Source organism: Cygnus olor, chromosome 2 (genome assembly GCF_009769625.2).
Source record: "Cygnus olor isolate bCygOlo1 chromosome 2, bCygOlo1.pri.v2, whole genome shotgun sequence".
In the NCBI taxonomy this organism is placed as follows: Eukaryota; Metazoa; Chordata; class Aves; order Anseriformes; family Anatidae; genus Cygnus; species Cygnus olor.
The window spans coordinates 35937396-36003608 of NC_049170.1; the positions used below are offsets into that span (position 1 = coordinate 35937396).

Below are 66213 nucleotides of genomic sequence, written 5' to 3' on the forward strand. Positions count from 1 at the left end.
AAGAGCGGCCCCGGGCTCGCCGCAATCGTGATCGTAACCGAGGCCTTGTGGGCCGCGGGGCAGCCGCCGCCCCCGGGCGCCCAGCCCGCGGAGAGCCCCGGGGGAGCGGCCCCGACGGCGGAGCGGGGTTTCGGAGCCTTTCCGCCAGGGTTCCCCAGGGAACCAATGGCCAGCCCGGGGGGGGGGGCTGCGTGGGGGAGAGCCGCCGGAGGGGCCGGCAGCCCCCGGCACGCGTGGGCCTTGCCGGCGTTGGTGCGCGGAGTGGTGCGGAGCGGAGCGGCGCAGGCAGAGTCGGGCTCTTCCCTCCCCCGGGCGGCCGAGAGCTTTCTGCTGGCTGGGTTTTGATAAATCCGGACAGCAAAAGAAAAGCAGCCCCCCCCCTCCCGTCCCCCTCCCGAGCTCGACCCGGGCTGAGCAGAACGCAAAAACGCACCTGACCTTGAATGCAGCCTACGAGACATATTAAAATCCCGCAAGCAGGCAGGGACTCGCTTAGGAGCTAGCTAACCTTGAAGAACTTGTCAAGCTTCCCCCCTCGGCTGCCGTGTTTATCTGAGGAATCAAAGGAGCCTCCGTTGCAGATGGGGAACAATGGCATTGGGACTTGACGCCTACAGATAACTTCAGCTTTAAGATTTCTTCGGGCACAAAGGACCCTCGCACCAAGCATACCTGGTGATGATATCAACTGAAGTAATTAAGGCAGTTTCGTGCTGTAGAGAGAAAGGTGGAGCCCCAACAACATGAAACTACCTAAACCACAGAGCAGTTCTCAGGCGCTAATTATTACTTTCCCCATAGCCGTGGTCTTTAACGCAAGGATCCCGCTACGAAAATAAAACCAGAGACGTGACTACAGCATCCCTCTCGCCCGCCCGCCCGCCCGCCCGCACACCCCGCCGGCACCCCCTCCGCGCCCCTCGGCCAGACTCGGGTGGGTTAATGAAAACGAGAGAGAAATATCATCATAACCTCCCCTCCAGGCAGCTCTCGCCTCTCCATGCAGATGCAAACGGGAAGAAAAGGCCGTGCACGACAATGTTACATCATAAAAAGCTAACGGCTCCCACTAAGCCCGGGTTCAAAGTCTACCCCCCCCCCCCCGCCTCCCAGCATACACATACCCGGGAAGAAAGCATTAGCTGTCGCTCTTCTCCCAGCCCTCGTTTTGCCTTTCCTTTGTGCAAGACTCTGCTAGCAAAGCATGCAGCAAAAAGAAGGGAGGATGCAAAAAGCAGCCCGGGTGAAGTAAGCTCTCCCGCATGCAGCCAGGTAGGGAACAGCCTTGTCTAAGGGGGGGTGGAAGCGGCCCGGTGGCACGAAGGGGACTCTCATGTGTCCTCGTCCCCCCCCCCCCCCCCCCCCCCCCCCCCATGCGCTCACCTTTACGGTTTCTTCTGAGCCCTGAGATAAAGCTAGGTTTTGTCACCGTCCTCTGGAGCTAAAAGATCTCCGCACACTCGTAGGTGCTTGATTAAAAATAAAAAAAATCCGTTCCCGACCCTCAAGAAATAGTAATTTGCTTCCTCAGTCTATGCAGCTCCTCAGTCAACTGAAACCACTCGTTCAAGACAGCAACAATCCAGATATACTAGCAAGTCATAAAACTGAACAAAAGCCGACAAACCTTAGAGCACCATCGCTATATGGCCCAGACAAATTACGACCGTCTAGGTAATATTTAAATAGATTCCTAAAGTAATTGCAGGGGGTTTAAGCAACTATTCCTGTTGTAAAAGTTCTTGAAGACATAAAGTAGAACCTGAGGATAAACAGTCACAAAAAGAGGTAAAATTAAAAGGATTCATTCCACTTTTTTTATTCTTCTATGAGAACATAAACATCGTCTTTTTCACGCACAGCAGCATTACAATATTAATTTATTCCGATTTAAGGTAAGAACTAGATATAGCTAGAACTAACATTTATAATAACGATAGAATGCATTTGCTTAAAACAGTATCGGCATTTTAATAATAATAGACATTTATACATATCTGTAATTATAGTTTTTCCCCTTCTTTCTTTTTTTTTTAATCTTTTTAAATTTTTTCATCTATATGCTTGACCCTTTGATGCATGTAACTTCACAGTATAAAGGAAGACGAACATATTCTCCCTTGCTATCTTAGACTCTGGCTCAGAAAGTCCTTCTGATGTTCAGGATATACACTTTTCAGTGAAATTAGTGAGGAAAAAGTGACTATTTTTTTCTCAAGGGGCAATTGTTGTGTGCTTGTCCTGTGTTACCAATGGTAACGTTATTTATAGACAAAAAAAAATCACTAATTCCACATATTTAAGCAAAACTACATTAAGTAAATATCTACAACCAGAAAGAGAGAGAGAAATTCAGAGGTAAGTGTCATAATTTAGTCCATGAGCAACACGAATTCTTTTATACCTTTAAAGAGAAGAGATTTCATTTTCCTGGCCAATTTTAAAGCTGTAATGTTGACTTTCAAGGTAAAGGGGGAAAAAAATCGCTCTTAACGCCAGTTCCCATGAAGCCCTTTTAAAGGATGCCTGCATTTCATTATTGTAAGTCCTGCTTCTCGAAGGAAAAAGGGGGGAGGGGGGAGAAAAGGAAAGGAAAACAGAGGGGGAAAAAGCAGAGCTCCCAATATATAGAAATATGGCAAGGCTTAAATTATTCATTCTGAAGCTACGTACAGTCCAAGTTGCACCTCCTATAATTTAAAAGAATGCACCTTTAACCGAGCTCGTTTACTTTTCGGAGAGATATGAAGGGGAAAGATATTTGCAGCTCCTGAAATCATATTTCTGGGTTTCAAAGCTTGAAAGAAGAATTCGGGCCCGGGGAAGCCTGCAGGAACCAGGGAGGTTCACACATGGCATTTTGTGCATTAGCATGGCTTTCTTCCGCCCCCCCCGCCACCCCAAAGTAGCTATTAAGAGGTTAAGGACATATTGAGAACGTCTAAAATCGTTAATCCATACAGGTGCAGATGACTACAGCCTAGGAAAATGATACTGGCTCTTTAAACCATAAAGATGTGTTTATAGGTTCATCAAGAGAAATTAAAGTTGGCTGTGAGCTCCCGAATCCTATTCTCTCTGTTCATTTTCTTCAGTTTCATTCTGCGGTTCTGAAACCAGATTTTAACTTGTCTGTCTGTGAGGTGGACTGTGCGGCTGATCTCTAGGCGACGCTCACGAGTCAGGTACATATTGAACAGAAACTCCTTTTCCAGCTCGAGAGTTTGATGCTTGGTATAGGGGCACCGTTTCTTTCGGCCACTTTTTGCGGTTAGCCAGTTTGCTGCATTTTCTCCTTTTGAATTGCCTAGTTTTGAGAAAGTAAAAGAGGGACGTTACCAGCGGGTAGGAGGCGATGAGCTGGGGAGGGAGAGGGGGAAAAGTGTGCGTGTGTGTGTGCGGGTGTGCGCACAGGGGTTCGCTCCTGCAGCTGCGGCCCCAGGGCAGAGCTGAGATGTGGGGAGCCCCGGGGGGGGGGGAACCTCGCTTCCGAGAGCTTCAAAGCGGTTTCCTAAAGGCCCTGGAGCTGGCCGGGAACAGCCTTGCCTCTGCTGGGATGCTCGGCGGGGAGCGCGGCCCGCTGGGCAGCTCGTCTCCAAACCCCCAAAATAGGCTTTTACCCGCTCCGACCCCACTGCTGCTGGAAGACGACTTAGTGGATGGCCTGGGGTCTTTTTTTACTCCCCCCTCCCCCGAGACACCTGTTTCCCCTCAAAAAACAAACGAACAAACAAAAAACCCTGCGGATCTGAACTTTGTAAATGTGCTCTGGAGGCTGAAAACAAGGTGAGCTGCAGAGCAGGAGTCTCCCTGTGTCCTGCCCCTGCCGTCTCAGGAAGCTTCGCCATGGCCCTCTCTTCTCCAAAGGTTTGGGAGAAAAATACAATAAAAATAAAAGAGAAAAAAAATCACCCGTTGCAGGGTGTTTATTCCTATCGTTGGAAGCGGCTGGGAAAGAGATAAAACCGATCCCTCGGTGGCTCGGAGTGGTTCGTTGTTGTGGGGGCGACTCTCTAGGAGTTTGTTTTTCTTTTGCTTGCTTTTTGTTTTAATACTATTATTTTCCAACGGGGCGCCTGAAGGAATAACAGGGCGTCTGAAATGCAGCCAGAGGGAAGCGCCTGAAAAGCCTGCAGCCCAGGGAAAGGGAGTTATTTTTTTGCCATGGGGACCAGAAAGGGAAATAAATAAGCAAATGAATAAATAACAAGCCTGTTATCTAGTGTAGACGCTGAAGGATATTCGCGGTGCATTCATCAGTCTAATTTGATAGCAGTTCATAGATGGCACATTTCAGCGCGGCTGTTATTCTGAAAAGCATTCTGGATCGTAAAATATAACTTACCGCGTTAATAGGTTTATTTATTGGCACTGCCTATTGCTTATTTTGGATGCTTTACAAACATCTCTGTTATCTGGTAGGCACCTTCGCATCGCAGGGGAAAGATTGATCTCGCTTTGCTATACGTTTAAGCCGCATGCAGGCTAAAGTTGCCCAGAGCAGAGGCTCTAAAGGTTTTAAACTATAGGACGGACATGAAATTTTTACGGCAACCCCATGCCCGAATATTACAAAGTTCACAAGGTCAGTGTGAGCAGCGCTTCTTGGCAGCCCCGCAGGGCTGCTGGGATCCTCCTTTCGCCTTGCCACGCTCCTCGGCCGCTTTTCCTTTCTCATTACCACCGCTACCATTCCTTAAGCCTCACCGCCACCGTCACCGTTATTTGCTTACCTACGGGCTCTTTCTCGGGAGAGGCTTTGCTGCTCTCCGACGGGGCTGGGGAGAGCTCCTCGGCGGTGGAAGACGAAGCCTGGGTCTCGTCCTCCCGCTGGGAGCCGCACGCCAAGGGGCTGGGGGAGCGCTCCTCGTCCTCCTTCCTCCCCGCGTCCGGGACGGGAGGCAGAGATGGAGGTGTCTGGAAGCGGCCGGGGGGCTGCGGAGGGAAGGGGGCAGCCCCGGGAGGCCCCGCGCCGTAGCTCTTGGAGGTGCCATAAGCCTGGGAGAGGCGGAAATAGCCCGGGACGGGAACCCCGGTGCCGTTGCTGGCTGGGCTGACCTCGGCGCTCAGCCTCGGGAAGGGAGCGAGGTCAGTGGCGGCCGAGCCTTTGGGGCATTTCTCTGAGTCATAGAGGCAGTAGGAGCTCTCCTCCTTAATGTTTTGAGCGAAGGAGCACGAGGTGGCCTGCTGGCTCTCCGGCTCTTCCATGCGACAGGACCGGGGGGGGTCTAGCCACACTTCCATCCCTGACACGTAGGGGTGCGAGGTGGGGACCATGCTTTGAGAAGTACCTTCATTGCGTTTGCTCAAAACGGGGAAAAGTCCGCAGCTTTGCAGCCCGTAGGACAGATCGGACGCTTGTGGCAGGTAGATCCCACTGTTGGGATAGTAGCCGCCTCCGCCTCCGCCTCCGCCTCCTGCTCCCGCCGCTTCCCCTCTGCCCGAGCTGATCAAGGAGTCTACCAAAAAAGAGTTTGCGGCCGGGCTCTCTGAGCATGACATTGTTGTGGAATAATTTGGCGAAGGGAGCAGATAGCCCTTTCTGGCTGACATTTCTTGTGCAAAACATGCTGAATATGATTAGAGATACCCCCGCACCACGGCGGACGTTTGCAGCCAATGGAAGCCCGGGCCTCCCCAGCAACCCCTCCCCGTCTGGTTTCGTATGCACCGAGCTGCTCTCAGGTCGACCTCTGAATTTGGGATATGGATGTATATTAATGCGGGAGATGGATTTCCACCCGCACGCGCGGCGCACATGGGCGAGCGCCTGCGCCCGTGCGGGAGCTGCGCGCCGGGGAAGGGGCAGGAGTGGGGCTGGGGGGCACCCACCCCGAGACGTGCTCCCCTGCTATGGCCCGCACAGCGATAAAACAGCCCCGACCGCCCCGATGTTTATTGTACCTAGGCTGAGGCTGCATCCAGATGAAGTTTTTATTAGCGCTCCTCTCCCCGCGGTTGGGCTTGCCGGAAGCGATGCGCGCTCACCTCCCCGCGCAGCCCGCGTGTGTCGCGAAATTAATAAAGCCGCGGGTTTTATGGCCGGGCTCCGCTCGTTTTATTTGATTGTCTCGTTTTTTAAGGAATAAAAGACGTGTTATTGTTTATCACGGATCATTGGGAGCCGTAAAGGGGCCTGGTGTCTCTTGCGTTAAAGTGCTGGGGAAGGGGCTGCTTCCAGCTCAGCATCACCACCACGACGCCAGGCTGGGCTTAGATTTCCTAGAGATAAAACGCTCGCTGCTGCGCTCGGGGATCTCAGAGGGAGCAATGCCACTCTGGGAGGATTAATTGTGCGGTTGCAGCTTCTAATGCTGTAGTTAACGCTGGATTCTTCCCGAGGTCTGATTGCCATTTAAAATCTAAAGCCAGACATACGCCACAGAAAGAATCCAGACGCGAGCAGTTCAAATGGATCCTCGCATGATGCTGCGCACCCTGTTTATTGACGTGTTTATATTTGGGCCGTCGTTTTGATTCCTCCCTCCCTCCATTTGGGTCATTCACTTTTCGCCTCTTCAAAAGCACCGTCTCTGTCACAAGCACCGTACTAAATAATAGAAAGAAGGATAAGTAGATGAATCCTGAGATACTAGACAGCTCTGTCCAGCCAATATGTAATTGTGGCGGAGGGAGCAGACAGATAGCAGACAGACAAGCACGCAGACAGAGAGACAGATAGATTTTCTAATGAATCGCTTAATGATCGCTTGCTTTCACTTCCATCATCTCTCGCTTATGCCATTTGGAAGTCGCCTATCAGCCTGCCCCGAGGAATTAAGCCTTCTTCAGCCTAAGCGGAGCCTGCGGCTCTCAGGGCTTTTCCAGCGCTCGCTGCCCACCCCTGAGGAGCCGGCCTCGCTCCTCTCCCCCTCGGCAGCCCGGGGAAGCGGAGGCGGCCGGCTCCCCGCTCCCGGCCGCCTGGGAGAGCGGGGGCAGCGCCGGTACCGGCGCGGCCTCAGCTCTGCCCCGGACGGAGCCACCGGGCCCGGGCACTGGCCCCCGGCTCGTGGCTCGGCGGGCCCCAGCCCCTCGGTCCCCCGGTCCCCCGGCCCCTCGGTCCCCGGTCCCCAGCCCCCGGCCCCTACCCTTGGCTTTCGCAGCGCCCCGCAGGCGGCCAGGGGCAGGCTCTGCCCTCCGCCCCACGGCTCTGTCACGCCTCACGTGGTCGCCCCCGCGAGCCTTTGCCTTGCCGGGGGGAAAATCTTGTTTGCCACATTTTGACATTGGCCCGGACGAGTCGCTCCGTGCAGGAGGCAGCGGGACGTGCCTGTTGGTTTCCGCAGGCGAGTTAAGCTGCTGGGGCCCTCCCGGGGCTCCGTCCTTCATCAGCTGGGGCAGGGAGAGGTTGTTACAACTTTGCAGGACCCATAAAACCTTGATGGAAAGGCGTCTTATTTTTCCAGCCTTCTCGAGTGAGCACCAAGGCACCGCTCCTCTCTGAGCGCTGTAGGATGGAGTGATAGGAGCCGGCCCGACAGCCTATAGAAACCCTCCGAGTTTTTCCCCGCATTTGCTCCTGGAATACTGTTTGTGTTTCCCAAAGCCGGCTAAGCCCACGATGTGTTAATGTGTGATGGACAAACCCTTATCAGATTCCTATGAGGGCCGTATCGCTGCTAACAAAATTAATACCATATAAGGGACCGTTTTATTGGCCAGTATACAGGAAGGCCATTATCAATAGGCTTAGCGTTATAAATGCAGATCTAAATAAAATGAAACGTGAGCCCCGACTCCTCGTTCCCAATACATTTCTCTACACGAGTCAGGTATAAAAATTACTCCGGGGAAGTCCGCTCTTGCGGTATGTTTATTTTGCATTTGCCAAATTAAATAGAAATGGATTGCAAACCCAAAAGCCATACGGAATCGAGGAGTAACACTTGAAATCCTTCCAAAGCTGTTTTTAAAATAAGCAGCTCCCTTTTAAAATTTGGATTAAAGCGGGGAAAGGCCTATAAAAGCACGTTACGATCCTCATCAGCCTGAATAAAAAGGACTCAAAATGCATCGCAACAAACACGAGCCGGCTGCTTCTCTCCCTCGGAAAGCGAATGCAGGCAAAATCAGACAAAAGGCGCAGAGGCCGGGAACAGCTCGGACGAAGAGAACCAGGTTTTAGCTTAACTTTCCCTTCGCCCCCCGGCCAGGCCCCCGCAGGTTTCGTAGCCAAAGGTCTGGCGATGCAGGGGCTGGGGTTCAGCACTCGGTCGGGAACGCAGAGGACCGGCAGGAGCCGCCGGTCCTTGTGCTTATAATAACGCCCGGTGCTGGTTTGATGGTCAAGGCACTCCGCCTGGATCATGAACTCCGCTCGCCGTTGCATTCTCCCCGCTTTCTTTAATCGCTAACAAGGCCAAGGCAAATAGTAACCAGCATCATCAAAGCCAGTGGAGTAAAACTAATAACGTTCACTTGATTCTTAACTATAAAAGATAATGGTCAATTCTGCCTAAACTGAACTAATTTGGCATGCATTGGGTGTTGCTACCGCATTTCCAGCGCTTAACAATGTGTCCCTTGGAGCTTAACCCCCATTTAAAAGAAATTTTAAAGAATATTGTGGACGCCAGGGGACGAGAAATGCTTTCTTTTTAATTCTGCTCCCGTAAGGAAAGCTATCCCAGGGTCTATAAAACCGGGCAAATAAAATTCTGATAAATATCAAAAGCAGCGAGTAGGTGATTTCGCGCAGAATCTAAATTCGCGGCGTACATAGACAACACTATCAAAATAAAACTTTATTGATCTAAGAAAAATATAATAGATGCATTAATAGCGTCGTTAAGCCGTTTTATTGGTTGGACTAAAATTAAAAACAAAAAGGGAATAAATAAAAACCGACAGCTCAGCCTAAGCAAACTCTGACTGGAAATTTCAAAACGCATCATGTTAAACCGTGATTTATCTTTTTATTATTAGCCTGTATAAACCAAAAGATCAGCACTGTTAATCCAGAGACCCATTTTGTAAGCTAATTAAAATATGCTTTTATTTGTAGACAGGGGCAAACTGCAATTTGCGAAAATGTAAATGGCCTTGCAGTTTGTTGCAGGAGTGCATGCGCCGCCTATCTGAGAATATAGCTGCAGATTACATTTTATACATCTCGAAAAATTAATGCAATCAGGGTATAGTTATTTAATATTGGAACTGTCAGTTGTCAGGAACGTGCATGTGTGCCAGATTCCTTCTTTTCTTTCTTTCATTTTTTTTCTTTTTCTGGATTTGCTCCAAAGAAGGCGGATTTCATACAGGAGGTTTAGGAACTGCGTCCGTGCCAAGTTAGGTGACAAATGACGGCCCCACTAATTTTATCTTTACTAGAAATTCTTTCACGCTGGGGGGGTGGGGGGGAATTGGCTTGTTGTGGCGGATTATCCTGTTAAAAATTAGGCTGAGATTTAATTTTATTCCAGCCATCCGGAGGCTTGTTCTCCTAACGATATTTCAGAGTGTATGTGTATCAGTTTACTCATTTGGATTAGGAACATATTTTGCAAGTAATTTTGACGAGCTCCGAATTCTAGTATGAGGCAGAACAAAATACACCCCGACCAATTCATGAAGGCTTTATCTCCTCGCCATTCCTCCGGCACTGGTAAGGAGAACGGTGCTTTCTATTGTCTGGAGAGCCCCAAACACCATGCAGAAGCAACAGCGGTATCGGGTTATATCTCTATCGGTAAAATCTTAAATATACAAATCTGTCTTTTAAGTGCACCCTTTTTATCGAGAGAGATGGGCCGCGCAGCTGTATTAAGCGAAACTTAATTGAAACTGTATCCCCTCTCCCCTTTTTGTAGCCCTTTTTTCTTTAAGATCTGGATGCATGTACAAATGTATTTTTTGGTTGCGGTATAGCTTGGCTCTCAGACACAAACGTTGGCTTGAAGTTTCGATTTCAGAGCATTTAATGAAAAGATTGTGACAAAAAAAAAAAAAAAAAAAAAAAAAAAAGAGCTTATGAAAAAGCCTCCCAGGGGTTTGGATGTGGTATGTGAACTGAAGTTGAGTACACGATTAATTAAACACAGTGTAGACACTGAGTTGGCCTCGCCTCTTCCCTCCAAAACATGCAAACCCAAATCATGTGAAATAATAAACAGTTATTGTAAGAAACAAGCTTGTTTTTTTAAAATATTATCCTATGACCGCGGCCGTCAGTAAACAATTCGTAACCAGAGGGCGCTTTAACTGCTGCTGGGGTCCCTTTGATTTATTCAGTGGAGTATTGAATGGGGCAGGGAAACAACAAGGGGAAAAATAAATATTTGATCAAATATGCTGAGTTTAACTCGACTGGCGTAAAATGAAATGTTGCAAAGGGACCCTCGGCAATTGCCTTGCTCCTTCTCGAGACGTGACTTCTTACGTCCTGGCGTTTCCGAGGGGAGGTCAAAAGAGATCAGCGTGCCCGAGCTTTTAATGGAGCATCTTTGATGAAATCGATAGGTTCCGATAATCATCTGAAAAATGCTCTCTGCCGACTGAACATGTGCTTTTAACTACGCTTGCAGCAGTTCCCCAGGAGCACAATTTTAAAGGGCGCTGTCTTAAGAATACTGCAGGCGAGTTGCATTAATTTACATACGAAGACTCCTTTGAGAGCAAGGACAATTTTTTTTCCCTCAGATAATTGAATACGGCATACCCTCTCATAGGAAACAAGCAGATTAAAATATGTAGCCAAACCAGTATCTCCATACAATACCACCTTTCCTCCTCCCCCCTTCTCAAATGGAGACATAACAAAAACATGTGAAACTTTTATGGGCGAGAAAAGTAACCTGGAGTTAGGGATACTCGTAGCGAGGATAGAGTTTCAAAGCTACAACCCCGAGCAACCCTGAGTACATGAGAATGCGTGACTGTTGTTTGTTTACAGCACATGGTCTAGTTCGGATGGATAGATGGATAGATAGATACCCAAATCTGGTCCTGCACGAGCATTGACTTAACGTGCAACCGCATGCGTAGTTTTTAGCACAAATGTGTCAAAACTTGTTTACCACAGGCTGTGTCCAGCTGCGAGGAAGCAGGCTATCCTTTTAAGTTACCAAACGACCCTAACCAAACTACAGTTCAAGTCCAATAAGATCGTCAGAATTGTCTGTCATTTGCAGTCTGGGTTGCCATAGATCTAGTTGATTGAAGACACCTACTGTTCCACACATAAATGTCAAGTTTCATAATATTTCCAGCGCTACAATTTTTTATAACTGGAAGAAATCTACAAGTTTCTCTGAAAAATATTTCCAGATCCCCTGGATTTTCCACGCCGCCGGCCAAAACTTTATGAAGAGACAGAAAAAGGTCAGCTGCGACTTCGAAAGTCCCTGAAATATTATTGCCCGGGTTTAAGCCCGACTTTTTTTTTTTTTTCTTGCCTCGCTCCCTCTGCCCGCGGTTCTCCTCCAAGGTGCCTGACGGAGCCAGGTCGGGGCACGGGCCACCCCAGCGCCCTGGTGACACCCCGGTGACAACCGCACACGCCTCACAGGGCACCCGGCGAGCACTTACCTTCGCGCATTTCCCAACCCACAGCCCAGCGGCTCTACCTCTCCACCTCTTCCTCCCCTTGACTTTCGCAACGCGGAGCCCGGAAAGTGCAAAGAATTGAACGTGCGGCTGCAAAGTGAACAAAGGCCAAGATTTCGCAGGGCTGCTCCCCTCGCCCCGGGCGGCTTTGACATTGATCTGAAGATCGCCATCTTGTGGCAAAGCGGCCCCGACGCCGCCGCCGCCGCCGCCGCCGCCGCGGGCGGCCCCCGCTGCAAGCCGTCGGGTGGCGGCGCGGGGCGCCGGGCAGCGGCCGCTCACCTCCCCTCGCCTCCCTCTGATCCGCAGGAGCAGGAACAGCCGCCGAACCGCCGGCCTTTATAGCGGGGCATTCCGCCTGTGCGAGCGGACAAGTCACGGACACTTTTTATGGCCGCATTGTCACAGCGGCACAGAGGATGCGATTTTATTGGGCTAGGAAATCAAACCCCGAGCAGAGAAACTCCATGGTTTAACTGTCTCTGGGATTGGCCATGAATGCCAGTTAATTTTTAACCGGGGAAGGAAGCTTTCTCGCTAAACTTTCATTGTCCTTCGGCTCTCCATCCGTCCCTCTGTCTCTCTCCCGCCGCCTGTCCATGTCCATCCGTCCGTCCGTTGCCTTTGAGCTCGCCTTCCCCCCCAGCACGCTGGACAAACAAACAAACAAACAAACAAACAAAGTCCCCTTTCCCCCCCTCGCTCTCCTAACGTTTCCTTCGACGGGATGTCGCCTGGCTGGGTGGCGGTTGTCAGCAGAGGCCCCAAGTCAGTAAGTCCTTCACCTCAAGGTTATGGGTGATGTCCAAGCAATACAGAAGTTCAAAGCCAGTAAACAATGCGAAAAAGGAATGTACTTTCTTCTCGCGATTAGGAATAGGGTCAACATTAAAGATCCTAGCACTCTTCCCCAAACACATTCCCATCTCAGCTATTGTTTTCCTTTGGTTTTCCCCCCCTCCTAACTTTCTCCCTCCCCCCGCCCGCCTCAGCCCACCCCCTCCTTGCCTTGGAGATCAAGGACAATTTCAAACAGGCCATTTCCACCACACTGCCATGCGGAATTTTTTTTTCAAAGACAACAGTTTTCTTAGGGCTCTCACGCTCCTCAGCACATCCATCGGCTGCCCCGGACCTTCCCTTTGGTGCTGGGCGCATGAAATATGCCCCAAGCGCTCCCGACACCGCGACCACTTCCAGAGCAGCCCTCCTGGCTGAGGGTGCTGGGGAGCAAACAACAATGTCACAGCAAGCCCTCCACACAAGACCTTGCTCTACCGGCACTGGCAGGACAAGGGAAGGGCCTAGCACGTAGCCAGCTGTGACCATGCTTCGTTTTCCATTCCTGAGCCCCGCCGGCACGGTGCTCGAACAAGCAAGCCCAGGTTCCCTTGTTTACGCCAGGGCAGAAGATTTAGCAGCGAGGGTTCACAAAAGGATAAGCATTTCTCCCGGAATGACTGACCAAGGTCAGGAGGAGTTTCGGGTCCCAAAGTCCATCAGGCAAAATAACGTTGCAGTAACGTAACACCAGAATGAAAAATATAAAGTTTCCATTTTTTTTTTATTTTCCTTGTGCGCTGTTCCACTGTATACATGCAACCAAGTACTTCCGCATATTAAAAGAAAACTGTATATACATATAGTCGATACATATTGAAAACAGTGATGTCATATAAAGATACTGCATTTTGTGAACCGTGTCAAAGAAATTACATCCATTCAGTAAATTTATTAATCAAAAAACATTCTTATCACCACTTTGTTGCACATGTAAAGAAATCCCACACCCTCGAGCCCCAAAGGAAAAAAATCAGGAAAAAAAAAAAAAGCATTCGAACAAAATAGGTCATGGGTTCTTTTTTTATTATTTACAAGTCTTGTAAAACACCGTTCCTGTATGAAATATACATTCAGATATTCTCAACAGCAAATTACCTTAACGATAGAACACCGTATCCTTTGTAAACTGATATAGAATTTTAAATATTTTCCTTTTTTTTCTTTTTCTTCTTTTAAATTGCATTTTTTTCACGCTTTGGTTCCTGCAGGGAAATATATATATTTATAGATATTTAAAATAACTCCAAACAACTCTTCATTCTTTGCATATGTCGACTGGGCGACAAAGTCGAGCTCGTGACATTTAAAGTAGACAACAACAAAATTACCATATTTACATTGTTTGGCTTCTGATTAAACTCCTCACTAGCCACCTTTAAAAGAACAGGCGATTGAGTTATTTTAATGATCCAATGTGTGTGCATTGCACAACTCCAAGTTTCAATTAAGTGTTGTGTGGTATTTGCTAAACTGTCGTTCTCCACAGGTATTTCCTGAAGAAAGTTTGTGAGCCAGAAGCCAGAAGGTTAGTTTCCTTTATGCATTTTTTTCTTCTAAAACGCTGAAATTCACACTTTTTTTGCCGTGTGACTTTATTTTTAGCATTTAAATATGATTTGTCTCCAGAAAGATGGCAACGTGTGGTCAGTTGTCATAAATAAAACGAGAGCTAGTTAAAATTTGCTAAATCTTTGCGCTTTTATTTTTTTTCAGTGATTGTTTCTTTACGACATATGGCAAATTTATACCTGATTTTTCTTTCTTTCTTTTTTTTTTTTTTTAGTAAATAATTAAGTCTTTCACTTAGTTTTCTTCTTTCTTCCCCCTCCCCCCTTGCTCCCACCCCCCTCCAAAGGAAACACTATTATACCCATCACTACATCCATATTACAACTGCTCGTGGTTGGCCTCGTGAAGGTGTAGGCATGTCACCCCCCCCTTAATTTTCTCTTCCTCCCCTCCAATTCTCATCTCAACCCCATGGGCGATGGTGGAGCGCTGCCTGCGAGATAGAAAATCGCCGCCAGGAAGGGCAGGAGATTATTTCGGAAAGTTTGCCTCCTGCAGCGGTCCTGGTTGAGGGAGCAGGGCCCGGCGGTGTCCCCGCACATGTTGGGCACCGCGGGTTTGGGGTGGGGGGCCGGGGGCGCCGTCCCCGCCCGCGGCTGCCGAAATCGGGAGCAGGATGGGGCGCGGTGCCTGGGAAGGTAAGAGGTATGGGCTTGGCGCTCAGAGGTGACGTGCACTTTAGAAATGGATGCCATGTGTGTCAAAATCAAACCGATTCCAGTTGATATGTAAATATATCTATATATATATATAAAAAGAAATCGTCGTGGAAGTCCCAGAGCGGATTTACATGTATGTAAAACCTCGGATTCTTCTAGTCCCGTCAGATACACACCTCCTTCCTCCGTGTAACCCCGTGGCTTGACCTTGTCAAGGGCGAAATCGGAATTTAATCTCGTCTTGAAAAACCCTATGAGTTTTAAAGTAGTGGATTAGCTGAGTAATATTGTAATCGGTCCCTGTTAATTTTTTTTTCTTTCATTCTTCTGTTTTGAAACCATATTTTTACTTGGCGGTCGGTCAGATTGAGCATTCGGGAGAGCTGCAGGCGTTTCTCTTTGTTTATGTAGACACTGAAGAAGAATTCCCTTTCTAACTCTCTAATCTGGTATTTGGTGTATGGGCATCTCTTTTTACGGGTACGTTGTCCACCTGTGGAGCGAGAAAAGGCAGAAGGGTTTGTCACTCAGCGCTACCGCCGGTGGGGGCCGAGGAGGGCCGGGAGGGGTGGGGGGACCGGGGCACCGGGGCAAAACACATTCATATGGAAAAGACGCATTTTGCCCACTCTGGGGCCGCCCTCGGCCGGTCCTCCGCCTGGGCGGCTGCGGGGGGTCCCGGGCCCGGGACCCTCCGGGACCCTCCGGGACTCGCCGGCTCCCGCAGCGCCGCGGCCCCCGGCACCGGGCAGGGCGCGACCCCCGCCGGGAAGCGGGGCTGCGGCCTCGCTCGGCGGGAGGAAGGGGCAAAAGGGTCGAGGGGACGGCGGCCGCGGCTCGCCAGAGCAGGGAGCGAGCCTTTGTAGGCGGCCTCGGCGGGCGCCAGGAGCACGGAGGCTCCCCGGGGAAGCCTCCACCTGGCTGCCTCCAGCAGCGGCCCGGGGGCACCGGCACCCCGCCGCCAGCCCTGCCGGCTCCCCGCTGTCCCTCGCTCGGAGCCCGAGCCCTGCCGCCCGGCCCCAGCCCAGACACAGCCTCGGAGCCCGGGGCTGCAGCTGAGCGCCGCCTGCTCCCCCAGCCCGCCGCTGCGAAGCACGGTCTCGGCTCTGCCGAGGTCTTCTCCTCGCGATTAGCCAGCACGGTTTTTAAGTTCATTAAGCGGAATATAAAAGGTTTCAGGGTTCAGGAACTCTTTACATGAAACGCAGCCGCTATCCCTTTAAAAACTTCCTTTTCTGGTACAGTTCATTGTCGAGGTATTTTTTTCCCCCAGCCGTATACTAGCTTTGCCTTTTAAAAAGCCCACATAAAAAAATCAGACTTTGACAGATTGAATAACAATTGTAAGTAACAAACTGTTGGACAGAAGGCAACACGTAATTGCCACAGCGCCTTAGTAAAATGGCTTCCTTTAGACAAAAAGGCCAGCTTTAGGTTAATTTGTTTCTTTTAATATATTGCTACAGTTCAGGCGGCTACTTTATCTGTTAAACGCTATTCTAGCGCAATCGTTAAAACGGCGATGGCTTTGAATTCGGCTCCTAACTAGACTCCTGGTGCAACACATGGCTTTTATAAAATCACTGGATTACATCGATATCAAAGGAGTCGGGATCCCCCCTTTTCGCCGCATTTACAGGCATCGAACGTCCGTTATTATATTTTCGAGAGCTGACCGCAGAGCCCCTCTTTCTTCTTATTAAAAAGAAAAGAGGAAGGAGAAAGAAATTTTTTTTAAAGGCATCCATTGCCCGGTGGGTATTTCACGGCCAATTTCAGCACTAAACACGTGATCTCGCCTTTTATAACAAAGTTTTGTTGGGGGAAATCTAAAGGCCCTTCATAAACCTTATATGCTTATAAAACAGCATATAAAAATTTAACAGCGGCGGTGCGCTAGATTTCAACCTCCCTTTCCTAAAGCGCTCGGGCGCTGCCTTTATACGTACTGGAGCTGCCGGATTTCTCCTCATTGTTGCCGGAAGATGACTCGGGGCTGCTGCTGCTCTCCGGCCGCCTCCTCCTCTCCTTCTCCGCGGCCACCGCCGCCGCCGCCCTGCCGCAGCCGCCCTCCGAACTTGAAGTTGCCGCCGTCGCCCCGGCGGCCGCGGGCGCTTTGTCGCCGCTCTTGTCCAGCGAATAGTCCGCTGAGGACAGGTTATCCGCGGTGCCGTAAGCCGTCTCGAAAAACTGGTCGAAAGCCTGGGGCAGGACCCCGTTCCTGCCCACCGTGCTATAGAAATTGGAGGAGACGTTGGCGCTGGGGTGGTAGACGTTAGCTGTGTTTTTGCCGAACATCTCGCCCATGCTAGCAGTGGTGGTGGAAGGCAAGCAGTCTCTGTGCATGATCTCCTCTGCGGAGTAGCAGTGGGGCAGATTGTTCCTGGGGTGCCATTTACTGGAGGGATCAATGGCATATTCCCTGAAGGTAACTTCTCTCACAGGTTGGACCTGGGGCAGGTTGGAAGAGTAGGAGTATGTCATAGGGCGAGAAGACGGGGTCTGGGGCAAAAAAGAAGGGAGGCTGGAAAAATCAGGACCCGAGACGTAGTAAGTACAACTTGGCAAATACATGTTAGAGGAACAAGGAACACGCTCATCAAAATCCATCATTAGGGCTACCTCGGCTTCTCCGCATTAGCTGAGCTTAACATGATTCTCTAACGCAGCTGCCCCTTTGAAGCGGATCCGTGAAGGAGGAAAATTGGGAGACGTCGGCTGACGTGGAGAGCTCGCCCCAGCCCGGCAGGGAGGTGCGGTCACGTGACGCCACGCCAAATTGACAAGCGGCGGCTCCGGGCCCTCGCCCCTTCGGAGCCGGCTCGGGGGATGCAACAGATCGGCACGGCGCCGGGCCCCCCCCCCCCCCCCCCGGGGTAACGCAGCCCCCCTCCGGGGCACTGCCCCCCGCTCCGGGGGATGCCCCCCCGAAGGGTACTGCACCCCCCCCGGCCGCCCGGTTCCCCGGCGGAGCGGCTTAGCCATCCCCGCAGGGCTAGGTGAGAGCTCTCTGTTTGTTTGTTTGCTCGCCGGGCTGGAAAAAAAAAAAAGAAAAGAAAAAGCAATGAGCGAGCAGGAGGAATCCAGCGCCGAGCCCTTCGAGGAGGCTGCTGGCTAGCAGGAAGCTCCTGAAGGAGCGGCCGTGGCTTTTTTTTTTTTTTTTTCTTTTTTTAGCTCGCCTTGGTTCGCTCTGCCTGCCCACCGACCCAAGGGAAAAAGAGAAAAAAAAAAAAAAAAAAGACGCAAAAAAAAAGCCCTCGCCCTGCAGGGTTTTGCTGGAAACGTTACTAGGAAGAATGTGCCAGGGTCAAGTCTGTACTGATTTTCATGGTGAATAGATTACATGCTTGCATTCATGTTCACTTCCGAAGCGCTTAGTGTCTTCCTTCCCTTACTTACATATTAACCTCAAATACCCCGCGCGGCTTCATCCCAGCTTTACTAGAGGTAGCTCCAGAGATTTCACTCCCCGATCGCAGGTTCCCTTCCCTCGCCCCCCCAAACCGTCGCTCGCCTATGTGCGACGCCAGAAAGCCCTTTAAACTGCAGACCGCTGAGCTCAAAAGTGTTTGCTGATCTCTTCGCCTCCGCGCTGCTGCTAAATACTTGGGAAACCAGGGGATGTTGGGCTGCCCCGCTTTGACAAATATTCGGGGTTTAATTGCCAGAAGCCTAGTTAAAATGATTTGACATACTATTAACCCCTAGGAACAAACTCGCCGTACCGTGATGCTTGCCTTTTCGCCTCGTACCGTCGCTGAAGGCTGAGACCCAGGGAGACCTATTTTAAAAACGTGGTTAAACTTTTACTATTGTTGCATGAAAGGGATGATATAGAAAGCGGATTGTACAGGGCAGAGACTAAAAAGCACTTCTCTGCCAATAAAAATGCACACCCCACCGAATGAGCAGAGCCAAAGAAAACAGAGAAATACGCCAAAGAATACAGCACCTTTTCAGGCATGGACATCCCTCGGCTGTTGGAAAAAAATATTTTTTGCTAGTCTGATGCTCGATTTCAGAAAAGAAATATTTGGGTTCCGGCTGGATTTAATCAAAATAGAAAAACAGAACGGCAAAAGGCTATTGTGAAGTCGGTGCTCTTATGAAATTAGACGTGATTCGAGATCTGTCCCCCCCCTGGGCTTGGGAGGCTAATGGAAGGGAAACTAAAATGCTAGGGAAATAATATTTGGATTTCCCCCCCCCCCTCCCCTTCCTCTGCAGTGCTGTGGAAGTATTTATATATCCGGAGAAAGTTCTATAGTAAATTCTGGAGATCTTCGGTATTTAAATGTCAACATCGATTTGTTTATTTATTGCTTAGCTTATCGTAACTGACTCAATAACAAATCTAATCATGTTGTGCACAGAAAAAATATTCTCATTATGTATTTTCCCTACATTATAGTTAACTATTACATTTGAATTCAAGCTGTAAATTCAATATTATCAAGTAATTACTTTGTAGTGGAGTAAACTAATTTATTAGCATTAATGTTTATATGCCTTTTTCTTATTTTACAAGGGTTACCATTCACAAATCAAATGCTCTGGACGTATCCCCGTAATGAACTCTTTATTTTGGTTTGCTGCAAGAACTTCTCATGCTTGCTGCATGTCTGCGAGCTGAACTTGAAATTAATGAATTAATCTTCAAGCTTGACATATTTGCTAGAAAGTGGATGGGAAGAGATTGCATGTCGTCAAAACCGCCAGCAGAAGACTGCATTGTCGTTTAGGGATTGTAAAAGCGTTTGGGGATTTTCCCTCCCTCTCTCTCTCTCTCTCTCTCTCTCCCACCTCCCTCCCCACACAACTTGGGCTTGGGGGGGTGCAAGATCTCTGGTTGGCTTTTTCCTTAACGCTATACTTCTGCTCGCATCTCATTTCTCCCCCAGCTTTTGTCGGGGGGTGGTGAGGGTGGGAGTCCTCTTTTGGTACCCGAGCGCTGTTTATTTTTCCTCTGTCCCCCCACCCTCCGACTCCGTCCACGAAGAAATCTCCCCCCACACCCTGCTCTCACACAGTTTCCCCCCCCCAACAAAAAAGGAATGTATAAGGATTTCAGTGACTTTGAGATAACAAAGGCGCCACCATTGCAGAGCCTCGCCCCGCCTCTGTGTGATGGCAAACAAATTCTTGCACTTGTATTAGGGCTTTTAAGGCTATAATTGAACACGGCGCGTCTAGGAGAACCGAAAACAGTTCTAGACTGACCTGCGGTTTTATAGCACTTTGGCAGTCAACTTCAGCTTGTGTCAGAGCAGACATGACAGAGCTGCCCGGCGCTTAATCGCGGGACGCCACCTACTTGGACTCACTGCAGCCCCCCTCTCGCACTAAATAAATTTTAGAGCTAGGAGTGGGGAGCAAAAAGCTGGCGCAGGTTTGTATGGGGCTCTTTCCTGCACCTCCCTGCGGCCGGGGCTGCCGAGCCGTGAGGGGCTCGGCCGTGCCAGAGGTCGGGGCTGCCTCCGGGAAACAAAGGGAAATTAAGGCAAGAGGGGCGAGGAGGCACCAGCAGCCCGGCCACCCTCCTGCGAGACCAGGCGTGTGTGGGAGAGTGTGTGGGCATATGTGTGCTTGCACAGCCTGCGCACGTGCAGCCCCGATGCCTGCTTTTGTGTTGCTCGCGGGCTGCCCACCCCCCCCCCCCCAAAAAAAAAAAAAAAAGGAAAAAAAAAAAAGGAAAAAAAAGGAAAAAAGGACAACCACCCCAAGCAGCATATTTGCTCAATCCTGCTTGCAGCGCGAGGGGACCCCAAAAATCAGAGAAGGTAATGGGGAAGGCTGCGAGAGGCGCAGCGCGTCTGGGAGCGAGTAGACACCCAAGGCACACAGACTGTTCTCTGCTTTATTTGCTGTTAAGTGAAACAGAGATAATGTACGCTTAAAGCCCCGGAATGTGTGGGTAATTGCAGGGAGCCTGCTGTTAAGTTGCTGTGTTCAGCACAATTATCAATGTTGATTATTTGGTCTAATGTTGAATTGCTCTTTTAATACAGTAATTGGGACTTCCGCGTTGAGGAAGGGGGGAAAATCGAGCCTTCCCCTTCCTAACCTCAGTGAAAACAACATCAACAAAGGGAGGCATTTCGTTTTGAGAAGCAAAATGCATTCGTTACGCCTTCCCGAGTATTTCGGACGGATTAGAGAGGGTAACGTGGCTAAAAACGGTACGAATTTTGCAGCTCCGCTGCAGCACATTTTGCGCAGGACGAACGTGGCCAAGAGGTGGGGAGGCTGTGAGCACATTTACCCATTTAGCTAAGCTAAACAAAGCGAGGAAAAAGCTACATCTCTTCTTTGGAGGAATATAAACAGAGCTAGGACGCCTCGATAGCCCAGCTTTTATATATACAGATCGCGTGCAAAGGGAACTGTTTAACTTACTACCGCTGTTCTCCAAAAGGTCAAGTTCTATAGTATCCAAACTGTTGTCTTTTTTTTTTTTTTGTACTGCGTTTTGTTTTAAACATTTTCAGTCCACCGTTTACCTTGCCTATAGGGTGGGTGCCTGTAATTAACAGGGGAAACGTGTGCTAAAAGGAATTTGTGTCAAGAAGAGCTAATTAAAATATTGCCCGACCACTGCTTTAACTCTCTTACTCTCCCTTCGCGTAGGCACGGCGAGGATTGCTGCGGGTCAACCACAGGAAAGTATCTCAGGAATTACGACAGCGTTTTGTAAACTTACGGGATGATTACAGTGTACAAAGACTTATAGGAAAAGTGTAATACGAGGGAATTCACAGCGTTTTTGCCTACGAAAGGCACGTCCCCTCCCCCTTTTTTTTTTCCAATGAAAATAAGGCCATAAGGCGATAATTCTTCTCAAAATTTGCCAGGAATGCAGCTTCAGAAACGCACGGTGATTGTTTGGATTTAAAATATTTCGGGCTCAGAAGGTCTTTACCGGCGTTTGTTCTTTTCTGTGCGCTTTTTAAATTTATATATATATATATATTTTCTGTTATGGAAAGGAGCTATACGAATCCATCTATTAGAAAAAAAAATCTAAATACGTTTCCTTCAGCACCGTAATAGAAGGAAGTGTAACAATAGCTATCTACGATTTTTCAAATATTAATTTACCTCATAATTTGAAGTGATTTTTGATAACGGCAAGGGGGAACCCTTGTGCTGTGATACGGAACAGGCTATGTATTGTCCCAAACCTGAAGCAGTATGGTTGTTACTTTACTAGGAAACTGCAGAATACGTGTAAAAAGAAAGGGCAAATTTAAACAGAATCCAAGGCAAGGTTATTCTGACTTTTTTTGTTGTATTTAATCTGATTGCGTTATTTCAAAGACTTGAACTTCTCTCGAAAGGCTGTGGTCATCTGGGAGTAGAAAATTTTAGATTGTTTTTTAATATCAATTACCGAAACCCTTTCCTTACTCTATCACCTCTTAGTCGCAGAGATGGAAACGTTTCAGGGGGTGTTTTTTTTATTTATTTATTTTTTTTTTCAACTTCCCAATCCACCCGTTTACTTTGAACATTAGAATAAAATGGCTTCGGACCGAAAGAAAAAAATCTACCCTGCTCTGAAGATAAACCACGGTATTTTGCATCCCTTTGCGACGATGGACCGGTCCATCTGCAGTCAGACTCTGACTCCTGTAGTTGCAACAAGCAGAAATATCGGGGGCGTTTTTCAAAGCAGGAAGCTTATTCCAGCAAGATAACTTCTCTTTCTCGAGCACTATTTTCTTGCCCTTTTGCAGCCAAACGATTTGTTGTTCTAACACACTCCCAGCATCTTTACAAGCGCGGAGGGTTTCTTATAACGCTGTGTGTCCTAAAACCCTGCCTCTCCAGTACTCTGTGCCCCCCGCTCTGCTTCGCTGAAGCCCTTCTAAAATTTAGTTTGTATTTACTGCTCGTAGCTTGCTGCTGGAAGACAATAGAGGCAGATTTGGCAGTAAAGGGGGCGTAAGGAATTATTATCGTAGACCGTCAAATATTTCAGAAATTGACCGACTGGCGATGCTGCCATAAATGTCTCTTTTTCTGCACATGAATGCTCTGTGAGGTTTTCCCGACACGTGAAAGTGCGCACTCATTCGTTTCTTTTTTTCCCATGTACCCAGATACAGGTGCAGGAGACTTCTGACAAAGCCAGGGTACGGGAGAGGGGTGTCTGGACCCAGCGGCGGGCTCTAAAACGGGTGCGAGAGCGAATTTCCCACCGCTTCCCACCCAGACCCACTGGGAACTGGGTCATTAGCGTCGGTGGCAGGAAGCAGGTTCCAGTCACCTTTCATGTGCCAGTATTTTATGTGGGATTGATCCGAGCGGTGGAGGTAACATCCCCAGCGATTCCTTGAAAGTGCGGTGTTATTAAACAATGCGGTTATGCCTGCGGCCGGCAACATCTCGGGCGATGTTCCCATGCAAAGTTCACCCGCAACCCGGAATGCCGCTTCACACATTTAAAAAAAAAAAAAAAAAAAAAAAAAGAGAAGCCCGCCCAAACATTCCCATGTCGACTTACATTTAAAAGTATCGCTACAACTGATGCCTTGAACTTGACCTTAGATTTGTTAATCCAGGAAATATATTCAGTGAGGGGAAAAAAAAAAAAAAAAAAAAAAAAAGAACTCCAATCGCGTTGCCTTTGACAAACGGGGATTCTTCTGCCTCCAAGCTCAGGATGCAAACAACACAGGCGGGTTATTAGATATATGACGTGCCCTCTGCATTAAGGGCAGAAAGCTACAGAAAGCGAACTGCCCCAACGCCGAGACAAGCTTGTCGTAGTTAGGGTGTTCCTGTGATGCCAAGCTCCAGAGTTTGCCGCACTCGGTACAGAAATTCGAGTCAAGGTAATCGACCGGGATTCTCAGCTTAATTGAATTTTATAGGATATAATGTTCTCGCTAACGCACACTGAATGTTAACAGTGATTTATAAAGGCTTTTTATTTTTTTATTTTTATTTTATTTTGCCCAACTCGCCACGAAACACATCGGATTTTACTGTACCACACCGCTAACTTTATAGGAGAGCCCTTTTCCCATATCGTGAAACCCACAGAGGTAAAGAGGTTTCTCCATCAGGATAGTTCCCGGGGGCGGGTACAGGAAGTATCACTGTGCCGGGGCTGTCAAATCAACGACTTCAAAGCCCCAACTTCATATTTTGATAGACTTTCCGAAGTGCATTGTAACGAAGGTACCTGTACGTGGGTAACCTTTACAGGGATGTATTTGTCTAACACGAGTTGAAAACATGCGAGGTGATTCGCAACGCGATGCACAGAGCTCGGGGAGGGCTGCCCGTCGCCTAGTTTGTGATATGTCCCGCAAAGACACCCATCCAAAGAGCTCTCCCTCTAAGCCTAACATGGCTGCTCTCGGCCGTGCCGGGGTGAGCACAGGCTCAGGGCAGCGGCTCCTTGCCTTCCCCGTTAAGACACCGCCACCTCTCCGGGTGGCACCGCCACCGGTCCCCGGGAGCGCCGGTGGAGGCTTGGCACCGCCACCCGGGGCAGATCCGGCGCAGTGTGCGGCTCACGCCTCCTTTCTCTTTCGTTTTTGTTTTCGCTTCGGGTGCTCAGACAGCACGGGGATTGCATTTTGCAAAACCGGGCGTATTTAAGCCTTAGCCAGCCACTAGCTGGAGACGGAGCAAGATCGCTTTGTACTAAAATCTGACATTTTTAATGCCTATCCGAAGGCATGTCGAAGCCTAAAATCAGGGAGCCTTAAAACACCCTGCTTTTCCATTACTCCTAACCCAAGCCGACTGTAGAGGCCGATTTATACGCTCAGGAATAAATAAAAGCACTTTGCTGGATGCAGAATCGAGGCGATTACGACGCGGCTCGGATTAATTCAAACTGGCAGGTTACACCGCCCGGCTGGCATTTTTTCCCTCTGGATACACACACGCACAACAGCAGGCAGGTTACATAGCCTCTCCAAGGGAACACATCATTCCGTCGCTTCCACACAGACCCTCCTCCCCATTTCACGAAAGAGTAAAACCATTTCGGAGGCGACCACGCACAGAAGGCCGGGAATAAAATCCGGGATAAATTTCCAACGCAGCCCGACCCAACTTTGCAAGGCGAACCAGCACAACACAAAGCACAAAGCCAAGCAAGCAGCAGCTCCATCTGCAAGTCTGCCCGCATCCTGGGTGCTGACCCCAGCGTCTCCTGGCCCACTTGCCTGCCAAGAGGCTTCTTTGCTTCTTTGCTTCCCACCTATGCTGGGCTGGGAAACAGCATCGCTGGGAAAGGTGGAGCCAGGCTAGGAGAAGCAGTCTTACTTTTCGAAGCAGGCTCCTCGTCCCAAATAGCATCATCCCAGACAGCCTTCCTCCTCTCTCTCGCAGGTCCCCGCGGCAGCAGTGGTCCCACTGCTCATACAGCGTGGGAGAGAGGGAGCCGGGTGGGTGGGTGGGCTCGGGGGGGAGCGGGGGGCCTGGGAAACCCTCCACAAAGGCCTTCCGAAGGACTTTTCCCCAGCCATGCACGGGGCTTTGTGGAGGGACAGGGTGGGTGTTTGTTGTTGGCTTCTTTGCTTAGTTCACCACCGAGCACGGGGAGAGGACAAACATTCAGCCGCTTCCAGGAAGAGCACGCAAATCTTACCCCAGCATCCAGACGTCTCTCGCCCGTGCAAAAATATATCCCCACGGAGACTGACAGCTAGGATCCCGCGCTGGGCTGGAGACCTCCAGATCAATAACGATGGACTGCACAGTTTTTGGTTTCCTTCCCTACAGCTTAAACATACCCGGTCCGCAAAACATTCCTTCTCTTCTCCCATTGACTTGGGTTGCCGTTGATTTGGGTTTTTATTTGTTTTCTGCTCTAATTCTCGGTTGTCTGCCTTTGAACGGAGAGAAATGTAGCCACTAGGGCACATCGTCCTTCCTACCAGCTCCAGGCTGTCTACAAAATGCAGCAATATCACAGGCTAATTATTATTATTGCTGTTATTATGACTGCTATTATTGCTGTTTATTTTTTTTCCCTCTCTCTGTCTCTCCTAGTCCTCTAGGAATTCCGATGGCGATTTGCACACAAACAAGGTGATTGCAGGAGGCTAAAATGCTGTCTAATTCCTCTGATTCCCATCGCACGAGATGGAGGGGAAAAAAAAAGAAAAAAGAAAAAAAAAAAAAAAAGAAGTCCAAGTGTTTTTGATCACGGGACACCCGGCCGTTCCTCCCCAGTACATCCCGGGTCACAGTACAGTAATGACCGTGGGTTGTGCGTTGTAGGACTTGACCTTTCCTACGTAGAAGAGGGCGCTTTCCTCCGCGCTACGGGGAGGGGAGGGAGGGGGGAGCGGCGGGAGGAAGGGAGATGCTCTCTTTGGGGATGTTTAATCACAATTCAGATCTAGGAACGGGCAAAGCTTCTGCCTTTCAGCACGCCATGTTGAAGCTATTCACTGGAAAAAAAAATCCTTTTTTTTTTTTTTTTTTTTTGGGGGGGGGGGGAGACGAGAGGGAGGCCGGAGGGAGGAGGAAAGACTTAATGAACATTTGCATTTCGTAGCCTAGTTCATGAATCAACTGCATTCAAGGGGGAGGGGGTCCGGAGCAGTGAGGCAGGGGGCAGGGAAGGGCTCGCAGCGTGGTTAAAACACCCGCGGGCCGGGCCGGCCCCCACGGCCCCGTCGGGCCACGAGGGACAGCCGCCCCCGGGTCCCCCCCCTTCTCCTTGGACTCCTTTACCGGCCTAGGACGCGCAGGGCCATCTCTTCAAATCATCATTAAAGTGCATTAAAACGCATCTAAAAGTTATGAATGGCAACAACCGGCCTTTTAGCGCCTGCCAATATTTTTTTTGTATTAAACGCTGTCTTGATTTTATTGCTAACCCAGCCCACGGAGAATGCTGAAATGCACGAGGAGTGGGGTTTTATTTAAGCATTAGCCAGTTCTTTTTTTTTTTTTTTTTTTCCTAAACTTTAATTTATAGGCTAAAGGCCGTGATGCTTACCCGTTCGTTCTGACGAATACAAAATAAAGTCGCTCTGGAAGCGCAGGGCGATTTTATTTTATTTTTTCTTTTTCTTTTTCTTTTTTCTTTTCCTTGAGTATTTCAATATTGAGCACCATATTTTTTCCCTTCGCTTCAGAAGGACTTCTCAGCTAGCTAGCATTTTTAAGCAGAAGTCTTTTTGAGAAAAAGAAGGCGGAAAAAGATACAGCTTTGCAGTTCGACTTATCATTCTTTTTCGGAAATATGCTCCTGTCAAGGTTTATTTCCCATAGCAAACCACCTTTGCTACTGCCAAGAGCTCGAGGCGCAGATAGATTAAATACCGGATTATTCTCTTGGTGGGAAAAAACACAAAACATTTGCTCTGCCCTTCCGTCCGCATCCAAAACGTAAGCCCATTTTCTGTCCATGGGAATTTCAAATTGCAGGGACCAAGGACGCCGAGAATTAGATGATTATAAACCAATATATCCAGACACTCGGAATTAAAGTACACGCCGCTGAATCTTGTAACAATTATTTGAAGTGAAACTGAAGTGATTTTTTTAATCTTTAATTATGCTTTGCATTTTACACCGGGAATGAAATACTGCTCTGACATTAATGTTTCAATAAATACGTTAAATATACAGTAGTAACATGCTCCCTCTGTCCCTTGCGTCCCTCCACACAACCACTTCTATACGCAACGTTTTTATTTCTAGGGGAGCTGAAAATATAGAGACTATTTTGTTTGCTCACGGTTCGTTTTTTAATTTTGTGTTTGTTTTGTTTCCGAATCCTGCTTCCGGGACATTTTTTTTTTCATGTCTGCAAATAAAAGTCCTCGCACGTATAACTCCACAAAACAAGGCAGGCACGATAAGCTCCCCACCACCATTTTAAAGCATTCTCTGTAGCGCGGGGAATATAAATAATAATTCTCTCCGAACCGCGTGCATGGACGTGAAGTAATGTATCACGGCGGCTAATTATTTTCGTCGGTGATATATTTTCTTATAAAACATATTAGGGACGTATTTTAGGACGCTGGCGGCAGATTGGTGAGAGGGGAATATGTAATACAACAGCAATTTGTTCTTGAAAATGTATGTGCCAACAGCTTTTGGACGGTAAGCGAAGGCAATAAATAACGCGGACACAAACACACCTACACGCCCGCTCCCCCAGGCTCCTTACACCCGGCGGGGGGACGGAGCGATGGGTGCGTGGATGCCGGCAGAGGCCGGGGGGAGGCCCGGGAAGGGGCAGCAGGCACCTAAATCCCGCAGACCACGGATCCTCCGCCGCTCAGAAAACCGCAGGCATCCCCATCGCGCCGGCGGGTCGGTGCGGCGGTGAGCGAGGCGCGGAGCTGCCGGCTTCCCCTCACCTGACCGAGCCGCTGGGCTCCGTGGCCGGGTCTCGAGTGGGGTCCCGGAGCCCTGCGTGGGTCCAGGCCGGAGGCAGTGGGGTCACCGAGCCGTCCCGGCACCAGCCGCAGCCCCCGCGGGGGCGGCCGGGGCAGGCACAGGGCGGCCGGGGGATGCTCCGTGGGCCTGATCCTGCTCCCCGGGCTGGGGCTCTCGGCTGCCAGCCGGGAAACGCGACCTGCTCCTCCTGCCCAAGCCTGCGAGAGCCTCGACGCTGACTTACATGGTAGCGGGGGTCCGATCCAAAATGTTACCTTACTCCTGCCAGCGGTCGCAAGTCAGCCGCTCCCCTTTTTGCCCTGTGAAATATATATGCGGCGCAGCTATTTGAACGGTAGTGGGAATTTAAATTCGCTAATCCACGGTCTAGAAATGCTTAGGAGATTTGAACGGTAAGCACTTCAGTGTGAAAACATAATCTTCAAACGGTAGCTCAGACGAAGAATTAACTTTTTTTTTTTCCTTTTTATTTTTTTTCTTAAAGCTGTTATTCTACTAAAGTCGGCCGTATTCTCGGTGAGGCTTTCTTTCAAGGCGCCCATGAATTATAACGCTCTGGGGCACGGTGTGAAAATAGAAGATACTGTCTAAGATAGGCAACGCAAGTCACCACGGGCTCGACTCGCGCGTATCACCCTCATCTCCGACCTGAAACACATGCAATTTGCGGCGTGTCTCATGCCATAATTATACACGTTGCGAAATATAACGGAATAAATAGAATTATCCACCCGGAGCGAGAACAAGTGTAATTCACAAGTGGCTTTCTCCAGGCCATTTAGCTCCTGCGGGAGCAAGCGGGGCAACGAAGTGAAGAAACTGCGCCTGGCCGCTGCCTGCCGCCGCGGCAGGTATCTGCCCACGAAGGGCAGGTACCGTCGGTGGGTGCTGCTACCGCCGGCCCCCCGCGTCCAGTCCGCAACCCCCGACCCCCTCGCAGGATCCCAGCGCGGCATTTTGCAGCTCGGAGCTAAAAATCCGCCTGAAGCCGGGCAGGCCGCCGGACTGCGGTGGGGCCGCGGAGGCTGCCCGGCTCCTCTCGGCCTCGGCGGTGCTCCGGTGGGGCTTTGCCTCGCAGCCTCGCTGTCGGGGCTGCCTCCTTTTCCCCTCCCGGGGTCACGCTGTGCCACCAAAGCAAAGCCCGACTGCAAGGCCTGCAAACAGGCCGCCGCGTCGCTCCGTCTCCCCGGCTGTTTCAGCAGCGAGGCTAGGGGAACCTCGCTCAGAAAGTCCCTGAGCGGCCCCCGGAGGGATGCCACCGGTGTTCCCACGCTCCGCGGCCGCAGGTCACCCACCCGAGCATCCGCAGCGCTCCGCGCCCCACGCCCCGCGCAGCCCCAGCCCCGCAGCCAGCCTCGCAGCTAGCCCGCAGAGCCCGGGAGGCTCAGCTCCAGCCTTGAGCCAGGAGCCCCAGGCACCGCAGCTCCCTGGAAAACAGATCTCTCTCTGCTTCAGGTACTTTCGTGTAAGTTATTGCACGAATGTGTTACGCTCGGAGCCGAGCGCCAGCAAGCTCCCCGCTCTGATCCCCGCCGAGGTAGGCGCTTTTGAATTTCAGAAATGTAAGGCTAGAAGTCTACACTTTGCGCGGCACATGATACCCTCTAAATGCACCGTAAAGGTTCCCCGATAGCTCTAATTAGAGCTGCAGACCACCTCGGGAGACAGGGCGGCCAAAGCGAGCCTCCCTTTGTGCCCCCACAGAACCCAGCCGCCGCTCACACCGCCACCAAGCTCACAGCACCGCGCATCCCTGGGGCTCCCCGAACCGGGCACCCCGATTTCACTAACCAGACCCCGCTATCACCATCCGGACCCCGATATCTCCAACCGGACCCCAATTTCACCATCCGGACCCCGCCTCGCACCTCCCGCCGCCCCCGGAGCGGGGGAGAACGGGTCTCAACCTGTCCTGCCTCTCAGCCCCCTCCGAAGCACGCCCACGGCCGCGCAGAGCCGCGGGGCTCCCCACGGGCCGCGCACGCCCACGCGCGGTGCCGCGGCCGCGCAGCGCTGCGCGGACCCACGGGGACGCTGCGCGGGGGCGCGGGCGCCGCGCGGCCACGAGGTGGCGCCGTCGGCCCGCGAATGCCTTCGGCGCCGGGAGCTGTCAAAAGTCAAGGTCACAAATCGGCTCTTTTTTTTTCTCCTCAAGGTCAAGGTTTCGGGCCTTCCCTGTCCTGTCATCGCCGCGAACGCACCCACCTTCCCGCGGCCGTCCCCGCGTCCCCAGGGGCTTGGCAGCCCCGTTTCCATTTTCCGGCGAGGGCTGCAGCGCTGCGCTGGTATCATCCTCTTCCTCCCCCTGGCCCCAGCCCCTCTGCAAAACCTCTCCTTAACTTTACGGAAACATTTAGAAGAACGCTGGATACCAGGCGTGCCTGTTCCCAGATAAATACCGTGCAGGAAAAAAAAATCCACATATACACATATATATATATAAAAGCATATATGTGCGTGTATATACATATATATATATGCGTATCTATATACATATAAACTACATAAAGGAAGACAACAATATCACAATTATATGACAGATAGATACATTATGTGTATATATATACATATATATATATATGTATTTCTTATGGAATGCACGTAGGTACCGAAAAATAAAGAGTATTTCTTGCAGGTTTTATTACAGTGACTATTTTATTAACAGTATTAATACTACTATACCTATCTACACGTCTTGGATTTTCACTTTTCAGTAGAAATATAAAAAAAATGAGGGTGCACAAGTACATTTTCACAGTGCGCTGATTTTTTTTTTTATTATTTACAAGATAGCTTCTTATAGTGAATAAAAACAAAATAATGTGCTGGTTGAAATAACTGATTGGATTAAAAGGTGCTGTAAAAAGAATCCCTAAACGTTCTACTGCGGCCTCATAACAGACAATAAACAAGGAGAAACGACTAATTACTTATAGATCAAAATATAGATTATATAAATCAAAATACTTCTGGGGAAAAAATGTATTTCAGTTCGAAGTTCTCGGATATTTTATTTTTCCAGAAAGGGATATATATATATATTTTTTAACTATGAAGAAATGCCAATGCTCACGTTTTTGTATCCACCCAGAGTCAAACATTTAAAAAATTGCCGGGGAATTAAAATATTAATTCTTGAAGATAGTTTGAGGTTTAAAATAGGCAGAGTCCTTTAAAAGGTATCTATTGTACGGTCTGCAGGAGAAAAAAAAAAAAAAAGATGACAAGAAATCATCTTTTGTAAATAAAAATTAAAACCAACAGATATCTCCAAGCAAATATTTTCCCTTCTATCCCCAATAGTTTGTGATGTTTCTAATTTGCTATCAGGATAGATCCTCCACAGAGCTTCCTTCATTACTGATGTCTCTGAAATCCTTATTCAGTACCTTCGAGGTTTATTATTACTTTTTTTTTTTTTTTTTTTTACATTAAATGCATTGCTTAAAAACATACAGTAATTGTACTTTTTTTTTTTTTCTTTTCACTATGGTTTACCTGAGCAGTCATTCAACATACAGTTTGGATTGCAATGGAAGAAAACAAGCTTATGTGTACACATCGACCTCCTCACGTCAACCAGCTCTCACACCGTGGCCACGAAGAGTGTTCTGAAATAGTAAGGTCATAGAAGTACTTACAAGTTTCTCAGAAAACTGTGTGTCTTAATTGAAAGTGTATCTCTCGGGGCTGGGCATGTGGGCTTTACAGTTTGTCAGTTACACTGTCTGCTTGGGATTTCAGGAGAACTGTCAGTTTTAACCATTTGTTACAGCAATATTTTAAAAAATGCTATAATTCCAAGGATACAGATCTCTTGCTCTGAAAGAAGAGGTTCATTGTCTTTTCTTTTTTTTAATTATTATTAATAATTACTTTAATCTGAACAACAACAAAAAAAAGTTCTGAAACTTTCGAGCTGCTGCTTCTCCATTTTTAATCCATTAACTGGTCGTCTTCAATTTGTTGATGACTTTTTTCTCTTTGACCCTTCTGTTCTGGAACCAGATTGTGACCTGTCTCTCTGACAGATTCGTGGTCGCCGATATCCTCCGCCGTTTGTCTTTGGTTATGAATTTATTTGTAGCGTATTCCCTTTCGAGTTCTTTTAACTGAACCTTTGTGTAAGGCACTCGCTTCTTCCTCCCCCGCCTGTACGAATTCGCATCCGAGGGATGCGAAACGACGTCTGGAACAGAAAAACCGTGCACGAAAGCGTTAGGAGAGCTTTACGGACCGCCCGGGACATCTTGGAGCGGCGCAGGGGGGAGAGCCCCGCTCCTCGCCCCGCTCCTCGCCCGCCCGGAGCTCCGCTCCCGCAGCACCGCCCCGCACCCGGGGCTCCCCTCGCCTCTCCGCTGCGGGTGTTTTTCTTTCCAGCCGGGCAAAGCGAAGCAGCGGAGCCCCTCGGAGCCCCCCGAGGGGGACACACACGACTCCAGCGGGAGTTCCGCGGAGCTGCCACCGCTCCCCCCCTCCCACCCCGCTGCGGAGCTTGTGGCACCTGGTGGCCGGGCGCGGAGCCCTGCTCCCTCCCAGCGCCCTTCTCAGCTGTTTCCTCTCCCGGAGCCTCGGGCGGGATGCGCCGGGCGCCGGGGAGGGGGCGGCACCGGTGCCATCCCCGCGGCGCCGGGGCGGGCTGGGGCCGGGGAGCGCGGGCGGGGCGGGGACGGCGCGGCCCGGGGGGAGCCCGGGGGGAGCGGGGCGAGGGGCGAGCGGGGGGCGGGGGGGGGGCGGCCGGGGAGCCATGCAGGTGTATTATTACCCGGGAGGGTGGACTTCCAGAGGTGAGGTGGCTGGCTCTGCTCCTTGGGGCAATACACTTGCCCGTTCCACCCGTTGGTAATGGCCCAGGGCTGGTAGCTGTCCATGGGGAGGAGGGGGTCGTGCCGCGGCTCGCCGGGGCCGCCGATGGTGGGCACCACGGGCATATCCAGGTAGCCGGGCACCGGCTGGTAGGGCCCGGCGGCGTAGCCCTGGTAGAAGGCGAACTCCTTGGCCCGCGACGTGAACTCCTCGCCGGAGACCGATGTGTCCATGTACTTGTCGGCGAAGGTGGAGGCGGGCTGGGCGCAGGACTTGATGGCGTTGTGGTGGGTCATGCGGCACGGGTAGTAGCCGCTGCCGAAGTAGCCGTAGGGCAGCGCGGCGCCGGAGGAGCTCTGCACGGCGGCCGAGCAGGGGCTGCACTGCTTGACAGCGGGCTCGGCCATGCCGGCGGCGGGGGCCTCGCTCGACGTGTAGGCGGCGGCGCTGGGGGCGGCCAGGGGCGCGGGGTGAGCCATCAGGTTGCGGCAGGGGTTGGCCGCCGCCGCCGCCGCGAAGTTGCTGCCGGCGTGAAACCCGTCCATGTTCTTATTGATCTCATCCAGGCTGTTGTCGTAGAGGAACATGACGGGCTCGATCCAGCGGGGGTGGAGGAGCACGGAGGCTGTCATAGCCCGCTCCGCATTGAGACTAGTGGCTCTTTTTTAAAAGCCCCAAAGACTGAAAAAAGAGATACTAAATCTCCGGGACTTGACCAAGGCTGACGCGCCAGTGTCGCGCCAGGCGGGCCCTCATTGGGCCGCCCGCCCCCACGTGATATGCAAAGCAGCTGATAAACATCGGAAGGAATAAAGCGGAGATAATTAAATAATGCCACAACCGCGCGGGGACGGCTCCCGGCCCGGGGGCGCGGGCACGGGCGCGGGCACGGCGCGGCCCGGCCGCCGCCGCGCGGGGCACGGGCGCCGCGGGGGTGGGGGTGGGGGGGCGGGGGGGGCCTGCCCTCCTGCCTCCCTCCTTCCTCCCTCCTTCCTCCCTGACTCCTTCCCTCCCTCCTCCCCTCGCCACCGAGGCGTGAGCGTTTCGGCCCTGTTGTTGCCGCAGCACGCTCCCCGAGGTGCGCGGCTCCCCCCGGCACCCCGGCCTCTTCCCCCCCTCTCCGAGCATCGTCCTTGCCCCCCCCCCCCCCGCCCCGGGAGCAGCGGGAGCCCCAGCGGGCCCCTCCGGCCTCTGGGAGGGCCGCCCCCAGTCCCCCCGTGCCCCTGTCCCCACGTCGCCCCTCGCCTCTCCCCGCCCAGGTACCGCAGGGACCCCGCGGGGACCCCCCGGCCCTCCGGCCCCCCGCTGAGGCTTCCGAAGCGGAGTGTCCCGGGGGCCTTCCCGGGTGTTTTCCGCCTTCCTTCCTGCCCGTCGAAAGCCCGAGAGCCGGCTCGCTTCTCTCGCCACAAATCCTCGGCAGCCAGATAAGAGGAGCGGAGCAGGAAATCCAGATTCGCTCTGTTTACTGATTCGTTTCAGGCCAGGCTCGGGCAGCGGGAGGGTTAACTGGATCTCCGCCGTAACTCTGCTCTATTATTTGTTACTGTAATCATAATAATAAAAGCCGGGGCCTACATTTCGGCTTGCATCTTCTTTGGCCGTAAAATAGCACGTCGGCTTGTATAGCGTGCGGACGGACCCACGGCGCCTTTTTGTGCTGGGAAAAAATGGTTTATGGGCTGCTTACTTTTTTTAAGGTCATTCTTCTATGCGAGTGAAGGCTAGAAAAAAAGAAATCGCCTTCTCTTTTTCACGGCAAACGCTGGCATTTGTCATGGGGAGAAATGATCCCCACTTTTAATATCCACCGCACCTCCCACCGGCTCGGATGCGTTTCCCCCCAACTTTCAGCTATTTGCGCACAACCTTGAACCCGCAGTGCTCTGCCACGGAGCTATCAATAAACTTGACCCAAAGCAGCGTTCGTCTCATCGTTAACAGCTCTCAGCCCTAACGTGTGCGGACAAAACATCCCCAAATGCTGCCATACTGAAAACTAATTTTTGCAGTTGCATGTTGCTTTGTTTTGTGCCTGACAGTTCGGCGTATTTATTAGACTATTGTGCTTCCCATTGACGTTGTAGTATTGTTTTGCCCGCATTGCTATGAGCACAGAGTAGTCCCGGGACGTACATTGTTACCGAGCAGCCTTTTCCTTGCCTATCGCAGCCGGCAGATCTGCCAGCCCTGAGAAATGGGTGACCATCTATTTTTTCCGGGCGATTTTTACGTGCAATGGGCTGGGATACCTGAAGTCGCTGTCATTCCCCCCGCTAATCTGGCAAGGTTTTAGCCCCCTTTTTTCCTTCATTGTAGCCAATAAACGGTTCCCATTTTGCCTTAGCGTACTCCTTTCCGCATTCTTCCTCATGGCCAAAAGCAAATATTTATTCCCCGCATATTTTTCCCTTTCTTCCAGGCTCCAGTTCTGAAACCTGTGGATTCCCCCGGCCAAACGTTGCTTGACTGGCACGAATCGGGCCGGTTTGTTTTCCCCTGCTTTCTCGAGCTGCTTCTCAAAATCGCCCTGCAGCGGGGCGGGGGGGAGAAGGGGGAAGGGAAGGCTGCTCTATGGGGCAGCGCTGTTTTACATACGGGTTAGACACGGCTAGAGGCCAAGGTCAAGTTGAAAGTTGCAGTCTAGCCAATGTGAGAACTGTCATTCACAGTCCGGAGATCTGTCTGATTTGTTAAATCGGGTGGCCGTGAGAGCTGCAATCTCCCCAGCTCGCCTCCCCCCCCCCCCCAGCCCGCCCCCCTAGCCGAACTAATTCTCCTCTCTCGCAGCAGCGGAGCTCCGGTTCTCGCTTATCTGCCCCGACTTTCCTTTCCAGACTCTTTCCATAGGGAGGGAGAAGCCATGTGAAACTGCCGCTCGGAGACCCGGTGCAAACTGTACAAGTGGTGGTGGTGGTGGTGGGGGGAATAGGGGAAGGGGGGGGGGCATCCGGTCTGCTGAGTTTTGGTGGTTGTTTTTTTGTTGTGTTTACCCACTTGGATTTGCTCCAGCTCTGTGTGCAAAAGGGAGAAGGGAGATCAGATTAAAGAGATCTCTTTTCTCTCTTCCATGTATCTCTCCCTCTATTTCTCGTTAGGGAAGAGGGCCATGCTTCTCGGTGCTGATAAGGGCGGTGATGCAGCTCTACCCTTCCCTTGTTTGCTGTGACGTGGGTGGGAGTCCTGTAATGGTACCGTTTTCTCAAAATAGTCAAAATGGCATCTTCAGGGTGCGTGTGCAGCCCCAAAAAAGAAGTTATTATCGGACAAGAGAGTTGATGCGTTTGTTTTCCTTCCCGAATTTTGTCAGGACTGACTTTTAATAAATTATTGACACCGAGAGAGGAGAAAAGCCTCGTCAAATACTTTTATTTTTTTCCCCAAAAAACAATTTTCATTCCCCATCTATGAGGCTATAATTCCTTCCCGCCTTAATGGGTATCTGCCATTAAATATCAGAAAGGAACCGGGAGGGCTGAAGGCATCGGGCAGAACAGATGTTCTTCGAAAATCATGGACCCTGTAATGAACACCAGGGATAAAAATATGCTTGAGCCTATCCCCCCCGCCTTGAACATACATCATTCTCTACCAGTTCTTGAAGAGCTTTTATTTTTCGCAAAGTAAGCTTTGAGATGTGCTAGCTAAATCTACCAAAACTAAGGAAGAGTTTACTTGAACCCACTGATCGGATTTGGCCATTGTCTACAAAGGCTTAATTTTGGGAAATTAACTTGTTAATTGAAAGCTTCCATTTATGCAACAGAAAGACTAGTATGATTTTTTTCCCCTTTTCGTGTGAAGTAAGGTTAAGATACAGCAAATACAGAATTATGATAGAGCGCCAGCATTTTCCAAGAGATTTCATGCAAACCCCCGAATCGCTTTGCATTTACATAGCGTGTAAAACATCTCGGAGAGAAATACGTCTGTTAAGTCGTTTCCCCTAAAACGAGTATTAATTCCTTAGGGAGCAAGAGGATGAACAACCGTGATCCGCAGGAGGATTTTAAAAGGTGCAGAATCCTTTCAGAGCCAGACGGTTTTAAACCGATTTTCAGATTCACCGCAGTGCCCATGTCAGATATAGTGATGTGCTTTAGTGACATATCTGCCCCTTGGCTGTACTGAGAGCGGTGACCCACCTCGCAGGTGTAAGCAAGAGCAGAATTTGTCCCTTACAAGCCACTGTGTGCGCCTGGAGCCATGAAGCCAAAGATAGCCTTGCCACAGGGAGGACCGCAGGATTTTGGCCTTAAACGGGAAAATATAAACGATTTGTAAATCTCCCTACGTAACAGGAATATGGCCATTCATTTTTCTAAAGAGGCCTCACATCTTCTCTTTGCTCACACTACCAAAAAGTACGTTCGGCTTCAAGTCAGGTTTTGCAAAAACCAAGTTTGTCGGCACAGATTATCTAGACAGTTTTCTTAAAAAGCAACCCTTTGTGTGATAACACATGCGTTCCTGCCGCAGGAATGCCCCACTGAGAGGAGCTTTAATTTCTTGTAGGATAATCAAAATGGTACGAATACAGAAGAAAAAGTGTAGTCAGAGGAAATCCACTCTTACTTTTCCCTCCATTGTTTAGAGCTAATTAATGAGCATTAAGAAAAAAATCGTGACTGACTGCTGAAAATATGTGTTTGTCGCAAAGTTAAATCCCTCTAAACCTGCTAAAAGATCTTCGATGATAATAGAGCGGATAGAGGGTGATCTTAGTTACTAATATTATTCTCCGTCCTTTAGAGTCCAGAAGTCTTGGAAGACGCAGGAGTAAAATGATAGCAGATCCTTAATCGAATTCGATTTTCATGAGCAAATGAAATTTACCTGCCAGAAGGTTAATTTGGAGGCGAACTGTCACCGCTGGTTTCGTCCATAATTTCTAAAGCATCAAGGATTGAGATAAATATTCCTGAGTCCGTTTTAAAGACACTTTGTATTTCAGGATATTCATGTGTTTCTAATGGAACTGAGCAGCTTTACGAGCAGGGTTCGCAGGACATCTTAACTCTCTCCCTCCCACTGCGTGCTGGGGGGGTCCGAGATAATTGCAAAATAAGAAGAATTCGTAAAAGGAAACGCAGAAAGGGAAAACGCCGGGAAGATTTGCGAAGAACTTAATCCTGCATTTCTGCTAGGTATAAAAAGCCTCAAAAAACCCTCAGCAGCACATTAGGTACGGACCTACGTATTTCAGTCTACCCAAACTTTCCAGCTGCCACCTCCTATAAGTAAGGTGTGTTCGAAAATAATGGAATTGCTTTTGGCCGAAGTGTGGGACACAGAGTAATTTTTGTGGAGCGAGTTCTCAGCAGATCACTCCCCTCTGTATTATTTTTCTTGTTTCAGTTCTAGAAAACAAGCAGGAGGTATCTCAAGTGCTTAAAGTGAAAATGGGAATGATCCTGATTTCTGTCTCACCGACAAAGTCTATTTTCTAGGTTTGTTTTGTTTATTTTACTTTATTTTTTGTAATATTTTCACTAGCGTATTTCAAGGGGGGTTGAGATTATTTTCTGTTTGTGTTTGGCAGATGAAAGTACAAGAAATCTGTCGTTACATGTTGTTAGCCAGCAGAAAATGTTTCCCTTAAACTGTCGTGTAAATGCACCGATGAACAGAAGCCCTTGCAGGCTCCCTGTCAGCCGCAGACTGCCTGAATGCAGTGATAAATCCCACCTACAATTTCAATTAATTTTGCCTTGCCATGCAAACTGAGACGGATTCCTTCGCAATCAGCTCTCCCCGTTCGCACAAAGCAACCCGAGAACATTTTTATTTCAGTCTTAGCAAATTCTGATAAGCGAGGAGGCCAGGCTGTCTGAGCAGATATCCACTTCAGCAGTTTTTATCAGGTCAGTTACCTCTTCCAGTTAAAAACTTTCTAGTACGGATGGGTAGTATCAATAGATAATACAATGATAGTCGAGTTAATCTGTCTTGATACTGTTGGGCTATCACCCGGTTTTCAGGATTTAGCGTTTGGAGGGTAAATTCATTTTTCGCCTGATAGATATATCAGTGGGTCATATTTTTTGAAAAAGAAAATAAACCCAGGCTACAGTGAGCTGCAATGGCATATCCTCTCTCTATTTCTGCTGGGAGCTTGTAATAATTGCTACCACATGATCACATGGTGTATTGTTGCAGCCTGATTACAATTAAACTTATTCCTCCACCTTTTTCATTACCAAAAAAAAGAAAAAAAAGTTCTTCCTGAGCTTCAGGCCCACTTTGCGCGTTTTTATTTCCCTTTGAAAGGCTGTCGGAGGGAAGCTGGAGTCTCTATTTCCTTAACAATGCGGGAGAAAGCATTTCCACAAAGCCTTTCTCACCATAGCATTCCTGCACTAGCGTGACATGTACACAGCGTCCCTTTAGGAGGGCTCAGTGGCAGCAGTGGACGCTGCTGTCTCCTGGAGAAGTTGCAGGGTCTTTATATTTATTTATTTTTTTGGATGCGGACTCCAAAGCCGTATCTTCACCTAGGGGAAACAGCGAGGCTCGTAATGCTAAAGGCGACTGGGCGCAGTATCTAGAGAAAGAAAGAGAAGGGAGAAAAAAAGTCATACAGGAAATATTGGACATGTTTGCCTTTACTGGAAGACAGCTGTTTGAGTACATTCTCCAAGAGGTTTTTTTGGTTGCCTTTTCAGAAGTGGTTTTAGTGATTAAAATGTTGACTTGATGGAGGCAGTTTATCTCTAATGTCTGGGTCTGTCTAACAGCTCTTTTTCCTCACTTTTCCAGTCCTTTACTCAGATGAGACTGTACATACGCGGGACTATAATCGCGGCTGTCTTAAGAAATATTCTTCAAGGGCCGGGGGCTCACACACCCTGGCAGGAGCGGAGATTTACCTTCTCAGGACACCCTCGGTGGAAGTTACCCCAACACGGGTGGGGATCCTCGCGGAAGGGAAAAAAACCCTCAGATGCAACACCCTGCATCTGGCAAAACTCTGCAATTGTCCCAGGAGTTGGAAGAAGGGGCAGAAGTGGCTGCCCTTCCCCTCGGGGGCCCCATCTCTATCCCTATCCCTATCCTTTCCCCAGGCAGCTCTGCCCAGGCCAGCCCGGCGCGGCTGGGAAGCAGCCGGGGCACGACTGCTCGACACACCTGGAACTCCCCTCCCCACCGAAATCCTTGCCAAGCCAGCCCGGCCGGCCTTGAAGGGTTCTGGGCTGCGGCCCCAAGCCCGGGGCTGGGCCTTTTAAACCGCTACACCTGTGCTGGGCTGGTGGCGCCGTCAGCCGGCCGCCCTCCTGCAGCCCTGCGGTGCCCACGGAAGGCATCTTCCCACGGCGCGCACCCAGCAAGCGCCCACACCCCAAGTGGGTGCCGTGTCCCCTTCAGCCCTTTCGGGGTGTGTGTGAGCTTGTGTGCATGGCCACACACATGCCTCTCGCTTGGCACGTTGTGGTTGTCCCGAGTAAGGGAGTGGGGCACCCCTCGGTCCTGGGATGGGGTTCCCATCACCCTCCCTCACCCCCAAACGCATCCCTCTTCGGGCTTGGCGACAGCCTTCTCCCCTCGTGGGTGGGATCCCATAGGGACAGCCCTCGGGGAGAGCTCCACAAGCAGCACGGCGCCATCTGCACGGCTCTGTGAGCGGGTTCGGGGCAGAAAAAGCCAGCTGGCTTCGGCTGAGTCCTCGGCGGCACTGAACTGCCCTTGCTTTATGCCGTGGGTGCTGCCTGTGTCAACCACCTCCCAGCAGAAAGTTACCCGATACCGTGATATGATCCCGTGTTCTCCAATTAGCTTTACATTTCACCACGCACACGCATTTCTGTTAAAATTTTATTCGGTAAAAGGCTAGTAAAACCGGGGTCTAGAAAATGCTTTCTAGCGCCTAGAGTACATTTCTCAGGTATATATATTACGTGCCGTCTTTAATAACAACAGACGTTTGCTACTCTTCATGTTAGATGGAACTAATGTTTTTCCATCCATACCGTGAACACATTCTCTAAATAGGAATTATACAGTGTTTTCCTTTAAACATAACACCAGCCAAATGCACACTAGCTGATAACTTGCATCTCTGGGTGAGTATATTACTCCCTTTATTTTTGCTGAATCATGAATTTTTCCGAAGCTTATTGTATTTTATGTCTTCTCTAGATAAGCAGTTACATATGTGGCCCTGTGGAAGGCTGAATCCCATTCTTAAATACACGACAGCTGACTGTACTTCCAAGAGGTTATTTACTCTGGAATCGACTTAAACCTCTGCGTTTGAGCCTCGTGGTTCCTCGGGGAAGGCGGGACCAGAGTCGGTCCTTACTGACCCCGCACACCACTAGTTCCAGCTGCCCACACCTGGGCAGGGCGGCGTGGGGCACTAGCCAGGACTCCTCATTTGGGGCAGGGACTTCATGGTGGGCGCACCGGCTCTCCGTTTCATCGCCGTCCTTGCCCAGATGCCACAGCCTGGCACTGCCACCTGGTGCCCCCAAATCCACGCACGGGTGTGCGCGGAGCCGGAGACAATGGGCCAGGCTCTCCCATTGTCTCCGGGGCAAGAAGGACAGGGCCGAGCCCAGCACAAGCAGCCGGGGAGATACCCGGGGAGAAGGAGGGACGGTGGTGCCAAGCGGTCGGAGCGGAGCCGAGGGCACACGCCAAGGTTCCCACGCTCTGAAGACAATTCGCAACGTCCCAGGAGCCAAAGTATATTTAGTCCAATAATGGCACAGAGCAAAGGGAGTGGTTTCGTAGCAACCTCTGCGACATGCGAAATAACGAGCGGCTAAACAATAAAGGTTAGTCGCTAGTCAGGCATGCCCCTTGGTCTTGTAGCACAGATACCTAAAGGAAGAAATTCCGCAGTCCCCTTGCACGCAACCCGAGGCCGCTTTCCTGCAGATTTTACTGCCGTTGTGCCAGCGACCGAGTATCCTTGCTCAGAGCCACTTCCTTCCCATTGTGAGGAAGATCCTCGCTGCCTGCCAGTAATTACCAATTGTCATCCACTTTCACAAAGCCATATTTCTTTGCAATTTCTCTTGCCAAGTGTGTGGGGACTATCTGTCATCTCCTGGCGCAGCCCGCTGCCAAACCGCCCCCCTAAAAAGAATTAAAAAAAAAAAAAAAAAAGAAGAAAGAAAGAAAAAAAAAGCAGCTGGATGTAACATAAAGCTACATCTCATAGATCATGTTGCAAAGGAAACGTAAAGGCTGATGTGCCTTTGCTCAACAGGGATGTCCAGATACGTCTGACATGCGTTCCCCGTGTCCTCTGCTCAACAAATTCTCGCTCCGGGAACTCGACCTGGAGAAGTCCGTCACGGCCCCGGTCTGAAACCCCACGAGGAGGTGTGCGGGGAAGGCTCCTGCCCCAGCAGGCCTGGGAGAGCCTCGCAGGAGCCGGGGGCACGTCCCGCAGCCCCGGCCTGGGAGCCCACCTGCGGCAGGGGTGGCGCTCGGCTCCCGTAACCCTTCCCAAAGCGTTACCCGCAAGGAATAACTCCACTGTGAGGTGATGAAGGCACGAACAGACACGTCATCACCACTTCGGATGATGTAAATATTTGGCAAAAAAAGGAGAGGCAGCGAGTCGGACCCATTAACTTTAGAGGGGGGCAGCGGGGGGAGCGTTTCCGCGTCTGTGAGTACCCCGGGGGTCACTAAAAGGGAGGTCACAAGTTTGCACCGAGGTTCCCCTGGGGCTCGGACACTGCCGATCTAACCAAGTAATCATAATTTCATCATTAACTTTCAATAAATTTACTTATGCATCTTTTATCAGTATGCATCTTTTGTCATTATGCGTCAATAAAGCATCTTCAGTAGGATGGCAAGACCACGGCAAAATAAAAATAAAAAAGAAATAAAACCCAACCAACAATAATTTGCCACTTCATCTGGGAAGAAGGCATTGTGCATACAGCTACTCTAATGAGAGAATTACGATGAAGTTGCGTTTATCAGGAGGGGAGGAGGAAAATGATGGATTGTACTTTTTTTTTTTTTTTTTTTTTTTTTTAAACAATAACCACAGGACCGAAACCTTAAAACCTGTGAGCAAGAATATCCCATCTAACATAAAAGTTGCCTATGTATAAAAAGAGAATCCCATATAACTCCACAGCGGAAATCGGTTAGCAAGTATCTTCTGCCCGTTTGCAAACATCAAATGTTCCTGCCATATGTCCATTCTTATTTGTATAGCGGCTGAGAAACCTGAAACGTATATATGCGATATTAAAACAAAACATAAAAGATTTTCCCAGAAATCTGTGAGAGGGGAATGTAGGTCTGAGGCGGGGGTTAAAGGAAGTAAAAAAACAAGTGATGCTATTGCCAAAAACTTTAATATTGAACAACACAGCTGAAGCTTTTATCACGGTACGAAATTTACAGCCTAATAATTCAAACCCGTGTGCTCGTAGCAAGATGTCTCTTCCCCTCTCTGGGTACCCAAAGGGATGGTTTTGCTTTCTGAGGCGAGGAGCATCCCTGCGAGCCAGGGAAGTCTTTGGGGACTGCAGGTGACTGACGACTGGAGGAAATAAGAGGAGGAGGAAGAGGAAGAGGAGGGGGAAGAAGAAAGAGAGGATGGTGGTATTTAGGATCTTAAGTAGGTTCTGATACGTGGGGTAGAAAGAAAAATGTGTCCTTTACAGAAATCACGAAGGAACCAGACTACGGGGAAAAACCTGCGTGGAAAAAAAAAAAAAAAAGGAACCCAGAGACAAATGTGTGGGCTGGAAGAGCAGAAGTTTGAGTCCTCCCAAGGCGGAGGAGATATCCAAGCCTCCACCTCGGCATCCTCATAGTTTGGGCAGGTGATGGGGCTTCCGTGTCTCAGTTGCTACATGATTAGGTACCAGCTAAGAAGCTGGAGGCGATCCGAGCTTCTTTGGGAAACAAAAAAAAAAAAAAAAAAAAAAAAGATAGGTGGGCCGGGTGGAGACCACGACATTTAGAAAATACCCACCCAGCTCCGCGGGGAATGGGAACACTTGCGGTGTCAGTGGGACTCACTGCAGCTTGGAAACGCCTTTCGCGGCCGAGCATAGGCCACCTATTAGACGGGGACAGCCTGGGATGCCCCCCATGGCGGGCAGCTCAGGTGCCAGCAAAACTTTCACAGCCCGGGGCCGACCTCTGCCTTTCCCCCTCCCGGGTTTCTTCGTCCTCTGCCCCCCTCCCGCGGGGTCCGCGAAGGTAAATTTCTGCCCACGGCTGTGATTTAGCGAACCCCCCCGCCTGTCCTGTCCTGCCTGCTCCGGGTAGAAATGCAAGGCAGGAGGCGGCAGGGAGGCTCTCAGGAAACCTCGGAGCTCCTCGCCCTGCCTGCCCCGGCTTTGCGGGTGGGGTGCGCTCCCGTCCCGTCCCTATCTCTTTATCGATCCCCATCGGCCGTCTGCGAGGGGAAACCGAGAGCCGGCGGCTGCAGGGGGAGAGAGGGAGGGGGGGAAGGAGGGAGGGAAGGGAGAGATCCCTGCCTGCCTCGGCAGCACCGCCCGTGGCACAGCGAGCACGGCAGCGGGCAGAGCAGCACGGCGGGCTGCGGGCAGAGGGGTAGCGGCCGCGGGGCCCAGCCCGGCCCGGGGAGGGGGGGACGGGGACGAGGGGGGGCCCGTCCCGTCGGGGCAGGGCCCGGGAGGGGCCGGGCTGGCACCGGCGACCTCCAATGGGGGAGAGCGGGGGCCGCTCGCGGGGCTCCGCGCTGCCCGCTCCGCGGAGCTCGGCGGCGGCTCGGCGGGGAGAAGGCGGCCGGAGGAGAGGACGGGAGCCGGGTGTCCGAGGAACCGGGGTAAGAGCCTGCCTGCGGGGCGGAGGAGGCCGAGCTGCAGTGGCGAGGGTTTTCCACTAGATGTCTGCACAGCTAATGGTTGGCGAAGGCTCCGTCCGCGCCCGGGTGTATCCCCCCGGAGTGCGACCCTCCAGCCTCTTTGAAGTCTGGCACCCCCTTTAGAAATTAAATCCCCTTTTCCCCCGTCCATCCCGTTTTCTTTTTCTTTGTTTTCCCCTTTCTTTAAAGAGCGTTCTGGAGCTTAGGCTAGGATAAAATACGGATTTCTCCACCAAGAACGCTTTCTGGTGTTCGACTCATGCAATTGGAATCCCTTTATGACCTTTGATGTGTTTAAATTACACGGTAAAGCTGTGCACACACCTCGGATTAAACTTTAATCATCCGAAGTCAAGGACGTCCAGGTGGTAAATGACTTTACTTTGACATTTCTACTTTAGAACAATATATGATCCCAGTCGCAGGTCAGAGAGACGTTCCCAGTCTTCTCACCCTTGGAAGCGCAAATACGCTCTTACCAAGAGAGATTAGAAACTCGTTGCTCCTGTTACTTTATTAAAAACCAAACAAAACAAAAAAAAAAAAAAGGAAAAAAAAAAGAAAAAAACAAACCCAAGAATCATGGCTCCCGGGTTTCTAGTTCTATCATTTACCTTCAGGCATCTCACAGGATAGGGAAAACCTTCCTCGCTGTTAAGCACCTCTCTGCCTGTCTTGGTGTGTGTGTGTATAATGATCCATACAGGAATCTAGCGAAGGTTTATATGGATTTGTGTGTATATAACTACGTGTACACATATATGCACATACAAAAAAATAAAAATTAAAATTACCAAGGTTTCCCTTCGCTATCGGCTAATGGCTCTGAGTGTTTGACTATTTCCTCATTAGGAAGCCCTTCCTCCGAAAAGTTATGTCGTAGTTGATTGCTTAAAAAAAAAAAACAAAACTCTACAGAATTTCTGTCTGGTCCCATTGCAGTGTGGACGCCTTGTGCGAGCCCAAGGTGAGCGAGGTTCCTCACGAACAAAAAACCTAGCAAATATGTGAGTACTTTTAAGAGAAATCTGGAACTCTTTATTTGCTACACTGCTAGCACCTGGTTTTAAATCAGACAACTTTTGGTTAACACTTACAAGTGAGGGGGATTTGTGGGCCTTTTTATTGCCAATCAATCTGACAACTAATTTTTGCGTTGGTTTTTACCAATGGATCCCTGCGTCGCATCGACTTCTGCTTTGCTTGGAAGCTGTGGAGCGCAGGGAGCTAAAGCCAAGCCTTTCGCACGGAGTTTTAGGTCCTGGACTCAGTTATAGGAAAGGCCTAAGCGTGGGAAATCCCATCCTTCTTTTTCTAATTCCTTTTCATCTCCGGTTGGACCCACTGAGGCTTTACACCCGCTCCGAAGGAAATTAAATTGTGATTAAATATTACGTAAATTATAAGGGGATCTGGCAGGAGCGAGGTGGGCTCGGTCAGCTCATCTGCGGGAGCTGGCTAGAAATAAACAGTTCCAGGTAGGCAACGCAGTCTCAAGAGGGAAGGGCTGAGATTTCGTCTCCGCTGTGGAGTGAGGGCAAGTTCAATTCCTCGGACGCAAAGTACTCGCAACCCGGCGACCTTTATAGCGTGAAAAGCAGGAGAAGGAGTGGACGGGCAGCGACGCAGGCACGGCAGGAGGAAATCGAGAAGGGCATCCACATCTTCCTCCGGGGGTCTGTCCCAGCCCCACTGGTGACGGGGGGTGCCGCGGTCCCCACGGCTGCCAGTGGGAGGGATGGCAGAAATGGGGCGTCAGTGGGTGAGGGGAGAGGGGCAACGCTGCTGGCGAGGAGAGCTGAGATTGTGCACCGACCTTACAAAATTCCCGAGACTTTACAGTGGTCATTTCAAGGCTTTTGGAGGCGTTAAAGAAGAAATAGGCATCTTCGCATTTTTTTTTATTTATTTTTTTTGATAGCGCTAGCAATTGTCGGTGAAAATCTCTGCTCTGCTCTCCCTCCCAGCCGTTTGCTCCCCATAACCGTGTTACCTATCTGGGCTGGAACAGGCGGCGTTATTGCCTCATGTATTGTTGCTGTTTAGTGGAGATAAATCTGAGCTAAGGAGTCACGGTCGCCATAACCGCAGCTCAATAAAGACAAAAGCCTGTTCACTTCTTTCTGAACGGTCTCGGGAAGCTGTCTAAAATCCCCAAGTCCAATTATTTAACTGTCCGCTCTGTCCTCCGCTTCTAAGTATGAACTCAAGATGTTTAATGTTGGAAAAATGCATCAGTTGTTTTATACACGGACGGAGCCTTTACTTGTGAAACTCACTTCTAAAAAAAAAATAAATCTGGAAATAATTAACTCGTACAGTTGAGAACATTATGTTGCTTATACTGTAAACGTGTCCTTACACCTTTACAAGACGTTACAGAGGACTTACTCAACTAATTGAAACTGTTATATAGCAGCGTTATGTATTCAACATACTCGTTACATTTCATCTTTATGGACTTAAGGTTTTATTCCTTTCACAGTCTTTGTGATTTTTTTTCAGCAGCCTGTCGCTTAATCTGCAAGAAGGAATGATACACGAAAGGCTGTGAAAAGCGAAGAAATTTAGTGTTATTTTCTCCGTGGCAGGGTGAGATGGATCACACCATCACGGACGCAGTATTGCGAAAGGAGCTAGCATGGAAAATATCATCGTGTAACTGAGCCAAAACACTTTTCCCCCATCGCAACACGCCGGGGAGAAATGAATGTATGTGTACCGGATAGTTTCTGTACTAACTGGCTCAGGTGATAGGACCTCTCACTTTCAAAAAAGAAAGGAAATATTAATAGTATTAGTAATAGCAATAGCAATAGTAATAGCAATAGCCATAGCCATAGCAATAATAATAATAACAATGATAATGAGACTAAGGAGTTTCTTTAACTGCATTCTCAAGCAGGGGAAGTTGGGCAGGATGAAGCTGGGTGAGCTGCGGGATGCACCCCTCCCGCTGAGCATTGGCGAGGGATGGTTTTGGGCAGCCCCAGGAGGGGACACGAATGGCCGTGCCGCCCGACCACAGGGGAAATGTCCCTCGCGTGGGTCCTGGGAGTGGGCACAGCGGCTCGGAGCATCTGTGTGTGTGTGTATATGTGTCTCTGTGCGCCTGTGGGCACCCACAAGGAGCAGCGTGGGGTCCCATGCGCCCCCCTGCCACTCTCAGAGGCGACTTGCTCCCGCAGACAGTTTGCCCTTCATGCTAGTGGCCAGCGAGGCCACAATGAGCTGTTTTCACTGCTCTCACCAGTGTTGCGCCTTCAGGAGCTGCTGGAGACTTTTGTTCACCCGGAATAACTAGCACTCACATAGGTGCATACAAACGCCCGATTCACGGGGCAGCCGGAATAAGGACCAGGATGTGGGCTGCACTCTGGGCTCGGGTTTGTGCTGAAGACACAGTCCTCCGATTATTATTTTATGTTATTTTCAGTGCAGAGGGCACTACATGGGGCTACTTCAGATGAATGAATGAGTCTCCCGCAGAGACCGCCCCGAAAAACTTGCACCCGGCTGGTATTTAGTAATAGAGCCTGGCATACCGGGAAGAAGGGCGAAGTGAAGAAGGGAAAGCTCCTAAGTAGCAGGAAGGGTCACTCACAAGAGGGAGAGATGTACATATTCTCACACTCACGTGTACGAGCCTGCACAAAATAGCTGTGTTTCTAGATGAAGTGGGAGGGTGCGTGTTAGGAGACGTTTTATTAAAAAGTGTTCCCAGGGCTCAGGAGGAGAGCAGCCGGTGCTGCAGAGCTGCACTTTCAGCTCTCCCAGACAGGCTTCCCTCCCAGAAGCCGGGCTGCATCCCTGCCCTTGCACTCGGCTGTCAGAGCCAGGACCCGCCCCGGAGAGCCGGAGATAAGCCGGCATCCTTCGGCTGGCCCCGGCCCTGCATCCCGCGTACTTCCCAGCGCCCAGGGGCGGAGGGATGGAGAGGGCAAACCCAGGCTCCGCGCCCCCTGGCTCCGCACCCTCCGGCTCCGCGCAGGTGCGGGGATGGCGGCCTCCGAAGCATGTGCTCAGCACGCATCGGGCACTGTCTCCTCTTGCCAAAGTGGCCGTGTGATTAACGCCGGCCGACGGCTGCCCCCGGCCCTGCTCCCCCTCCCCTTTTCTCCTCCCCGCCCGCCCCCTCCTCCCAAGGTCCTTCGCTGGTTTCAATAAAAGGCAGGATCTGAGCTTTCTCCCGTTCGAATCAAAGAGGTGTTACGATTGGCTGAAACGAGGGGCAGATGGGGCATTTTCAAAGATATTTCCAAACAATATGCAGCCGAGGCTCCCGAAGTTTCTCGGGAAGTGAGCATTGTCTGGTAAAACAATGACAGTAAATAAATCAGTCATCGGGGTCCCCGTCGGGATCCTGGGGGGGGTTTAGCCCGGGTTGCTGACTCCCCTTCCCCGGCTCTCTACTCATTAGAAAGTTAATAGGAGGCGCCGGAGATTTACCCCGGGGTAACGGAGCGGGGACAGGGCTGCCAAGGCCGAGGCACCGGGGGAGCTTTGCTAACAGCCGTCTGGAAACCGAGCCCGGCGGCTCCCGCCGTGGTGGGGACGCCCGTGCGCACCGGGGCGCGCCCGCTCCCCTCCGCGCAGCGCCGTGCCGGGCTGTACCGGGCTGTGCCGGGCTGTGCCGGGCTGTACCGAGCTGTGCCGGGCTGTGCCGGGCTGTGCCGGGCTGTACCGGGCTGTACCGGGCCGGGGGCGACGCAGGGCTGTGCCCACCCGGCGCTGGCATCGGTGTCGGGGCTGCTTTCGCCGGGCTCTTCGGCCGTGGCCAACCCACGGGTGTTTTTCGGAAGGTAAAGCGGGTGCGAAGAAAGATTTATAGGCCTCCACGAAGACGGGAAAATTAAGTCTTTCAGGTATAGAGTACACGCCAGAAATAAAGTTTCACGATTTATTTGCTCAGTTTTCAGTTGATAAACTCCGTACTGCTCCGAAGGGAAAAACTTCGCTGGCTCTCCGTGCGCACAAGGCAAGATTTACGCTTGCACAGAGGGGTCATATTCGGAAAGAGATGGCAGAGCAGTAAAGTCCTTTTGGACACGATCTTTTCAGCCCCGGACCTCACCGTCCCCCCAGAACACTCTGATTTTTCTGCTGTCTTGGTTAAATGGGAGCAAAAAGTTTTTACGGCCTCCACCGCGGCTTGAGTTGAAAAATTTTGCATGGACGACGGTGAGATTAGTGCCCCAGAGCTAGATTTTTTTGCTGGAGAGCTTGGAGTCCTGCACAGCCCCGACGTTTTACTAGTCAGCATGCTTTTTACTGCACAGCTCGTGTGCTCTATCGAATGCGATTCCTGGAGGGGTATTTTTGCACTGAGTTTCGCTTTTACGTGGCCACTCGTTTTAAATCGTGAGAGATTCAAAATCAAGGTACAGCCATTTAGTGAAAAGAAACCCGCCCCAGCGCTCTACTGTTAATGAACAGAAATTATTCCACTTTCATCTCGCCCCTCAGAAATATTTTTACTCAGAAAGGGCTGGCTGCTAATTGGGGTGCGCAGTTGCCTTTAATCTCTAACACAGCGCTTGGAACCTACCCAGAATGAATTAAAATAAGTCTGATAAACAAGAAGTAAACATGGCTTCCCAGTAAAACTAGTTTTATGATCACAGCTTGTGTGCCACCTCAAAATATTAGGTTTAGGCATTTAGGGCATAAAGAATAAAACCCCTTTCCAAAGTCGCTAATGCTCACATTTGGTACTGTTTTAATCTTTTCTATTAGAAGTACTAGGAAAGAATACCTTTTGTTCTAGTAAACTACGGATGGAGTAGAAATTTGCATGTTTATACATACTTTCTGGGCTGGAATCGTCCCCCGAATCTACGTATAAACATGTTTTATTTTTTCGAAAGCAGGCTGCAGGAGATTAAAAGATCATCGTCAGCAGAGAAGTTATTTTTTCTCTCTGCTCTTCTGTATTTCTGTTAGCAAGTAGAAAGAACAGAGTGTGCGAGTATGTGTGTGTGTGTGTGCGGAAGGGAGGGAGGGAGCTCTGCCACACAGTTTTGCAGACGTTCAGATTTATGCATGGCGAGATGGGTCTGTTTGTAGGAATTACAGCACGGAAAAGCTTTGGTCGAGCAAGCTGTAGATCATAGTTGCATGATAGCTGAGCGAGTTCCAAGAATAAAGCCCCAGCCGTGGAAATGGCTCTCGTAAAGCCCACGTCAGATGGCTTGCCGTGCAGAAGTACCCCCTGCCGTCAACACCTAGCAGCCCAGAAATCGCCGGAGAAAAGTTACTCGAGATTGCGTTTTGGCAAGCGCCGTTTGCTTGGCTGTTTGCTTGGTTGTTCTATTTAAAGTCATTTGCACCCAGCTCATCCCCGGAGCATCTGCATGCCCGCTGGAGCCAGATCTGGTTTCCTGGGCGCAGCCCCGTCCTTGCTCGGCAGCAGCGCCTGGCAAATGTCGCCTGAAGAAGGAAGGAGCCCGAGCCTGCAGCGCTCCCGTTAGGCACCGGCGTCTGTCCCCCCCCCCCGACGTGCTCCCAGCCAGAAACACAAAACGATTAAATCAGCCTGAAAGCCACTCGAAAGAGCAACGGCGAGGTGAAATGTGCCGTATTTGTCGAAGGATTTCAGAAAACAGGTGAAGAATTAAGATAGGACATAATGCCATGCTTATCGCATGCAAATGAAATATTTAATCTGCCATTTCATCTCTCCTGTGTGCTCAAACACCTCCAAAAGTTCTTTGAACAAATATTTAGTTTCCAAGCTATAAATTCGTCTTATGCAAAGAGAAAGCTTTCAGGATCTCCAGTTTAAACTCGTTCCTACCACTTGTTGTGGTGCTGAGAATTATCAAACCGGTCAGCTTACCTTTCCCACGAGTGGTAATTAAAAGAGAGCTAGCGTGTGTGTGTGGGACGGAATAAAACAGGATAATCACATTCAAGTAATGGTGAGCTCACAAGCTGTGATTAGTATCCTTCCAAGCCATTTAGCTCTTCAGTTGACTCCTGATTTCCGTTTTTTTTTTTTTTTTTTCCAATAGCCCTACAGCAGCTCTGTGTGTAGAGTAACCCTGCTGCATATCAAGATTCCTTAATAATGTCATTGTCAGAAAGGAAGATGGAGAAATAAAACTGTTAAGGAGAGGAACTGCTAAGGTATTCTCCAGTCTGTCAAAGGAGTTATCTAAACTGAGAAATTCTTTCCCTATTCTCTCTGAGATCCAAGAAAAGCATGCGGGGACTGTTCGGTCCTTTAAAACATGGGTTGGGATGAGATGGGGTGGGAAAGGGAGGGAGAAAGGAGGATCCTTCTGAAAGGCTTCCATGGAGGTAAGTTCTCTCCACTTCCAGGGGGAGAAAGCCGGCCGTGGTGACAGTGAGTTAGTGGCTTTTGACAGGCAGGTGAGGGCCCCCTTTCCAAGCCAGTCTTTGGTGGGGGGGTTGGAGGGGGAGCAGGAACCTTTTCCAGCGACCCTACACTACTTAGACAGCATTTATGGACGGATAAAGCTGAACATTGGACAGGACTCCCTGAAGGAAAAGAACCTTTCAGTGGAGCCATCAACCTGTCATCACTGCAATAAAGGTGTAACACACAGGAGTGCTGGTAAGAGCCCAGGGTTTATTTCCTGGCCCTGTCACATGACAAGGGGCCAGGGTTACCAAAGGTTACCCCCTCACATGGAAAGGATCAGCGGCCATCGGGCCCAGCAGCTGCTTCTCCTGCCTCCTGTCTCATTTTTTATTTTAACTCATGCGTGTGTCTTGTTAGAAATGGAAAACCACCAGCCCCATTCAGCTGCAGCCATACAGGTGATGAATACCACATTTGCCCACAGCCTTGGAAAGCCAGCCAGGCCAGAGCCAAAGGCTGAGCACCCTTCTGCACCCACCTCACGTCCCTGGAGGTGTTCCTTCTTCCAGCTGGTGGAGGCATGCCAGGGGCTCATATACCAACACTGCCAATGCTTTTCCGATAAAGCTATTTGGTGTCTTCCAAGCCAATCCCTCCACAACAGTCTTCTTACCCACTCGTGTGAAACATGCCATGTTTTTGGCTGGGTGTTGCAGTGTCAGTCCTCTCATGAGTGTGGCACTGTGAAACTGGTGTCAGGAATTCTGTGAGAAAGCTAGACAGAGACGTTGGCCGTGTCATTCCTTGTCCTATAATTCCTTGTTACATGAGAGATGCAAGCTCTATTACAGCCTCCCAGGCAGCGCATATGGGCACAAAAGGAGCAACGATAAGGAAGGCCTGGAATCTAGGAAATGGAAAGGAAGCAACTAGAAACTATAGAATTAATAAGAAAAGCTGTTTTCCACCAAAAAAAAACCACCATAAATGGTTATGATGGCTTTGCTGTGGTTTCCTCTGGTCATACACTAGTCAGACAACACTGTCCTACCGAGGATGTGGGTGTAGGTGAAGGGTTTTCTATGAAGCCTTGCAATAAAATCTACAACGGAACATAAGAGAGAGCAAAGCATCAGTTATAGATCTTGGAGGTTTACATTACTTTTATAGAGGGTTTGGGCTATATTTTAGATTTACCTAGTGCTTACAGAGACAAGCAGTGGTGTTGCAGGCAGAAAATCTTTGCCACCTCTGAAGGGCCAGAATTACGGCTGGGTCCTTTGATTCAGCTTTCCACCCCTCCACGAAAAACCCTGGAGCAAGGGTGGCCAGGAGCTCCTGGGCTGCCCCTGCTCCTCTGTGGTCCTGATTCTCCACGTGGGTCAGACAGACCCAGGCTGCCTGATTGCAGAAGGCCTCCAGGCACTGCGCCAGTGGTGAGGAGTTATTAGGGCTAACAAGTCCTTAATCATACATCTTCATCGTTATTATTATTTCCACCGCTCCTTAGCACCATTAAGCTCCATTTGTGGAGTGTGCAGAAAGTGGAAAACAAAAAGATGTACCCTGCCCCAGACAGTTTTCCATCTATGTGTAGGAAAAGAGGTAGTGCTGAACACTGGAGAGAGGTAGGAAACAGAAGACAGTGGCAGCTTACCTGACCAGCATCTGCCCTAGGAGCCAGGAATCAGGCAGCTTGGAAAAGAGCTGTTGGTGAACAGCCATTTTTTCATGAAAAAATTTTAAACAAACATGTTAAATCTGCAATGTTTTGGGAGTTTCATTTCAGTTTCTCAAGAGGGAGAAAGGAAAGTTCCTGCAGGATCAAATGGGGAAAAAGAGAAGGTGGTACAACACAGAAACGTGAGAGAAAGCATGAAGCTTGTCATTAAAAAAAATAAAAATATATTTTTTTTTCCAGTCAAAACCTGCTCTAATGAAAACTGTGTCATTTCCATTTCAGATGTTGCACAGCAGCTGTATAATGCCTGGGATGCCCCTAAGCAGACGAATTGGATTACAAACTGGATTTGTCCATTTTCCAAAGACAGAATTGCAGAGGAGTACTGTAAAGTGATCCTAATGAATAGGGTAAGTGGGTGGGTTGGTCTTAGCTTATTAGCTTTAAATATCAATATGAACAACAAGGATATTGTTCCTCTTTAAAATACTACTGGCTATAATATTAACAGTTTTCTTCACTATAGAAAAACTGTTAACTGGTCACTACTGCAGTCATCGCCACGAAGAAACCAAAATTACCCCTGTTTTACAGGCTGGGAAGTGGAGTCGGAAAGATTAGGGCTTGCCCAAGGCCACAGAGCCAGCAGTGAGGCAGGAAGAGAGCTCCAGATTTCCTGGCTCCTACTCTCCTCCTAAATTCATCATCCACACTCCAGTGACTTCTAAACATTTTTTTTTTCTGAGATAAAAAAATGCCTCTCCAACTGGTTAAACTATGTCATGAGGTTCTGCCCCAAATCTGTGTCATGGAATCAAGTGCTGCAAGGATGTGATTTAGCATGTTTTGGAGAGGCTGTTTTGGGGATACCTTGCACAACGGGGACATGATGTGAGTGCCATGTGAATAGAGCCTCTGCTGTCTGAACTGACCAGAAGCCTAGATAAGAGAGCAGTACTATGAGCCAGAAACAGTAGGAGAACAAATCTCTGAGAGCAGGTATAACCAAAGAGGATTTACTCTGGAGGATTCAGGCTGTGATTAGAGAAAAATAAAAAAATAATTTAAAAATCCCTGTCACTTAACTAAGGTTTTGCCCATGCATTCACTTGCATAGGCAAAATGCCATGTAATAGTTGGTTCATCTGTTCCGTAAGTGACATACCCATTGTTGAGCCATTATAAACCCAGCATATTGATTCCCTCTAGCTGACTGAAAACTTGTTTATACAAAAACAAGCCACTTGAGCAGGAGTGAGCGCATAAGCAGGAGTACCCACATAAGGCAGCACCTCACTGAGGGCTGTGATTGATGATTCATCTTGGATTTAGCTGATGTAGCTGAAGAGGTTACTGCTGTTTTCACTCCAGCTGTAAAAGGAGGGATGTCTGCTCCTCGGCCATGGTGTCTGGTGTGTTAATTTAAACTGAAATCATGTTAGGTTAATTAATAACAGTAGCTGTGTATGAAGCAGCTGAAGGTAGAGATCTCTTCTGCCCTGTCAGCAAAGCTGTCAGGGCTCAGGAGTCAGAGACTCTAATTAATGTGTTCCAGCAGTGGACTAAGAGGTGCTGTATCCATCAGTTGTGCTGTCATACCTGCGAGGTGATAACTTGCAGCTGAGCGCATCATCATTGCTGAAGTTGCCTGTCAGGCACATTGAGGGTGACCTGTTCTTCTCTGCTCAGATGAGGCCTCCTTGATTTCAAAGGAAATTAGTTTCAACACCTCATATCCAATCTCTGTGCAGAACTGAAGTACCCTGGGTTCTGGTTTGAGCTGGAAATCTACATGGAGACTTACAGGAGCCCTTTACCTCATCTGAGTTTAATTTGGTTACGTTTAGTTCAGGTGAACTTGGTGCAAACCAACACAAGACACTCAAGCTGAACTAGGAAGCTATTAAAAGGATTATACCATGCTAATGAACATCTACTATTAAGATAGAATCTGAGTTTAAAATGCCATGGCCCTCCCTGAGCACCTCCATACATGAACATTCTTGTTCTGAACAAGATCCTGTGTTCTTCCTTATCTCCATTGAAAACCTGGGTTTGTCTAACCAGGAAATTCACCTGGGCTGAGATGGGGTGTGGATCTGAGGTGGAGCAGCAAGTCCTGCATGGACATTCATAAACATTTCCGTGTATGAACAAGTCTTTAGCCTCCAGTCACAGACTTCATCAAGAAGTTCAGACTTCATCTGTATGTTGAACTCTATCGCCCAAACTCTACCGATTACAGAGCACAAAGTATTTTGTGAAACTGCCTGGTACATGATTCAGATTTGCAATTCACTTCCTCTGCTCTGTGTTAGGTAGGCACCTGAAAGTTAGCACTCTGCTGTCATTTTGTGAGAGACCCACTGAAAGGTGTCAGCTCAATACAAACGTCCACCACTGTTTTGACAGTGAGGTATCACAGTAATTGCTTTCATTAACTTCTCCTGTACAAAGGGTGTGCAAAGCCCTCCAGACAGTAGGCAGAGAAAGAAGAAAGATGTATTCCTTTAATTACCTTATCTGAGGTGCATCTAAAGGTGAGTACTTGCACATAGGAAACCCCAGTTCTTGGGTGTTAGTAGATTGCTGCTCCTTAGGAATGTTTTCATGAGTAAGCATGAAGGCTTGATGCCACGAAAAATACAGACTATAGGCAGCACATCTGCCATTCCTATGGAGTTGGTGCCTTTTGCACTGGAGCGAGAAGCCACAGGCATTTGGCTGAAGGGCTCCACCTTTCTCCCAGCCAGCTTTTCCTGTTCTTTTGGGGTATAGTTTTCCTGCCTGGAGATTTCCTACCCAGCTCTTTGTTTAAAGCCCAAGTGCCCATCTTGTGCGAGAATCACTGGTCTCCCTGCAGGGCTTGGAAGACAGCATATTTTCATCCTCAACTCATACATGTGTACCGGTTTCAGAAGTGAGGAGCTGGCTTCTGCTTTAGACTGCTTTCACTGAGAGACATGCAGATCTCCTTTTATTTGTCTGAAGGAGACCTGCATGTTGCCTTCTTTGGCATTTACCCCATGGAGCTCTCCTGCAGAGCCATTTCTTGTGGGGGAGGTAGAGACAGTCTCTCTCTAAAGGTTGTGCGATCATCAGGCAAACACTTGGCAAACACACAGCTTAGGAAGAGTGAGGAGAGTGTAATAACATCCCTGTATGGAGAGACGAGCTGAGAATTCCCCTCTACGCAAAGAGCTATCAGGTTTAGGACATTACTTTCCTTATTCCTGTCATCATCGCCACTCGCATTTGTTTCTCTTGAGCTGGTGATGACTGGATTGGGCCCTAACCTTCTGAAAACTCAGACCCTTTGGCTCTCCAAGCAGCTGCTCTTCCACTGTCCAATTTTCATGCTGATGTATCCATTTGATTTTCATCCTAATCCACACAAAGTTCGTATTTCTTAGCGCTGGGAGAGTTTTGACCCAGCAGGCACCAGAGTGGTTATTATGTGAGATTAATGCATCTGCCACATACAGATTCCTTCAAGACTGTCTGATTTTGGGGTGTTCGGGGATTTTTTGGTATTTTTTTTTTCATTTTACAGTATGCACTTTAAGAAATTTTAACCCTTCTTTAGGCATGACTTTGTGTGTGCATATGTGTGCATGTGAGTGTGTGCCTAACCCCTTAACATGGGTGCGATCAGTTAAGGGGTTGGTTTACAAATCCACATTTCCATCTTGCACGGATCTGGCATGGAAAGCTCAGAAAGCAGCCAGAAATCAAGTCCTCTCCACTCCCGCCCTTTTTATTTCTGTGAATGAGTATGTAAGAGACCTATAAATCCAAAACTGTGCAGGCGTGGAGGAAATCATAAGAGTCAGCCTGGTGATATTACCGCGGGGAGCTGTGAAATCACCGAGGATTTATACAAGCACACACAGAGATGTTGTCATTAAAAAGAAAAAAAAAATGAAATGGGAGGATGGCTGTTTTACCCTGTGCTGCGTGTGGCGGCCACTTCGGACACATGGTTTCAGTACGTCCCCTGGGAGACGCCAACGCGAAGGCAGAAAGTTTTCCAGCCCCACCACTCGTTTGGAAATCAGCCCTTCCCGGGGCAGTTAAAGCAAACCGGTGCTGGTTTGGCATCTTTGGCATTTGGGGAAGGGCTTGCAGGGGAGGGAGGTCATTCCTGTTGCTACACCCAGAGCCACCGGTCACCGAGGCCAGCCTCTGGCCAGGCTCAGGAGGATCTGAACTGTCTCTGCTGGAGGGTGAAATAATAACCTCGACGCAATTAATGTTGCCCCATCTACCGCGAAGTCGGGCGTCGTCCCTGCTGCTGCCCCAGGAGAGGATGCTCAGCCCACGCTGCCCGGAGCTCGCTGCTGCTCGATGGGGTTGGGCGGCTGGATTGACCTCCCCCGTGTCAAATCCACGCGTGTTCAATCACCCACGACGGGGCGAACCGCCAGCTCCCACTGTGCTCGTTCTCTCCCCCGCTGCGAGACAGTTTGGCAGCACACGCTCCCGGCTTTATCCCATCCCCAGTGCCTCCCTTGCACCCAGCCCGAGTGCCAGGAAACGTTGCCCTTTTCACAACGCATTATCCCGCTCCTCTCCGCGTTGTGAGGGTTCTGTTTTATGGTATTTATTTATTTATTTCGCGAGAAACACGCCGATGCCAGAGGATGGTTTGGGTTTTTGCCTAAGAACCGCAGGGACTGCAGCTAAACATATTTGGAAGCAGAACTAAGCCGATCAGATTGATATTTTTTTCTTTTTCCTTTTTTTTTCTCCTTTTTTTTTTTTTCTTTTTTCTCTCCACGGAGTGCTTCTTTGCGAGAAGGCAAATGGGAGCAAGCAGAGGGGGGCTCCCCTTTGAGCGGACTTCATGCATCTCCAGGGCCCGGCAACCTGCTGCCACGCAAAATAAAGGGAAAATGTGTTTAAAGCATGCGTGCCTCTGCTCTCGTTTTCTGGTGTCCGGGTCTCCCAAAAACCGAGCTCCGGCCCCCGCCGCCTCCCGGCCTCGGGTCGGCCCCAGCGGGCTCGGGGCTGCTGCCCCCCGAACGCCGCGGTCATCTTCTAGGGGAAAGGGGCGGGAGAAGCATGGGGGAGACCCTCAAATGTAAAAAGTTTCCCAGTTTTCCCTGCGGGACCATCTTGCCATGCTGGTGCCAGGGGGAGGAAGCCAATTCGGTAAGGTCGTTGGTGTTTCCCACCCAGCGTTAGCCGGGGATAACCAGAAATACGGCAAGAAGGGCGTACCCACACACCCAACGAGAAAAGAGCAGCACATGGGATGTGTTCCACACGCTTTGATTTTTTTTTAATTTTTTTTTTTAACTGCTGGTTGGCAACCAGACTAAAAGCATTCAAAACGGACTCTGTGGACTGGAAATGAAAAACTCCTACAGGTTGCCGCATACCCATGGTGGGAGGCATGTACTGACGCATCGATGTAGTCTTTCCGGATCTGAGCAGATTTTTCGGAACTGGGTTTTAATGGGGGAATAAGAGCGGGAAGAACATGTCTACGTGCATACATGCCATAAATATGCGCATGTGTGTGTTCGTGTATATATACATATATATATATACATATATATATGGGACAAGATGTGGTATATGGCACAGACCACAGATCTAAACGGAGAGCGCACATCGCGTGTCAGAGGAAGCTGATGAAGCCGATTAAAGCACGGGGGCATATTTACGCCGATGTTTTCATGCTCCGCACATCCACACCCGTGGCCGCCCGTGGGAAACGTCCATTTCTTGGAGACCCACCGGCAGCAGCAGAGGGGAGAGCGGCGGGGACAAATAGCGGTGGCTGCGGCCAAACCTTAGCCATGTGCCTCCACTTTCCCCGGGGGCCGCCCCAGCAGGACTTGTCTGAGTTCAGATGTAACCTGCAACAGCCAATTCTGCCCCTAGAAGTGTTCCCAGGCGTTTATGCACCGGGCAAAATGTTCTCGACCTGGAAGGATGGTTATGATGCTGATGCTGGTGTCAGCTCCGAAAGGACCAGCGAGTTACTCCGGGGCTGCGCAGCCGTGCCCCGGGGGGAAGGCGTCAGGAGGTGCCGGTGGCACCCGGCCGCTGGGGGGGCGCCGCCCCGGTGACTCCTGCCCTGCCCCACGGCACGGAGGCGGTACACAGCGGCACCGGGGGCGGGAGCCGCCGGAGGTGCTGCCCGCCCGGCCTGCTCCTGGGAAAAAGGCTTCCCTTGGCACAGGGGAAAAAAAAAAAAAAAAAAGAGAGGGCGAGCGGGCTGGCTTGGCTCCTTTCATCTCTGCGGCCCATCAGCAGTGGGGGGCGCAAGAAGACAGCAGTTAGTGTAGGGCCGCCGTGATCACAGTCGGGGACCGCCGGCCGGGAGGGAGGGAGGAGGTAGGATGCTGCAATTGGCGCTGCGGGGAGGAGGGTTGCGGTGGTGGACGGGGAGGGAGCGGGGAGCCAGGCGCAGGGCTGAGCTGGCCGGGGGAGGCAGGGCTCCTGTCCTCGGCCAGACCCCCGCAGCCCCGGGGGTGGGCTGTGTTCCCTCCTCGTCTCCTTTGGGGGTGCCTGGGACTTGGGGACTAGCTCCTGGGAGATAAGTCTCGAAAAGTGTGTGCTCCAAGCCAGCAAAAAATAGAGCCCTCCGCCATGGGAAAAGCGTTGCAGGGAAGCTCAGGAGCAAGCAGCTAACCCCATCTCTGTGCCACAGCTTCCCTCCAGCACAGGCTACCTGCTGCAGCCTTCGTGTTGTTATAGCCATGCCCTGCGCAGTATTGCCCTGCCTGAGAAATAACCGCTCGCCTTTCTCTGCCAGGGTTTCCTAGTATGTGCTCATTTCCTTTTTGAGAAACAGCAAATAGCCAGGCACTGGGGCTTTGCTTCTAACATTCTCACGCCCATTTTCAGGCAGCAAAACAGGCCACTGCACGAACATGCCCTGATTCCTCTCCCCATGCAACACCGATACACCCCCTGTCCCCAGCAGAAAAGTGATGGTCTCCCTACAGGCTGGTCTCCCCACAGGTCTCCCCACATCGCCAAGGTCTGGCCAGTGCCGGGATCAGTGGGGAGGCCGATTTCTCCTGTGCAGCCCCACCTGGAAAGCAGGAGGCCTGAAAGACAGAAGAAGAGCATGGATATGCTGTGTAGCCCCAGGGGCAAGGGTGGCCAGGTGGGTGTGCACCAGGGTGCAATCCTGCACTGCTGGTAAATGTGTCCCAACTCTCAGAATTTCCTGCTTGTTCCTAGGCTGTACTCCGTACCTGCTGGGAGAAACACTTGACTTACTGTGGAAGTTTTCTACAACTTTGCTTTTGCCCTGATTTTTTATCTCCCAGGCCCAATAGTCTTCTGAACTGTGATGTGCATGATGTGCTCAGAGGTGAACTCTGAGAGCGCAGAGGGCAACCATGGGCCGTGGGACCAGGACCCTCATCAGGACAGTTCATCCATGCTGCCATCATCACTTGTTGCACATACCTTGCTGCTCCATGCTGACCTGGGCTACGAGTCGCCCCTGACCTTGTCCAGGACACCATGGGTTGCCCAGACACGTGGAAGAGAGGTGGTGATCAGACATCAGCACCCAGGAAGCAAGATCTGGACATTTTTGTGTTAGATAAGAGTGCTGAAGCTCTTGGCCACTGCTCGGTGAGGCGGGGTGGATGTTCCAGTTTTGCCGGACAGACCCAGCCTATGGATGTGCTACTCCTGAGGGGAATGCACATACATGTCAGGCCAAACATAAACCAGGCATCCACACCTGCTGTTAGGATGCACCACAGTAACTGATGATGTCATCTCAGCCTGGATAGCTGTAGCCAAAGTTTTTTGAAGGTGGGACTGGAGGTTAAGGGGTTAACTTATGACTCATGATCATAAAAATTGGGTCAGACTTTCTGTCAAAGTGGCCCCAGGGTATATAACTGAGATTTATTTATTTTTTTTCTTCTCTGTGTTTGCTTTGTGGAAAAATTGAATGAGGCAGAGATGGACAAAAACTAAACAAGGCTTCTGCCTCAGCCCAACACCCAGCCTCAGTGTGGATTGATGGAATCAAAATGTCTGTCTAGTTGACTGGGACTCTCCTCTCCTCTCCTCTCCTCTCCTCTCCTCTCCTCTCCTCTCCTCTCCTCTCCTCTCCTCTCCTCTCCTCTCCTCTCCTCTCCTCTCCTCTCCTCTCCTCTCCTCTCCTCTCCTCTCCTCTCCTCTCCTCTCCTCTCCTCTCCTCTCCTCTCCTCTCCTCTCCTCTCCTCTCCTCTCCTCTCCCTTTAGTTCACACACAACTTTCCATTCCTCCTTCCACAAATGGAGCATCTTTACACGCATCTGGAGCTTGTTCCCATGGGGTCATATCTGCTCCTTTTTGAACCAAAGGGAGAACTCCCCTTCATCACAAGAGGCATACAGTTGGGTCTCTGGGGGAATATACCGACTACTGGCACTTCAGGAAATGCATGAACCTCCGATAGCGAGAGATCCCTCAGCACTTCAGAGGAACCTTCCACAGGGATTTCTCGCTCTCTTCCTGGGGAAGAAAAGAGTCCCCAGGATCCAGTATATGGGACTTTTGCAGCTATTCTCTCTGGGCTGAGCAGGCAGGGATTCAGCTTCCACCTCTCAGGCTCAATCCCCAGAGCTCTGAACCACAGCTACTCGCCTCTCCACGTTGCTCTGTTAAAATAGCATCAGCCCAGCGAGAATACCGACATTTGGCCCTGGTGTAGCAGAATCGGGCCCAAAGCCGCCCCTGCGGCTGGGAAGCGAAGGGCTGCAAGAGGGCGCAGACAGCCCCGGCTCCGACCATGCGCATGGGATGACACCGTGCGTTGCAAACGCCCCTCGTTTCGGCCATTTCCTTCCGGGAAGGGCCGGCAGGGAGCCCCCCTACAGCCTCCCCGTGCCCCCCGACAATGGTGGGGGTAGAAGCAAAGGGGGGTGGATGCGGGAGAGAAGCACAAAGAAAGCACCCCCTGGCCGGAACAAAACGCTAAATGTAGTGACAGGCTGTGCGTTTGCCTCTGGCATTCCTGCGGATTGCTCTCGGTGGCGATACATCCCCCTGAAAGGGTTTTCGGGCATTTCTAGACAGGCGTGGGGTTGCCCTCTGCAAACCCAGAGCTTCTGCCTGCTTCTGCAAGTGATGCTGAGGCGCGCCGGGTCACCGGCATCCGACCCCAGGGGAACGAGAAGATGCACAGCATGGGGAGCTGCGGACTGATCTCTCGTTAAATTTCATAAAAAATATATATATCTATATAATAATAATAAAAAGCCTCGTCACGGGAGCCACTGAATGACTGTCGCTTTTCATTTACCTGTGCCTTCCGCCGAATTAAATTCCCACCATAAATATTCTTCTGCTTTCAAATCAGCGAGTTTGCCATGCAGATCGTGTTTTTACAGCTCATGGTAACATTAAAAGGATGCCGCAGTTTTATGGCTCTCGACGAGTCTGGAAGCGATAGCAATTGAAATCGAAAGCCCAGATTCCTGCACGATTTACTCACTGCCACCAGTAAAGGAGCAGATCTAGTTTACACGGGCAAACTTGTCCTGAATGACCCAGGGGTGGGATCTGGCCCTTCTTTTTTTTCACTTTTCGATCTAACAAACTAAAACTCTCCAGAGTCTTCTATGGTGGCAGAGAAGTGCTGCTTCCGGCAGGCAGCAGGTAAAAAAAAATATTAAGAACAGGCAGATGCCCTCCGCAGATATGCTGAATCCCATATTGAGAACTACCCGTGTCCCGGCTTGTCCTGTAAATACCAGTACACGCTCCCCCAGGCACATCCCACTCGCAGGTCTGTCCTCTTTCTCCTCCACGCCACTTACATGTTGTTTGCTGTCACTGTATCAGCTTGTCTTTACACCCCAGAATAATGCGCCTATTATTCTCTTCTCTCCAAAGCTTCCACCTCTAACCATGTCGTAAAAAATAGCCTTAATAAAACAGTGATAATTACGCCATTATTGTTAACACTCCCCATTAAAATTTTAAAAATAGGCTTTCTGGTTTTGTCACCCATTTGCACCGCATATCAGGGGTTTTTCGGCACTATTTCGTTCCGTGATGTGTCAGAACTTTCTTCCTCTTTCAAAGATGACGAGACTTGGTTTTTAGAGCAACTGAAGGCGCACCATGAGTCCACAGTCGTAATGGGACGGTATCGGTCAAAAGTTATTGACACCCCGATGAGCGGCGAAGGAAAATAAATATCCCGCGGCTAAGAAGTGTGGGATGTGTTTTTCTTTCTCCAGACGTAGCTCTTTCAAGGGACACGTCTGATTTACGAGTATGTCACTCTAGCAATGTTTTAATGCCCCACTCTGATTTCCTTATTTTGGGAAGGGAGTGTGTTTCGTTTGCTTTTTGTATACCGGGCACCTTTCAGCAGCGGTCAAGCTGCAATCGGTGTCTTAGCCTTTTGAACGCAGTCGCCCCGCTCTCGCCTCGGCCGTATATCAGCAAGGAGAGCTGTAAAGTCGGAGGAATAAATCAGTCTGAAAAGTTTTGAGGATAGTTATGACATCCTGACTGTGACCAACCGAGCGAGGGAGACTTAATAGGTTTTAAATTTCGGTCTAGACAAGACAGAAAAAAAAAAAAAAGGAAAAAAAAAAACCGTAGAGATACACTTTCCAATCTGCCTGGAAATTAATCCCAAATGAGGGAGTCTCCTTCCAAATCGGACTTGACAGATCTGTGGGAAACAGAAGGCAGAGCTCCGGAGCCTGCATTCCCGGCGCAGCAGCCCCGCGCCCGCCGCGGCGGGGAGCGGGACGGCCCTGGGACGTGGCAGGGACTATCGCGGCCGCGCATCCTTCTCGGGGAAGTGAAAATAAAGGCAATGTAGGAAGCCCTCTGCTAATCCCATCTAAACGGATCCCAACGTTTTGGGTCCACCGGAGCCTTTTTTCTCCTTGGACTCCACTCGGGCCTTAACTCTCTGTGTGTATTCTTGGCAGCTACCTCTGCGTGTACGTGTGTGGGTGTATGTCTGTGTGCGTGTGTGTTTTCCAGCCTTTTGCTGAGGCAGACCGCCTGTGGCAATGGCCAGCACCTCGGGTACAACAAAACCTCCCACCCGCGCTGTACCACTGGTGGCATCCCGGTGGGAACGGATTAATAAACGGGTGAGGAAGGAGGCAGCAGCGGTTCGTAAACGAAAATGATAAAACTTGTGGGGATCGGACAGTGTAACCCACCGGGACCATCCCGCGGGCTCCAGACTGCAAGAGTAGGGATTTGCCGCAAACTTCCCGGCTGTCATGTTCATGACAGCTCGGGGAACGCTCCCTCGTACTCTGCATTCAGCTCCCCGTTACTGTTTTGTTTAGAAAGAGACATGAACGTCCCTTCCTCGCTGCCTCCAAACTCTTAGTTAACGGGGAATTAACCTCCGTCCGCCACAGGCACCGCCAGCCTCCTTCGGCTCTGCTACCTGGCCGAGCCGGGAAGAGCCTGGAGGAGACTTGTCCCGTGGGACCGGGGCTGACCCGGGCCTCGAGGGAGGCGAAACCTTCCCACAGCCCCCCAGAAGGTGACAGGGACACGAAATGGTCCCTCAGCAAAGCGCAGCGATGATGCCGCCAGCGGTGGGAAGCGGCCACCAGCGCGGGTACAGAGCTGCTCGAGCCGCCGCGTCCCGCCTTGCCCGGCTCGGCACGGCTCAGCAGGGTTCGGCACGTCTCGGCACGGCGTGGCACGGCTCCGCGCTGCCCCCCATTCCTCTGCCCCGCTCCGCGCCGCGGGAGCAGGAGCGCTGCGGCACCGGGCAGGCAGTGGGGACGGAGAGCTTCATCCGTCCGTTCATCCGTCCGTCCGTCCGTCCATCCATCCATCCATCCATCCATTCACCGCCTGCTCCCCTAGCAGCCGGGCCTGATCCTGCACCCCTCCTCTGCTCGCGCGGCCGGAGGAGCGGAGCTTGGCTGCGGCGGGTCCTCAGCCGGGGCAGGAAGGGCACACACACGCGGGTCTAGCGGCTGGCAAGGGAAAGAAAGGAAAGGAAATTTAACGATGGGTTGTCAAAAAATAGTCAAGTTTGCGAGCAGCGCACGCATCACTCGTGTGATGAAAAGCAGCGCGGTCGGGAGCGTGGGGTGTGCATGGTGTGTGTGTGCATGTAAACAAGCATGCGTGTCACGCAAGTGGCATGAGAGATGGGTAGCTCTAGCCCTGTAAAAATTCCTGTTTTATCCCCCTGAAATTAGCATGCTTATCTCTGGGAGCACATCTTAATCCGTGGATCGGGCAGACCCGGAATCCTGCTTTTTTGTTTGTTTGTTTGTTTGCCTCCCTGCATCGTGACCATCTTGCTCGCAGGGCTCTACAGAAAATCCCAGCGTGTTTCCTATTGCTCTGCCTGTTCCCCACCAAAGCAACGTCACCTCAAATATGCCAGTAAATTCCTTACCGGGTTGGAAACGTAATTGGTTGAATGTTTTCTGTAACCCGACTAGCCAATAACACTCCTAGAAAAAATTTAGAACAACCTAGTTACGACAGATGGTGAAAATGACTTGACACTACATGTGTGAGTCAATATTAACTCGAGAGGAGATACTTGCCGCACTCATTAGAAATACCGAAATACACCAAGGAGTCTACACGTGCGACTGTATC

The 66213-nt window shown here is 50.2% G+C and overlaps 3 protein-coding genes and 3 long non-coding RNA genes across 7 annotated transcripts; 3 read left to right on the top strand and 3 right to left on the bottom strand.

The window, feature by feature from the left end:
• Positions 1-1807: 1807 nt before the first annotated feature.
• HOXA10 (homeobox A10) lies at positions 1808-7496 on the bottom strand. The gene is made up of 3 exons (XM_040549078.1): positions 7089-7496; positions 4734-6550; positions 1808-3307 (listed from the first exon to the last, which is right to left on the bottom strand). Exons 2-3 carry the CDS (start codon positions 5551-5553, stop codon positions 3033-3035), a joined length of 1095 nt encoding a protein of 364 aa, XP_040405012.1. The 5' UTR covers positions 5554-6550; positions 7089-7496; the 3' UTR covers positions 1808-3032.
• Positions 7497-13101: 5605 nt separating this feature from the next.
• HOXA11 (homeobox A11) lies at positions 13102-17285 on the bottom strand. Its single transcript, XM_040549422.1, has 2 exons — positions 16565-17285; positions 13102-15108 (listed from the first exon to the last, which is right to left on the bottom strand). The coding sequence occupies exons 1-2, from the start codon at positions 17226-17228 to the stop codon at positions 14876-14878; spliced, it is 897 nt and encodes a 298-aa protein (XP_040405356.1). The 5' UTR covers positions 17229-17285; the 3' UTR covers positions 13102-14875.
• LOC121066070 lies at positions 16907-19109 on the top strand. 2 transcript variants are annotated; one of them, XR_005817487.1, is made up of 3 exons: positions 16907-17043; positions 17285-17614; positions 18324-19109. It is a non-coding gene; the product is annotated as an uncharacterized LOC121066070 (long non-coding RNA). The 2 variants fall into 2 exon arrangements; XR_005817486.1 differs by having other exon boundaries at positions 17285-19109.
• Positions 19110-20699: 1590 nt separating this feature from the next.
• On the top strand, positions 20700-23191 carry LOC121065798. Its single transcript, XR_005817315.1, has 2 exons — positions 20700-20794; positions 21243-23191. It is a non-coding gene; the product is annotated as an uncharacterized LOC121065798 (long non-coding RNA).
• Positions 23192-31389: 8198 nt separating this feature from the next.
• HOXA13 (homeobox A13) lies at positions 31390-33553 on the bottom strand. The gene is made up of 2 exons (XM_040548181.1): positions 32770-33553; positions 31390-32193 (listed from the first exon to the last, which is right to left on the bottom strand). The coding sequence occupies exons 1-2, from the start codon at positions 33440-33442 to the stop codon at positions 31949-31951; spliced, it is 918 nt and encodes a 305-aa protein (XP_040404115.1). The 5' UTR covers positions 33443-33553; the 3' UTR covers positions 31390-31948.
• Positions 33554-44448: 10895 nt separating this feature from the next.
• On the top strand, positions 44449-47428 carry LOC121064806. Its single transcript, XR_005816700.1, has 3 exons — positions 44449-44583; positions 45565-45629; positions 47128-47428. It is a non-coding gene; the product is annotated as an uncharacterized LOC121064806 (long non-coding RNA).
• The last annotated feature ends 18785 nt before the right edge of the window (positions 47429-66213 follow it).

What these genes read in the sequence shown, in the direction of transcription:
- HOXA10 (XM_040549078.1), bottom strand. Translation starts at nt 5,553, where the DNA reads ATGTCAGCCAGAAAGGGCTATCTGCTCCCTTCGCCAAATTATTCCACA. An exon ending in TCCCGAGAAAGAGCCCGTAG is followed by an intron (nt 3,308 to 4,733) that starts GTAAGCAAATAA and finishes TCTCAAAACTAG; the next exon opens with GCAATTCAAAAGGAGAAAAT.
- HOXA11 (XM_040549422.1), bottom strand. Translation starts at nt 17,228, where the DNA reads ATGATGGATTTTGATGAGCGTGTTCCTTGTTCCTCTAACATGTATTTG. An exon ending in GGAGAAATCCGGCAGCTCCA is followed by an intron (nt 15,109 to 16,564) that starts GTACGTATAAAG and finishes CTCGCTCCACAG; the next exon opens with GTGGACAACGTACCCGTAAA.
- HOXA13 (XM_040548181.1), bottom strand. Translation starts at nt 33,442, where the DNA reads ATGACAGCCTCCGTGCTCCTCCACCCCCGCTGGATCGAGCCCGTCATG. An exon ending in CTGGAAGTCCACCCTCCCGG is followed by an intron (nt 32,194 to 32,769) that starts GTAATAATACAC and finishes TTTCTGTTCCAG; the next exon opens with ACGTCGTTTCGCATCCCTCG.